This window comes from Numenius arquata, unplaced genomic scaffold (assembly GCF_964106895.1).
Source record: "Numenius arquata unplaced genomic scaffold, bNumArq3.hap1.1 HAP1_SCAFFOLD_45, whole genome shotgun sequence".
NCBI classification, from domain to species: Eukaryota; Metazoa; Chordata; class Aves; order Charadriiformes; family Scolopacidae; genus Numenius; species Numenius arquata.
Window position 1 is genome coordinate 329,478 of NW_027415589.1, and position 70,481 is coordinate 399,958.

The 70,481-nt window shown below is 52.8% G+C and overlaps 3 protein-coding genes across 3 annotated transcripts; 2 read left to right on the top strand and 1 right to left on the bottom strand.

Annotated features, from left to right (window-relative positions):
• Positions 1-34,514: 34,514 nt before the first annotated feature.
• On the top strand, positions 34,515-35,450 carry LOC141478849 (olfactory receptor 14A16-like). Its single transcript, XM_074167792.1, has one exon. It carries the CDS (start codon positions 34,515-34,517, stop codon positions 35,448-35,450), a length of 936 nt encoding a protein of 311 aa, XP_074023893.1.
• Positions 35,451-43,760: 8,310 nt separating this feature from the next.
• Positions 43,761-44,606, bottom strand: LOC141478850 (olfactory receptor 14J1-like; the record flags this gene model as incomplete). The annotated part of the gene is made up of 1 exon (XM_074167793.1): positions 43,761-44,606. A coding segment is annotated over one exon (846 nt), but the record flags the coding sequence as incomplete, so codon positions are not given.
• Positions 44,607-53,591: 8,985 nt separating this feature from the next.
• Positions 53,592-54,551, top strand: LOC141478867 (olfactory receptor 14I1-like). Its single transcript, XM_074167810.1, has one exon. The coding sequence runs from the start codon at positions 53,592-53,594 to the stop codon at positions 54,549-54,551; it is 960 nt and encodes a 319-aa protein (XP_074023911.1).
• The last annotated feature ends 15,930 nt before the right edge of the window (positions 54,552-70,481 follow it).

A 70,481-nucleotide genomic window follows, 5' to 3' on the forward strand; every position in this document is an offset into this window, starting at 1 on the left:
CAAAAACGAGCCATCTCCTTCCCTCGAACGCTACGGGGCCAAGACAAGACGGGAGAGAACCCAAACGCCCTATCAAGTAACTCTGAGAAGGTGGAATTTTCCCGATTCCCCAAAGAAAAGGTTTAAGACAAACCTTTCTCCTGCGTCTCGGGGTTGGATTCAATGTCACCCCACGGCTTCCAGACGAGGGAGGCTCGGTCTTCTTCATCTCCCAAGCAGGATCTGTCCCGCAGGGCAGGGAGCTCCGCTTGGAACTGCTCCCCGACATTGATGCGGCTGAAAGGGGGAGGAAGAGGAGGGGGAGGAAGGCACGTCAGGAACGGATACGGCGCAACAAACGCTTCAAAAGATGGAAAACGTGATGAGTTGGGGCAAAACCGGTCCCTATTTCCCAGCAAAACATCACTCAGCCTTCCGCCACCAACTTCCAACGCCCCTTCCCACCCCCAGCGTTACCCTTCAGCCACTGGAGGCTTTTTGGGCCCCATCGGGACGGAAAATTTGGAGTTTTCCCCCAAAAGACAGTCCAACTGGTGAGTATCACTCTCCACAGCGGTAGGAAGCTGCCACAGCCACGGCCAGCGAGCGACCGCCGCGTCGGAATGTTGTGTGGAACGCGGGAGGCCGGCAACGGCCTGTGACGTCAGCAAAACCAGTGCTTTACCGGGACAGCACTGGGCGTTTGGGGGGGTTTCTGGCCCATATGGGGGACCCTCCACCCAAAAACACGCTGTGGAGAAGGGGCTGAGCAACACCCACCCCCAACCCCGGTTCCCTCCTCCTGTTTTCCCAACATTAGTCCTCATTCCAATGGCTGAACGTGGATTTTTGCCTCATCCTCCGTCAAAAAAAACCCAAAATCCTGGATGTTCTGCCCAAAAAATATAACAAAACCACACTGGGGATAAAACTCATTCTACAGACCGTCCTTTAGCCTTCCTTGCCCTCCTCCTCCTCACACACCACTCCATCCCCCACAAAATTTCCCTCTTCTCAGGGAAATCATCGCTCTGGAGATGGACCCTCCGGCTACCACTTCACCCCTGCGGCTGCCCCGGGGCAGAAGGCGGGGATTGAGCCATTTGGGGCTTTTCTAGAAGCAAAAGGTGCAAAGCGAAACCCCGGGGGCCATTTCCATCCCTCCTTCCCCAATCCCCAGGGAAAAATCCCCTCCTGTGGGCTCAACTCCTCGGCTCCAGGTGTCAAAACCAGTAAGCAGAAGCCGAGCCCAGTAGGGAAACTGGGATGAGTGGGCGGCTGCGCCCCGGACACGCCGGTTTGGGTCCAACCACCACCTCTTTTTAATGATTGGATTCAGTTTTGAACCCCAAACTCGTACCATAAAAACCAGGCGGTGGCTTTAGGAGGAGCTCCAACTGCTCCGTGTCAACACCTGGGTTTCCACCGCGGTCATTGATCCCCCAGGAAGGGGGACAATGTTTGAATTTAGGAATTCTCTGGCAGAAAATGGCTCCAAATGGGTGGAGTTGCTGGATTTAATGACAGCTGGTTGGATTCCTTTCCAGTTCTCCTGAGAACAAGAGCTGGGGAGAAGAAACCCCCCCGCCAGCTTTTGTGTGGCCAGAGACAGAGCTCAAAGGAATAAAAGTCATTTCCCAAATCGTCTTGAAATCCTTCAAATCTCCTCCTCAAAGCCCAACGATTTCCCCAGCTTTCCCATCCCCCTTGACACTTCCCACTTCCCCTTTTCTTTTCCTGCAGCTCCAGGTGATTAACGGGGGACGTATTTCCAATCAATTCCTCCCACGGACCCTGCAACCTTTGCCAAAGTCTCACCAAAACAAAGGCCTTTTGCCTAAATACACTCAAAGCACGAAAAATTGCCACCCACCTGCTTCCCGGCTGCTGTCGTCACCGGGACCGAGACGAGACCCACCCTCACCTGCCCCCCAAAAGCATCTCGGGCTTTTGAGGGACAATTTCCATCTCCTGCTGCCTCCAGCCACAGTTTCTGGGCACAAACAAGGGCAGGGGGGGGGTTTCTGCCATCAGCCAAGTAAAAGACATCCAAACTTTGCTGGTCCACGGGGGCTGCCCAGCCAAGGAGATGTCCCTTAATTATATCGACTGGCAACTTCTATTATCATCAGAAGGTTGATCAGACTCGGTCCATAGACCCCAGCTCCAGCGTCACCACCCCAACGGGCTCCAGTCTGTGAGACTCGCACAGGCTCAGCTGAGAAAATGATGGCTCCAAAGGAAATGTAGCTCCAGGAGACAGAGCTCCACGGCCTGAGCGCAGCACTAACCAGAAGCTTTACTGACTCAACCGCTGCTTTTCTACCCAAACGCTGCTCATCTCCAGGGAGAGAAAGCTGCTTTAGCCACTTCTCCTCCAAAGCCCTCACAGGGCTAAAGCCACACAGTCAGGAGCACCCCTCTGCACAGAGACACAGCCAGCAGAAAGGCAATCCTTTGGGAAATCCATCGGGACACCCATTCCAGCAGAAAAGAGAATCCTTACCAGGCTGGTGGCAAAACTCCCCGCGTCTCTGGGCCAGGGGGACGTCACCAACGCGTCCGCACCTCTGAGGGTTGGGGTCCACCACGAGGCTGGTTTCCATTCTGTCCTCAATCCTCGGAGCTAAAACTGTCGGCAGGAGCTGCCTCATCCGGGGACTCGGAACCACCCGGGCACCTGACCTGCAGAACACAAGTACCTCTCAAGAGACCTTGATGTCCTGCATTAACACACCAGCATGCTCTTGAGATCACACAACCACACAATGGTCACAGTTGGAAGGCACCTTAAAGCCACTCCAGTGCCACCCCCTGCCCTGGGCAGGGACACCTCCCACCACACCAGGCTGCTCCAAGACCCCTCCAACCTGGCCTGGAACCCCTCCAGGGATGGGGCAGCCACAGCTTCTCGGGGCAACCTGGGCCAGGCTCTCACCACCCCCCCAGCAAACCATTTCCTCCCCACATCTCATCTCAATCTCCTCTCTTCCAGTGGCAAATCCTTCCCCCTCCTCCCACGGCTCCCCTCCCTCATCCAGAGTCCCTCCCCAGCTTTCCTGGAGCCCCTTTAGGGACTGGAATGGGCTCCAAGGTCTCCCCGGAGCCTTCCCTTCTCCAGGCTGAACCCCCAACTCTCTTAGCCTTTCCTCACAGCAGAGGGGCTCCAGCCCTCCCAGCATCTCCATGGCCTCCTCTGGCCCACACTCCACATTGTTGGCTCCTGTGGAGCTTCTCACCCACCAACACCCCCACGTCCTTCTCCTCAGGGCTGCTCTCCAGCCATTCTCCACCCAGCCTGGATTTGTACCTTGCACCTTGCACTTGGCCTGGTGGAACTTCAGGAGGGTCACAGGAGCCACCTCCATCCTGCCCATGTCCCTCTGGCTCTGGGCAGAGGGTGGAGAAGCAGGACAACTGGCGGACTCATCACACAGGACTGCGGGAGAGCTGATCCCACCTCGCTGAGGAGCTGCTGGGACCGTCCCAGAGGCAAAAGGGGCTCAGTCTCTCCTGCATCTTCAGGGATAACGTTCCTCAAAGCCCAGGAAGAAACAGGGCCTGACCAGCGCGGGGGAAAGGAGACCCCACGGGGCAGGGGACGGGGGGACAACGACAGGACAAACACAGTCATTCCTCGGAACAGAGCGCCTTCCTCGGCACTCTTGCTCAGAAACGTGGTTTCTGGAGGAACTGGGTGTTTCACGGAAGGTTTTTACCCTCTTCCACCACCAGCACCTCCCGGCGGGACTCTCTCGGTGACAGGAGGTCGAGGTGACAGGGACAGTCCAGCGCAGGGAGCGCTTTGGGGCCCTGAGCTCTGTGCAAAACCCCAAAACTCGCTTTTTGAAGGTTGTTGGCCCTGCTGTGAGGGAAAGTTTGAAAATATTTTTTAAAAATGAAGCCACAAGAAATAGAACGAAAGACGTCGAGTGAAGGAAACGTCTCCTGGCGACGTTAAGCTGCAAACAGCGTTGGTGGTTTCATCCTCCTGGCTTGGTTTCCTCTTGGCAACTTCATCCTCAAAACCACCTTTTCTTCCTCAAAACCACCTTTCTCCCTCTCCCCAGGGCCAGGCTCAAAAGGAGCACCCAAGGGCCGCAGTACCCAAGGGCCGGAGATTGCTCCCACACCCAAGGGGACAGGTTTTCACAGCACAGGGGGGGTGACACTGCTTTGGGGGTGCTCACAGCAAAGGGGGGGGTGGCACTGCTTTGGGGGTGCTCACAGCAAAGGGGGCGGGGGGGCATCGATGACCCCCTTTTTCCCCCCATCCAGGTTCTCTGTGTGGAATCCATCTGCGTCGACCCCGCCAGCATCGAAGGGAACATCAAGGTGAGACCCTGGGGGGGCAGAAGCGACACCGAGGTGAGAACCTTGAGGTGGGGCGTCCCCCAAAATTCGTGCCCACCCCCCCAAAAAAACCCGTGCAGACACCCTCCCCCCAGCAAGTGAAGCTCAACCCGCATCGAGGGGGACACGGGGGTCTCCCCTCGGGGACAGCAGGACACGTCCCTGAGGTGGGATCAAGCAGGGACAGGCTGGGGGCGGGGGGCGCAGGGAGGGTGGTGGGAAGGGCGGAGCCAAGGGCAGTGGGCAGGGCTGGGGCAGGGGCTGAGGCCACACCCAGCTGGCAGATCAGGTAGGGGTGGGGCTAAGGAAAAGGAGGTGGGGCTAAGAATGGAGGCCACGCCCACCAGTCACCCCAGGTAAGGGCAGGGCTTGGGGAAAAGGGGTGGGGCTCTTCGAGGCCACGCCCACAGACTTAGAGAGGAGGTGGAGCTAAAGGCCAAGGCCACGCCCACCAGTGTGAGTTACCCCTAGAAGGGTGGGGGAAGGAAAAAGGGGTGGGGCTTAGGGAGGTCACACCCACCGCTTACACAAGGTAGGGGGTGGGCTATGGGCAGGGGCAGAGCCAAGGGAGGCCACACCCCCAATCACCTCAGGCAGGGGTGGGGCTAAGAGCAGGCAACTCCCCCCAGGAAGCCTCAGGCAGGGGTGGAGCCACAGGGAGGGGGTGGGGCCAAGGGAGGTCACACCCACAGGGAACACCCTGGGGGCGGTGCTAAGGGAAGAAGCCACACCCCCAAGGGCTACGATGGGCGGGGACAAAGGGGAAGAGCTAAGGGAGAAGGGGTGGAGCTGAAGCAAAGGGGCGGGGCTAAGGGAGGAAGCCACACCCCCAGGTGAGGCGTGGACACAAAGGGGTGGAGCCAGGGGAAACAAGCCCCGCCCACAGCTATGCCTCTCGCACAAGGCCCTAAGGCAGTGAGCCCCGCCCACAAGAGCTAGGAGGCCCCCCCCACAAAGGGGTGGGGCCACGAGGGTGGGGCTAATGGCGCAGGCTACACCCCAATGGGGTGGAGCCAAGGGGCCAAGCCACAGCCCCAGGAGCCCCCCTTCATTTAAAGGGAGGGCGTGGCCAGGGATTGCCCCACCCCACAGGAGTGCCCACCCTGTCTCCCCCCTGAAAAGGGGACAATCTTCCTGAAAAAGGCATTGTCCCCTCCCCGTGTGTGCCCCCCAAAATGGGGACACCCTCCCCCAAAAAGGGGGCTGCCCCCCCCCCCAAACCCCTGTTGCTTCCCGGGGAACCAGGGTATGAGGGGGAGGCAGTGGACACCCACTGCGAGCGGCCCCAGGTAAGGGGGAACCCCCCCAAAAAAACCCCAAAAGAGGGGGCAGATCTCATTAAACCCCCCTGAAATGAAGGGGAGGGGGAGCAATAGATTTTGGGGAACCTCCACCAGAACCCCATTTTGCCCAGCAGAACGTCGACATCAGCCGCCCCCCGGCCAAAGCCCTGGTCACTGTCCCCAAGCATTACTGAGAAGTTGGGAGGGGACCTTAATTTTGGGGGCCTCCCCAAATTAAGCCTCTCCCTTCCCAATTAAACCTTGCCTTAATGAAGCGCTGAGCCTGGAGATTGTGGGGCCGCACTCCAAAAGGGACTCTATTTTAGGGGTGGGGGAATTAGAGGGTGACCTCAGACTCATTGTATTGACTAGTCCAGAACGTGGGGTCCTTCCCTTGGATCTGAGGGGGCGGGGGGGGGTGGAAATTCCCCTGAATGGGGAGGGGGAAGCTCTAATGGGGTCTTCCCCTTCCCCCCCAAAGTGGCCCCCGGGGGGAAAGAGACCCCCACTATCACAAGTTCTCCCCCTTGGTGGGGGACGGGTCGCTGGTGAGGATGTAAATGTGGTGACCCTCACCCCAACGTCCCCATCGCCCCCTCTCGCATCCCTTCCTCGCTTTTCCCCGCTTCAAACGGGCCACAGACCCCCCCCGGCACCCCCTAAAACCACCCGGCAGCACCGCCCTCACCACCTGCCCTTCAGACAGCGCCTGCGCGCACCCCCCTTCTGCCCACGCGCTCGCGGCAGCACCGCCTACCCCGGCAAACTCTGCTGCCCATTGGCCCGCCCACTGCTCTCATCCCGCCCACCGCCCCCTCTTTGTGCCGCCATTGGGCCGGCGGCTGCACTCGCCCCGCCCCCTCGCTCCTGCCAAGGTGGCGAAAAAGGCGGGAAAAGCGCCCCTGCCCCCTTTCTCCTCAGGGCCACAAAATGGCCACGCCACTTGGCTTGGACCATTAAAAACAAGACAGAAACACCCCAAACCACCCGAAATATCCGGTTTTACCAAAAGAAAGGGATTTGAAGCACCCGTGCTGACCCCGCCCCTCGTAAGGCGCCACCAGAGCCCTTCCCTCGGAGGGAGGAAGAGGCGATCAAATGGCAGCCGCAGCTGAGGGGGCGAACTCCCCTCAGCCAGGCCCTGGGGTATGGGACGAGGGGGACAGCTGTGCCCCACAACCCCAGGGAGGATTTCACCACCCGCCGGCACAGCCAAAGCCGCTGTGAGGGGGAAGGCGGACACCTTAGGGTGTGTGAGAGATGAGCTAAGTTTTGCTTCAGCTAATTGATAGGTTCTTGTTAGTATGTATATACTAACAAGGGAACTTTAGTAATTACTGTCACAGTAGAGTCTAATAAATTGTACCCAATTAATCTTCAGAAATGCCCTTGGTCTGTCAAGGTGTTGCATGAAGAGGCAAAATAGTTTTGGCCGAAAATAAACCCCCTTGCGTCCTAACACTCCTCACCAAGGTGGGAGGCTGGGGGCGGCTGGGTTTAAATTCTGAGTGATGCCCAATGCACCACTATCAGCCCAGTCGCGTTTGATATATTAAACTGTCACGATTCCGGATACACTAATAGTGGACTGCACCTTCAGTCTAGTCGTGCTCACGAACCAGCACGGCCACACTTTAGTGTTTGGTCGCGTTCGGTGAGAAACCCAAACGGCTAGCTACTTAAGCAGTGCAGTTTATTTAAGCAACAGATAGAAAGGTTCTTACGCTTTGCCGGTGATAAGTACACTGTCTGCGAAGCACGTGCAAGTAAAAGAAAAAATGTTAACGCTACAAAGCGCTCGACAAAGTTCCAAACAATACAGCCTGGCTCTAAATGTCACAGGTAACCCTCTGGAGAGATTTCTAAGCTTCCCGAGGAAGTACTCGATATAGTCTAAGTCTTACCCACAGGCGTCCCTATGGGGGGGAAGAAAGGCTCAGCCCCTCGCCTGGTCCCGGGAGTCAGAGGCAGTCCGTGACGGGCTCCTCCCCGACTTCTTTACCATGGTGTCTTCCCTAGCAACCCCCCTTTCTTGGGCTATTTTTATATTATTTTTTACCTTCAATGTGGAGTTTGAATGACTCTAGTCATAAATACCTTTATTACGATTGATGTAAAATTCCGTCGCCTCGCATTTAAAGGTATAGTTTATGAAAAATTCAGGGCGCAGACTCAAGGAGGAGTGGTCGCACCTTGGAGGCGGGCAGCCTTCGGGCTGGAGGTGTGTTTTGGTATTATAATGACATTATAATGAGCAAAGTTTGCACAAAGGACAGCATTTCATCAAAATTTGGCAGACTGTTGGCTCAGGGTAGCAAGCATGCCGCTTATCACTTCCACAGGATCACCTTGTTCCCATATCTGCTGTGTGATCACAGAGCTTGGCCGTGGAATCTTCACTCCACCACATCCTCCGTGCTGCTTTTGCAAGCAATATTGTTCAGGGAGTCAGCGATGTAGCGGATTCCTTGCATACCAGCTGCTGCTGTGTTCCACCCTGGAAAGGTTTCCATTTTATACCTTTCCTTAATGTGTGAACAATGCAAAAAATTTTTAATAAAAATTATATTTTAGGAATTATTCCACACAAGGGATCCTGGTTTTGCAGAACGAAATCTAAGTAAAGAGAAACAGATTGGAAAGTAACCTTCAACGCAGGAACCCAAAAGACAGGGGAGTAACATTGAGACCAAAGAAACCAGTCTTGGACGGTAAATCTGCCAAGGGGGCTGTGAAGACTGCCAAGTAGGCCGAGTTCATTTAGAGGACAACTGATGAAGAGGAGGATACGACCACCTGATGAAGTAAACGACCACCAGAGTGCCTCTAGTTACTAACAACGGACAGTAGATGGCGGCAAAGACCGTGAAATAGCATTTAGCCTAATCAAGGGCGTGTTTAGGATAAGGATTCCTTGGCTGGGTGTGTTTATGCCTTACAGGGTGAAAAGAGGTGAACTGCACCTGTACTGGGTTAGACGGTCGGGAAGAATGTGAGCTCCAACTTCTCAACTGATGAGAAGAGAGACAGAAACTTAAGCAGCCGGGATAAGGTAGAAGAACCTGAGAACTGGAAAGAGGGGGTGTGCCTCTGCTTTGAGATGCACCCGATTCAGCGCTGTTTCGTGTAATAAATTTTTAACTTTTTTATCTTTGCTTCGTCGACTTTGTTCTCTATGAAATTCTAATCGTGAGCCAGTGTTTCTCACAGGCGGACACTGTTGTATTCTGGGGGCATAAAAGGGGTTTTGGGGAGCAGGGGGGCCCTGGGGTGCGGTGGTGGGGATGTGGGGTGCTCTGCAGGTTTGGGGGGGGCTTATTTGGTGTCAGGGGGACATGGGCTGCCCTGTAGGGGATAGGGAAGGCAGGTGGAAACGGTGTGCCCTGAATAATCAGTGGTGCCCTAAGTAATGGGGGTGCACCCACCTCTCTGCCCCGCCCCCCCAGCTGAGCCCCCCTCGGTCCCAATTTTGGGGTTTACTGAGCCCCTCTGGGAGCTGAGTGTTGCCTCCGCTGAGTCTGCTAGAAAAACAGAGTGTACCCCCCAAACTCGGGGGTGGGTCCCACATTCTGCTTCCCCCAAGCTGATGGGGGGAACCCCCTAAAATAAATCTCCACGGGGATTTGGGGTGCCCTCTCCTTTCCCCTAAGACTCACGAAGCCTCCATGATCCATCCTCCTCATTTGGAGACCCCCCAGGACACCCCCTCCAAAATCACACCTCCCCAATGCACCCCAGTGCTGCCCATGCTTTTATTTCAGAAAAGGCATTCTTTTATTATTTATTTTAACCATTTCTCCTTTAAAAAAAAATAAATAAATATCGATATATAAAATAAATGCCTCATCCTCAGATCTGCATGGCCGCCTTCAGTGTCTCCAAAACCTTCGTAGCAATTTTCTCTGCAGGATGAGGGGACAGTCTCATTCGGGGGGGATTTAAAAAAAAAAAAGCCTTCTCAAAACTCCCTTTTTTCACTCTCCCCAGGTACTCTGTGCTGCCAGATGGATTTTCAGAGGCAGTAAAATTTCTTTTTCTGCAAATCCCTCATTACGTGTTTCATTGTATGTCAAGCCCATCTTCTGTGTTTTTTTTTATTTGGCCATGGGTTTGGGGTTGTTTTTTACATTGATTTACTCTGTATAATATTGTCTACAAAGGAATGTCATTATTTGTGCTGTTTCTAATTGTGCATTTGTCCAAATTTGTAATTTGAGGGACGCACAGACTGTGTAAAGATGGCTCCATGCTCACTGTATGATTAAACAAATTAAAGAAACTTGCAGCATCTTGTTTGCTCAAGATCTTTCCTTTGAGTCCTTCTCTGGAGGTGCAGAGCAATGCCTGTGAGCAGAGGTGCAGGGGAAAGAGTCCCAGCACTGCAGCACTGTCAGGGAGCACCAGCCTTGGTCTTTCCCAACTTATTCTCTTTTCTCACCCACGCTCTCCTTCTGAGCCCTCGCCTTGCTCTAAGGCTGTGCGTGCTCTTGCAGATCATAGGAACCACTGCAGCCCAGGAACCACTGGCAGGGACAGCCACTGGGTTCTTCTCTGATAGAGCCGAACTCCCGAACAGCACCTCCATCATACCAGGGGATGTCCTCAGGGCAGGGCATGAAGGCTTAGGTCTTCTTCCAGAGTTGCACTCGAGAACGTGCCATGGGAATTGCCCCTGCAAATGAAAACACCAGTGTGCAGCTAAACTGTGTGTGTGTGCAGGGTTGGGGAAAGCAGCAGTTTCCTTGCTCAGCCAGGACTCCTGGGAAAGACCTGAAGGACCCACGCAGCAGGTTCTTCGCTGGGCCTGTCTGTGCTGGGCACCCCAGGGAAGATGCTCCAGGGCAATCACCACATACCCAGCCAGTAACAACCACCATTTCTGGAACAGGCCTCTTATGCCAACTCAGAGAGGTTGGTTGGCCCTCTAAAGAAGTCCATGTCTGCATTGTCAGGATGAGATGTCAGCATGTACATTGTGTGTGTGGTGAGATTATCCTGAGTGAGCACAGACACCATCAGCTGTTCCTGCGGGTTCGTCTAAGGTCTGTGGGACAGACAGTGTCTAGAGGTCACTTCGCTTTGAGGGTAACATCCCCTGGGAAACTCCCTGGATGCAGCACTGGGATGGGCTTCCTTGAACTGAGGTCCCTGTGTCCATTCCTCAGCCATGGGGCATCTCAGAGAGGTGCAGAGCAGGAGACACCCCACAGGGCTGAGGGGCTGCAGGGCCTCTGCCTGTGCCAGGGAAGGCCTCGTGTCTCTGAACAGCCCTGTCAGAGCCCTGACATTGCTGTGTGTGACGCCAGGAACAGCCCCCACCATCCCAAGGAGATTTCTCTCACTTGCCCTCTCTCACCTCTCTCACCAGACCGGCCTGGCTGAACAGAGAGCTCTGGTCGCAACTCGGGGAGAAAAGGAGAGTTTGTGGCCATTGGAAGAAGGGGCAGGGACCTCACGGGGACTACAAAGATCTTGTGAGGCTCTGTGGGGAGAAAATCAGAAAGGCCAAAACCCCCACTAGAACTTAATCTGGCTTTGGATGTTAAGGACAATAAAAAATCCCCCATAATTCAAGGGGAAATGGTGAGTGAGCTAACACAGCACTTGGACACACACGTCTATGGAGCCAGATGGGATCCACCCGAGGGTACTGAGGGAGATGGCAGATGTTCCCACCAATCCACTGTCCATCATCTACCAGCAGTCCTGGCTAAACGGGAAGTCCCAGGTGACTGGAGGTTTGCAAACGTGATGCCCATCCAGAGGAAGGGCAACAAAGAGGGTTCGGGGAAGTACAGGCCTGTCAGTCTGACCTCGGTACCTGGGAAGGTTATGGAACGGATCATCCTGAGTGCCAGGACACGTCACGGCACTGTGGAACTTGGATAATGAGGTGAAGTCTCTGTGCTGAAAGAACCATTAAGACTGGCCCTTGAGAACCTGCAGATGGAACAACTGCGGCATGAAACCGTTGCAGAGCTCTAATTCCTGGGTTTGGTGTCCCCTGAGATGAGAGAGCAAGAAGGGGACCCGTTTGACTGGACGAGGAATGCAGAGAATGTGGGCAGCCCTACAGGGAGCCCCAAAGTGTCCTTGTGCCCATCACCCCCCATCTCGTGGGGCTGCAGAGTTGGAAAACTCCCCATTTCAAAAGGAAAGCGGTAACAGCTTGTGCAGAAAGTGGCCAGAGCCGTCGGGATGTGTTCCCTCTGCCAGGGATGGAGGTGAGCAGCGGTGTGGGCTGTCACCTCCTGGGACCCTCCTGGGCAGCCCCAGGTGAGCGTCTGACACAGCATCGGAGCTGCCGCACAGTCAAACTGGGCAGCGGCAGAGGAGGCTTCCCTGAAATATTGCCAGGGATTGATGAAATGGGGGAGGCCTTTCCACACCCAGCTGGAAGCAGCTTGACCAGAGCCCCGCACTGAAGCCTCAAGGGCTCGAAGGCCCGGCAGGTGCTGCCTGGAGACTGGGCTGGCGCTTGTCCATGAGGAGGGGCTGGGTTTTTCCTTGGCATTTCCGTACATCCAGACCTCTTTGGGAAGGACGGGCACCACTTGCCCCAGCGTCCCGCAGACAGTCTGCAACGCTCTGGGCAAAACCCACTTGTTAAATATCTGGAAACTGGCTTCCACCAGGTCCCATGGGCATTCCTGCCCTGGCAATAATCCATCAGGATCGCCAAGAGCTCTCGTAACTAGGTCTGCTGCCATGGCAGAGATGGGCAATGCTATTCCAGCCTTCGAGCGGGAGGGGACAGACATCCCAGGTAGCCCTGCAAAAGAGACTGGCCTGCAATGATGTGCTTCTCACTCGGGAAAGGTCCATGGGCACTGGTCAGCACCACGGGCTGTAGAGATGACGAGCGAGAGCAGAGACCAGAAAGGGGTGTCCATGAAAGGGGAGGTGAGCTTCAGCTCTGCATGGAATAGCTGGAGAGACGCTTTTCTGAGGGGTGTGGAGGCTGCCAGGCACGACGAGATGGTTGGGAAGAAGTGCTTAGGACAGGAAGGAAGTGAAATGTGTTGGGATTATTAACTTTGGGGGGTGTATGTATTGAGCTGCCCCCCCTTTAAGGGGGCTCGTCCCCATCCCCACTGTGCATCCCGTTGCCATGGCTCATGTTCCATCTGCAACTGCCAGTGCCTGGTGACAGGCACAACGCACCCTTCTGCCCTGTGCCCCACAGCCCTTCTGCCCTGCTCCTGACACCTTGAACGCATAACCCAGCCCTTTCCTTCCCTCCTGCTCTCAAAGCCACCTTCCTCCCTCTCCTTTGCACTCTTGGAATCATGAAGGCCCTCAGGAAGAGGTTGCTTGCCCTGGCAGAGGTACGGCCCCACTCCATGGAGCTGGGCACCCCCCACTGCCCAGGCAGGACGGAGAAGGCTCCGCAGGGATGGGGTGCAATGGGGTGGGGACCCTGCTCTGGGCAGCGCGGGGGGCCGGGAGCTGGGCTTGCCCTCTGCCCCCAGCCCTGCAAGGCCAGGGGCTGGCAGAAGCCCTTCTGGGTTGCTCATGCCCTGCTGGGACGGAGCAGCCCCGTGTGTGGAGACACGTCCCCGGGGGAGCCCAGGGCACCCCGGGCTGGTGTGCCGCAGGGATGCTTGCCAGAAGCAGCCGGGTGCTGCCCAGAGCCTGAGCCAGGTGCTCCCCTCTGCCCCTTTCCAGGCTGGAGCCGGGGGAGCCGAGCCCTGCCCCCAGAGCAGCGCCGAGCCCAAAGGCTGCCTCCACAGAGTAAGGAGCTTCTGGGCACCCAGGCACCAGGGCCCGGGCCCCACGGAGCAGGGAGCAGGGCCGCTTACTCCTGCCCTCTCTGCTCCGGTAGATCCAGAAGACCTTGGCACACCCCAAACTCAGGAAGGAGAAGAAGATCAGGTTCCTCCAGCTGCAAGCGGTGGCCCTCGACTGCTGGTGGGTGCTGGTGGCCAAGGAGTCACCCAGGTCCAGCCAGCTCCTACTGGGGAAATGCCCAGGGGTCCCATCTCCCCACGGCCCTCCCCGGGTGGTGAGACGGGCAGGGGGGCTGAGACTCCTGTTCCACGGGTCCTCTTGGCTGGCCAGGGCAGGACCAATGCACTTTTCTGCTTGCATTTGGGCTTAGGATGTGCCAAGTTGCCCTTGAGTCTGCAGAGGCAGCTGCCCAAAGTGTAAAAGAGTGGATCGACCTGGAGCTGGCAATGGAGATCGATGAGGATGAGCAGGAGCAGATGGAGGTGGATGATGAGGAGGAGGCAATGGATGTAGACCCGTCTCCAGCAGCACAGGCACGTGCTCGCTGTCTACTGCCCGCAGGGAGGGAGGGTCTCCTGCCACCGGGCTGGGGCTGGGGCTGAGAGGTCCCCGCTGCAGGGACACGGCGCCTGGTGCCCTTGTCCTGGCAGCAAAACCGCCCCCCCCACGCTGCCCTGAGCCCCCGTCCGCTTTGGGACGGGAGCGGGTTCTCGGGGCCGGGACACCCAAGTCTAAGCCGGAGCCCAGACGGGGCTCAGCGCTGGCGGCAGAGTCCCGCTCTCCCCAGCGTGTCCCAGGGCTGTGGCCATCGAATGCCCGTCAGGGGCAAGCCCCAGCCCAAGCAGCTGCTGCCGCTGAGCCGGCTCAGGAAGCCCCAGCTCTGCTGGGCCAGGCTCTGCTCGTTAGCCAAATGACGCTTGCTTTGCTTCCAGGGCCAGCAGAGCTGTGGGGACCGACGGCGAGGAAGAGGAGCGATGAAGAGGAAGCGCTGTAAATAGTTCTAGAGAGTTGGTGTTTTGTTAATAGTTTTACAGGGTTGGGTGTTTTTTTTTTTGTTAATAGTTTTACAGAGTTGTTGTTGTTGTGTTGTAAACAGTTGTTGAAAGTTGTTTTGTTGTTCATAAAGAGTTGTATGTATGTTTTTCAGACCCAAGCTCTCTCTGTGTTTCCTTGGGCACCCGCGGCGTTTGCAGAGCTGTGGTTTCCACTCGCTGGGGGTTCCCGGGGCTGGAGGGGGCTGGGGGTGCTGGCACGGCCGCCCCGGGGGCAGGGGGTCCCTGTGCACAGAGGGGTCCCGCTGACGCAGGGGACGGCACTGGGCAGCAGCGGGGTTCATGGGCTGCTGGAGAGCGGTGTCCCCAGCAGCAACGGGGTCCCCAGCAGAAGCCTGAGCTCTGAGGTGACCCACCCCTGCCGTGATGCCGTCAAAGCAGCAGGAAACCTTCTGCTCCCCTTCCTGCTGGAGGGAAAGGGAAGGGACTCACGGGGCACGAGCCGGGATCACGCCACAGAGACGCAAGAGGCAAAATCTTGAACCTTTCAAGTCCCCACACTCAGGGCTTTGCTTCTCCTCCTGCCTGGTTTTCCCCTGGGCCATGAGCAGAGACGAAGCCCCGAGCAAAGCCCTCCTTTCCCTGCTGCCATTCCTGCTGCTGGTAGTGGCCCTGTCCCCGACTCGGGGCGACCCGTGGAGTGCGCAGCGCAGGCTGCGGGGGAGGCTGCGGGGGGCTTTGGGGAGAGGGAGCTGGTGAAGGGGTGCCCTGGGGCCCGTGGGTGCAGGCGGGGAGCTGTGAGTGCAAAATCTCAACTAACCCCCTAAAGGCCATGACATCCTTGGGAATGGCTGGTGCCAGGATCAGGGAGAACGTTTTGTAGCTGTGGCTGCTGATGTTTTATGCCACGGCCCATGGGTTGAAGATGTAGACCTCGACGAAGTTGCTGGGTGCCAGCTGCTGAGGTCAGTTCTGATGCCGTCACCGCTGCACTTTACTTGATTTTTCATCAGAGTCCATTAGTTTGGGTGATTCTTGCTGTAGTGCAACCAAGAGCAGTTATAGAAATGAGATGTGCAGCGGCAGGGTCATTTAGCAATTAACATCATACAGTTTCATTCACTGGCTATTCTTGCCCAAAATCGGGTCCCCATGAGGGACACGTTGCACTTCCCCGTCCTTCCGCATCACCCGCCAAGTGCACCCAGGTCCCTGAGCAAAGGCAATCCCATGGATGGGTTTGCCTTTGCCCGAGGCAGGACTAACCCCGACGGCCTTCCCTGACATATTCTTCATGTGCACTGCGGGGACTTTATCTCCCTCCACAGCACGTGGGGGTTTTGATTGGGCAGGGCCAGCTCGGTTGGTAGCTCCCCTGGTGTTAACTAGCCAGGTGGCCTTTGCTAAATGTGTATCCCGATGTTTTAAAGTCCCACACCCGTTGCTCTCAGTGTCATTTTTAACAGCCCATTGTACCCTTCGACCTTCCCAGAGGCTGGTGCGTGGTGGAGGATGTGACAGACCCATTCAATGCCGTGCTCTTTGGTCCAGGTGTCAATGAGGCTGTTTTGGAAATGAGTCCCGTTGTCCGACTCAATTCTCTCTGGGGTGCCATGTCGCCACAGGACTTGCTTTTCAAGGCCCAGGATGGCGTTCTGGGCGGTGGCGTGGGGCACAGGGTATGTTTCCAGCCATCCGGTGGTTGTTTCCACCATTGTGAGCACATGGCGCTTCCCTTGACGGGTTTGTGGGAGTGTGATAGAATCAATCTGCCAGGCCTCTCCAGATTTATATTTCAGCCATCGTCCTCCACACCAGAGAGGTTTTAACCGCTTGGCTTGTTTGATTGCAGCACGTCTCACGTTCATGGATGACCTGTGCAATAGTGTCCATGGTCAAATCCACCCCTCAGTCACGAGCCCATCTATATGTGGCATCTCTTCCTTGATGGCCTGAGGTGTCATGGGCCCATCGAGCTATGAATAACTCACCCTGATGTTGCCAGTCCGGATCCACCTGAGCCACTTCAATCTTAGCAGCTCGATCCACCTGCTGGTTGTTCTGATGTTCCTCAGTGGCCTGACTCTTGGGTACATGGGCATCTATGTGACGTACTTTCACAACCAGATTCTCTACCCGGGCAGCAATATCTTGCCACAGTTCAGCAGCCCAGATGGGTTCGCCTCTGCGCTGCCGGTTGCTCTGCTTCCACTGCCGTAACCACCCCCACAGAGCATTTGCCACCATCCATGAATGGGTGTAGAGACAAAGTACTGGCCATTTCTCTCTTCCGGCAATGGCTAGGGCCAGTTCAATGGCTTTCACCTCTGCAAACCGGCTCCATTCACCTTGTCCTTCAGTGGCTTCTGCAACTTGTTGTGTAGGACTCCACAAGGCCGCCTTCTCCTTTCCACATTTCCCACAATCCGGCAGGACCCATCAGTGAAGAGGGCACATCTCACTTTCTGGTAGTATTTCATAGAGTGGAGCCTCTGCCACGTGTGTCACCTCCTCCTCTGGTGACATTAGAAATCCTTGCCTTCAGTCCATGATCACTTCCAGAATTCCAGGGTGACTGGGGTTTCCCGTTCGAGTTCCCTGTGATCAGGGCAAACCACTTTCTCCATGTGGCATCAGTTGCACGATGTGTGGCAGGGACCCTTTCTTTGGACATCCAGCACCGGCAGCCGAGGTGCTAAGAGGAGCTCTGCTTCTGTACCAACCACTCCTGGAGCAGCTCGAACCCTTTCATACGCTGCCAATATCTCTTTTTCAGTTTGGACAAAGGGGGCTTTGCATCCTCTGTATCCCCGACTCCAGCATCGTGAGGAGTACCTAGAGCATATAGGAATTTACATAAGACAGCCAGGAGAACAACCAAACAACACGGTGTCCAGCGACTATTTAAATCTTTTGTCTGCCTTTGGCCAAAGAAAGTCAAAAGTTGTTTGCCTTCGAGTGGGAGAGCCCTACCACTGGTAGGAAAACCCAGCTTACCCGGACAGTGTTACCCCAAGGTTTCCAAAACAGTCCGACAACGTTTGGAAATCAGTTAGCACAAGAGCTTGAGGTATGGAAGCCTCCTTCCAAAAACGGAACCCTTTTACAGTATGTGGATGATCTATTGATAGCAACCGAAACAAAACATGACTGTACCCGGTGGACTGTTAGCTTGTTAAACTTTTTGGGATCAAAGGGATATCGGGTTTCTCAACAGAAAGCTCTGATGGTGCAGAGGCAAGTAACCTACTAGGGATATGAGCTGTCTGGAGGACAATGGGAATTGGGAACGGAACGAAAAGAAGCCATCTGCAGGACCCCTCTCCCTCGGGCGGTAAAAGAACTCAGAACTTTTTCGGGAATGACGGGTTGGTGTTGATTAGGGATTTACAACTATGGGATGATAGTAAAACCTTTATATGAACTTTTGAAAAATAATCCCACTCAATGGATATGGTCCAAAGAAGCCCAGAATGCATTTGAAATACTCAAGAAAGAGCTCGTGAGAGCCCCGGCTTTGGGCTTGCCTGATGTAACCAAACCTTTTTGGCTCTTTTCTCACGAGAAACAAGTAATAGCTCTAGGACTTCTAGCTCAACGGCTGGGACCCTACAAAAGAGCCATAGCTTACTTCTCTAAACAATTAGATGAAGTAAGTAAAGGATGGCCAGGATGTTTCCGAGCAGTAGCGGCCATAATACTAAATATTGAGGAAGCCCAGAAATGTGGTTTGGGCCAGAAGATGACGGTATTGGTTTCACATTCAGTATCCACTGTATTAGAACAGAGAGGGGATCACTGGCTTTCCCCATCCAGGTTTGTGAAATACCAGCCCATCCTGGTTGAATCCGATGATGTTAAAATTGAGGTGACTAGCGTTGTGAACCCAGCGTCTTTCCTTAGTGAGGCAACAACTGAACCACTGACACATGACTGTTTGGAAACAATAGAGACTGTGTACTCCAGCAGAGCAGATCTGAAAGAAGAACCCCTGGAGGATGCACAGGACTCCTGGCTTATGGATGGAAGCAGCTTTGTCCGACAAGGAATCCGTAAAGCTGGATACGCAGTGACCACAACAAATAAGGTAATTGAATCCCAACCATTGCCTGCCGGGACGTCAGCTCCAAAGGCTGAGGTTATTGCCTTGAGCAGGGCTTTGGAATTGGTAAAAGGGAAAAAGATAAATACGTGGACAGACTCTAAATATGCCTTTGGAGTTGTTCATGCCCATGGAGCAGTCTGGAAGGAACGAGGATTGCTCACCGCGCAAGGAAAACAGATCAAACACGCAGAAGAAATACTTCGCCTATTGGAGGCAGTACGGTTACCAGCTAGAGTGGCCATCATGCATTGCCGAGGACATCTGAGGGGGAACACTGACCAAGAAAGAGGTAAGAGCTTGGCTGACTGTGAGGCTAAACAGGCAGCAGAAAGAACCCAGAAAGAACGCATTTCAGCTTTAATTCCAGACAGTAGAAATAAAGACCTGGACGACGAGGAGGGCATTGAATATTCTAGACCAGACCAGGAGCTCATCCAAGAACTAGGAGGACAAGTTCCCTCCAGGGGATGGGCTCATTTGAGTGACGGTAGGATTATCATACCTGCCAAACTAGTGTGGGGACTTGTTAGAGAAGAACATGATAAGACACGTTGGGGAGCAGATTCGTTATATACATTTTTGAGTCAGAAATGGATAGGACAGAATTTATATACCACTGTTCGACAAGTGACTCAGCAGTGTGAAATGTGTTCAAGCAACAACCCCAACACAGGTAATCGAGTACAGTGAGGAACTATTGGGAAAGGAAACACACCAGGAGGCCAGTGGCAAATCGATTTTTCCGAACTCCCAAGAAAAGGGGGGTACAAGCACTTATTGGTACTTACAGACACCTTTTCTGGATGGCCAGAGGCTTTTCCCTGTAGAACAAGCAAAGCGAGAGAAGTGACTAAAGTGCTATTGAACGAGGTAATGCCTCGATTCGGGGTACCTACAGTCGTCTCATCAGATAGAGGTACTCACTTCTGTGCACAAGTAGTGCAACAAGTTAGTAAACGATTGGGAATTGATTGGCAATGACACACCCCATATAGGCCGCAGGCCAGCGGGCAAGTAGAAAAAATGAATCACGCGAGAAAACAGCAGATAGCCAAAATATGTCAGGAAGCGAATTTGTATTGGTATCAGGCATTACCCATAGCTCTGCTCAGACTACATGTAAAGCCAAGAGCTAAAGAGAACCTAAGCTGCTTTGAAATATTATGTGGGAGATTGTACCAGACAGAATATAAAGGAGAAGATTTCAACCAGTTGGGAAATTCCTATTTAGAAAAATATGTTATTTCTTTGGGAAAACAATTACAGAATCACAGAATCTCCTTGGTTGGAAGGGACCTTTGAGATCATCAAAAAAACAAAAAAACCCCACAACAAAAAAACCAACAACAACAAAACCCACAACAAAACAAAATAAAAAACAAACAAACAAACAGAAAAAACCAAACACCAAAACAAAAATGAAAACCACACAAAACAAACACCCACAACCCCACCCCACACCCATCCACAAACAGACCCAACCCAACAATCTCGGGCACTAGAGCATGCCCTGAAGTGCCATGTCTACACGTTCCTTAAATCCCTCTAGGGATGGTGACTCCACCACCTCCCTGGGCAGGCCGTTCCAGTGCCTGACCACTCTCTCACTCAAGTAATTCTTCCTAATATCTAACCTAAACCTCCCCTGCCCCAACTTCAGACCATTTCCTCTGCTCCTGCCATTATTCCCTTGGGAGAAGAGGCCAACACCCACCTCTCTGCACCCTCCTTTCAGGGAGTTGTAGAGGGCAATGAGGTCTCCCCTCAGCCTCCTCTTCTCCACACTAAATATGTTCAGTTCCCTCAGCCTCTCCTTGTATGACTTGTTCTCCAGACCCCTCACCAGCTTGGTGGCTCTCCTCTGGACACGCTCCAGCAGCTCAATGTCCTTCCTGTAGTGAGGGGCCCAGAACTGAACACAGCACTCGAGGTGAGGCCTCACCAGTGCCCAGTACAGAGGCACCATCACTGCCCTCCTCCTCCTGGCCACGCTATTCCTGATACAGGCCAGGATGCCGTTGGCCTTCTTGGCCACCTGGGCACACTGCTGGCTCATGTTAAGTTGGCTGTCCACCAACACCCCCAGGTCCTTTTCTGCTGGGCAGTTTTCCAGCCACTCTTCCCCAAGCCTGTAGCACTGCCTGGGGTTGTTTATTATGAAAGAAAAGCAAGCCCATGGCTCCACAGGGTTGTTGAATTGTTAGAAATCACGGAAGTGCTTGAGAACTCTCCCGCAGGAATTAGGGCTTCTCCCTCCAAGAAAAGTAGCAGGATCAATAGCCCAACTGAAGTGCATCTACACTAACGCCCACAGCATCGGGGCAACAAACAGGAGTTGGAAGCTCTTATGCAGATGGAAGACTACAACATAGTCGCCATAACGGAAACGTGGTGGGATGACTCACACGACTGGGGTGCTGCAAGGGATGGCTATAAACCCTACAGAAGGGACAGGCAAGGAAGGAGAGGCGGTGGAGTGTCCCTGGATGTTAGGGAGTGTTTTAACTGTCTAGAGCTTGACGATGGTGATGAAAAGGTCGAGTGTTTATGGGTAAGAATGAGGGGAAAGGCCAACAAGGCAGGTATCACGGTGGGAGTCTGTTATAGACCACCCAACCAGGATCGAGAGGCAGACTAAATAGTCTGTCAGCAGCTGGGAGAAGTCTCACAATCACTGGCCCTTGTTCTCGTGGATGACTTCAACGTGCCAAATGTTGGCTGTAAAGACAATAGAGCGGAGAGAAAACAGTCTTGCAGGTTCCTGGAGAGTGTGGAAGAGGCCTTCCTGACACACTTGATGAGTGATCCAACTAGGTAGGAAAGGCGCCCCACTGGACCTGTTGTTTTCCAGTAGAGAAGGACTTGTGGGTGACCTGGTGGTTGGCAGCCGTCTTGGAGGCAGCAATCACGAAATGATAGAGTTTTTATTTCTGGGAGAAATAAGGAGGGGGGTTAGAAAAACCTCTCCCTTTGACTTCTGGAGGGCAGATTTGGTATGTTTAAAGACCTGGTTGTCCTTGGATGGCTCTCTTGACGTGCAAAAGAGGCCCAGGAAGGATGGCAATTCTTCAGAAAGGAAATCTTAAAGGCACAGGAGCAGGCCATCACCACGTGCCAAAAGACGAACCGGCAGGGAAGAAGACTGGCCTGGCCAAACAGAGAGCTTTGTCTGGAACTCAGGAAAAAAACCAGAATTTATGACCTTTGGAAGAAGGGGCGAGCAACTCCAGAGGACTACAAGGATGTCGTAAGGTTATGCAGGGCGAAAAGTAGAATGGCCAAAACCCAACAGGAACTTAACCTGGATATTGCCTTAAAAGACAATTAAAAAGTTTCTATAAATACATTAGGAACTAAAAGAGGGCTAAGGACAATCTCTATCCTTTATTGGATGCAGGGGGAAACATGGTGCCCAAGAATGAGAAAAGGCTGAGGTACTTAATGCCTTCTTGGCCTCAGTAAGACCAGTTGTCCTCCAGGTACCCAGACCCCTGGGCTGCAAGGCAGGTAAGGGGAGCAGAGTGAAGCCCCCATAATCCAAGGGGAAACAGTTAGTGACCAGCTACAGCCCTTAGAGGCACACGAGTGTATGGCTCTGGATGGGATCCACCCAAGGGTAGTGTGGGAGCTGGTGGAAGTGCTCACTGAGTCACTGTCCATCATGTATCAGCAGTCCTGGCTGAACGGGGAGGTCCCAGTTGACCAGAGGTAAGCAAATGTGGTGCCCATCTACAAGAAGAGCAACAAGGAAGATCCGGGGAACTCCAGGCCTGTCAGTCTGACCTCAGTGCCTGGGAATGTTATGGAGAAGACCATCCTGAGTGCCATCAAGCTGCATGGAAAGGACAACCAGGCCCAGTCAGCATGGGTTTGTGAAAGGCAGGTCCTGCTTGACAAACCTGATCTCCTTCTATGACAAGGAAACCCGCTTGGTGGATGAGGGAAAGGCTGTGGATGTTGTCTACCTGGATTTTAGTAAGGCCTTTGACACCATCTCCCACAGCATTCTCCTGAAGGAACTGGTGCTTATGGCTTGGATAGGTGTATGCTTTGCTGGGAAAAAACCTGGCTGGAGGGTGTGGCCCAGAGAGTGGTGGTGAATGGAGTTCAATCCAGTTGGTGGCTGGTCACGAGTGGTGTTCCCCAGGGCTTGGTACTGGGGCCAGTTCACTTTAATATCCTTATCAGTGATATGGATAAAAGGATCAACTGCACCCTCAGTAAGGTTGCAGATGACACCAAGTTGGGTGGAAGTGTTGATCTGCTGGAGGTTAGGCTGTCTGTACAGAAGGATCTGGACAGGCTGGATCAATGGGCTGAGGCCAACGGTATGAGGTTCAACAAGGCCAAGTCCCAAGTCCTGCACTTGGGTCACAGCAACCCCATGGACGCCACAAGAGGCAGGAAGAGTGGCTGGAGCTGCCTGGAGGAAAAGGACCTGGGGGTGTTTGTTGACAGCCGGCTGGATATGAGCCAGCAGTGTGCCAAGGTGGCCAAGGAGGCCAACAGCATCCCTGCCTGTATCAGGAACAGTGTGGCCAGCAGGACTAGGGAAGTGATTGTCTCTCCTGTGCTCAGAACTGGTGAGGCCCCATCTTGAGTGCTATGTCCAGGTTTGGGCTCCTCACTACGAGAAAGACGTGGAGGTCCTGGAGCATTCCCAAAGATCAACAAAGCTGATGAGGGGTCTGGAGAACAAGTCTTGTGAGGAGCGGCTGATGGAACTGGGGTTGTTCAGCCTGGAGAAAAGGAGGCTGAGCACCTTGTCACTCTCTACAACTACTGAAAGGAGGTTATAACGAGGTTGGTGTTAGTCTCCCTTCCCAAGTAAATAGTGTTAGGACACGAGGAAATGGCTGCAAGTTACACGAGGGGAGATATAGATTGCATATTAGAAAAAATGTCTTCACTGAAGAGTTTGTCAAGCGCTGGAACAGGCTGCCCAGGGAAGTGGCTGAGACACCATCCCTGGAGGTGTTTATAAGATGTGTAGATGTGGCACATAGGGATGTAGTTTAGGTGTGGACATGGGAGTGCGAGGGACTCAATGACCGTAAAGGTCCTTTCCATCCTAAATGATTCTATGAGTCTACGATTTGTTTGAATCTTGGGACTTGGTTTCATCCTCGCCCCTTCTTTGGGAGGCCAGAAGGTGTCACAGAATTTTCCTGCCCTGGGCACTGCTCACCCCCACATCCCACTGCCCCCAGGAAGAGCCCTGAGCCACAAGTGAGGGGCAGGATCTGCCTTGCCAGGGCCTGGGGGTGAGGGCTTGGCCTTTCTGCTTCCTCAGACAAAGCCAGGCTTTCCTCAGCATTACAGCCACCTGCACTCTGCCTTTGCCTACCTGCAATCACAGCCTCCAATTATCTGCTCTAACGAGTCCCCAGGGAGCCTTTGTCAGTAACTGCCCTCAGTGGGGCTCCTTAAGGCTTCCAGGAAGTTTGGGTTGTGCTTCTGATTTCTTGAGCACTTTCTTCAATCTTCTCTCAGTATCTGAGGTTCATGGACTCAGCAGCAAATACCCCATGGGGCTCCTTGGAAACAGAAAGCCTTAACAAGGAATTTATCTCTTTGCAATTTCCTTCAAGACTTGTACAGCTACTTGGGGAGGTTTTGTGGTGTAGTTAATGACAATTTTTTCAAAGTGCATCTAATGAAAATGCTTTCTTGATTGTAAAGGATGTATTTTATGAGTGTTCAGTTTACAGAGGAGGTGATAGAAGCATTCTCCAAGGGATACTGAGGCCGAGTGTCTCCTCAGGAGGTCTGGCCAGGTCAGGAAAAGCAGTCCCGTGATGTCCATCCCTGTATGGACAGCTTTGCTCCTCACCTCCCCAACCCCACCAGGTCTGACCTCGCCCACCTGGGACTGACATCACTGTTCCTTGCATCAGACTTCTCCACTCCAGTCTGGATGTGACAGCTCCATTGCACCATCTCCCACCTGCTCTCCTCAGAGACCTGGCTGCTCACAGCCACAGGGGAATTCTGCCTGTTCTGCAGAAAAGAAAAGTAAAGCACAGTCAGTTTTCATAAACAAGAAAACACTGTGTAATCATACGCAAAGTACAAACTGCCTCTAATGAGGTTGCCTTTCTACAAGGGATAATCTTAGGAGAAATAGTTGAGGTAGGTAGATACACAAAGATAGATATAAACATAATGAAAGAGCTGGCTGAGGAGACAATGAGACTACTGAGAGACAGGCAAGGTTTTACTCCCTGAGGGTGAAAGAGCAGCAGAGGTGAGAGGTACCTGGATGAACAAAGAGTAAAGGGAGGAGAAAACTGGAGAATGATGGAGAGGGCCTTTTCCTAGACAGTCTGCATCTGAAAAGATGACTTTGCAAATGACCATTGTATCAGGACAAGTGTAAGTATAGGAAAGATTAGAGAAACAAAATACGCCATATAACAGGTAAAAAATAGTTGTAGTGAAGTCACAAGGGAAGACTGAGATTTCTTTGGAATATCACCCCTGGAAGGTGACAGGCTTGGCAGAGCTCTCTTGTGAGTGAGGACAAGCCAATGTTGCCCCCACCTTTGAAAGAGGCCCAGCCCAGGGACCCACAGGCTGTACAAGCTCCCTGGGGTGATTAGTGTGCCATCAATGAGAGTCCTCTTGGGTGACATTTCTGGGCACTGGAAAGAGAAAAAAGTGTCCAAAAGCAGTCAGCATGGACTTTCCAAGGGTAAATCAAGCCTCAGTGAGGAAGTGGTGACAGCGGGGAAAGCTCTCGGGTTTCCCGTGTCCATGGAAGTCGGTCAGATGTTGGTACAGTCAGACCAGCTGCAGCTTTCTTGTCCTGCTCCAGGCAGGGTTGCTCAGATGCAGGGCTACTTGACAGGTATCTCCAAACAGCCCAGATCATTTCCTTTGCTTAACCGTTCATTCCCATTGCACTATTTTCCCACGTCTCAAGTCCCACTCTTTAACCAACTTCATCCTCTCCCTTGCAAAAAGTCAACCCCTTTTCACCATTTCCCCACTGGCGCTGCCTTTCCTCACTTTGCTCCCACCTTTGCTGTTTCTGAGATGGTATCCCAGTGCTTTCTACTTTGATTAGCAACTCCATTACACCAGTACTGTCTTCTTATCTGTAGTGTCCTGCAGCTTCTGAAACGATGCTCTTGCTAGAGGCACCCTGACTCAGGATGAACATCAGCACGTGTACTTCCAATGCTTGACCGCTGGAGCTTATGTCCAGAGGGACCTTGACCCACCTGGGGATTTGGCCATCAGAAACCTGAAGGTTTAGAAGAAAGAGGTTGTCCCGGTTTGAAGTAAAACCGAACCAATTTTCTGTTCTGTAACTTTACATCCTAGCTAGGCCTCCTCTAACTCTCTGAAATTAACGGCATATTGTGGAGAAAACTGCTCGTTCTCAGAGTGATAAGCCCAATGTTTGTGCTCCATGCCAAGGAACGGTATGCAGGGAGGCCCTTGCTTATACTTATTGCTATAACAACCAAGGTCAGGCAATTTCGTTATTTGCCCCCTTAGAGGGTCGGAAACGGAAAAAACGTAGAGGGGTCACATCGGTGGGGAGGAGTGGACAGGACAGGTGACCCAAACCTGACCAACTGGGGTATTCCATCCCATCTGCCCCATGCTCAGTATAAAGGCTGAGGGATCAAAGGGTCAGCCCCCTTCCTGCGATGGCCGACGTCCAGAGAGGACTCTGTCTGTTCATCTGCCTTTGATCCCGATCCGTGTGTTCCTGACTCCAGAGCTGGAATCCAGTTCCCATTCGTCACTGAGTCCAGTCTGGGACTTCCCCAGTGCCTGCTGGTGATGTAACTGACATCCTGGGAGCTTGATAGGGTTTTGTATATATTGTATCTATTTCATTATTTTCTTCTTTATTTTTATTTTAATATTAATTTTTCATTAAAGTAGTTTCGTTCATTCTAAACTTCTGAATCTCCTTATCTCTTTCTCCTCCTCTCTCCTCTTTTTAGGGGGGGAAGGGGGGGGAAGGGCCATCTGCCAGTCCGGTTTTGGTAAATTCAGCCAAAACCACGACAGAGGTGCACAACAACTCCATGCAGCAGCACGGGCAGTGACCACACCAGGTAAGGAGTGCCCTGAGGAGAAGGGCTTTTGAGTCATGATGGCTGCCATGATGAGCCAGTGGGCTTTGCATTTCAAAAGGAAAATGGAGAGACTGGAGAGGGTCCAGAGGAGGTCTGACAAGATGGTGAAGTCCCTAAAGCTTGAGCTTTGAGGAGAGTCTGAGGGAACTGGGCGTCTCTACCCTGCAGAAGGGGAGGCATGGGGTAACCTGTGAAAGAGCCTACCTGGAGAGGTGATAGACCCAAGGTCTCTTCTGCAGTGGTGAATGGATATGACAGAGGCAACAGCCACAAACTGCTTCTTGGGAGCTTTAGACAGAGCATTAAGAGACCTTGCAAAGTGGAGCCAGGTCAGTGGAGGGACACCAACGTTGACAGAGCTTGTACTGTGAGAAGAGGCTTAGAGAGCTGGGCTTGTTCAGCTTGGAGGAGAGGAGCTCTTGGGGGGAACATGGAGCAGCATTGCACAGTTACCAGGAAGACTGAGCCTGAGTCAAATCCATGGTAGAAGATACAAGGACAAGAGGCAATGGGCTGAGAAAAGGGACGGTCAAGCCACATAAGGAGGAACTTTTTCCAGCATGAGGATAGTCAAGCACTGGAAGCTGTTTCCCAGAGAGCGTGCAACAGCTCTGTCCTGGAAAGGGATCCAGACATCTTTGAACAAAGCCCTGACCCTTCAGGTCTGACCCTGTTTTCAATGGGAGGTTGGTCAAGACACCCTCCAATTCCCTTTGAGCCTGAATGATGCTGTCCTCCTCCTGTCCTTCCATCTGCAGGCTGAGATATTTCCCCTCTTGGAGCAGACATTCTGAAAAAACACTCCAAATCTGGAAAGACTCTTCAATGCTCCAAGTACAGTTGGGTTGGGGAAAAAAAAAACAAAAAAACCAAAACTGTGCTGGATTAGTTTTTCACAGGGACAGTTTTAAAGGGTCAAAGTAGATTCAATGCATGAATTCTGACAGTCAAGTTACAAAGAGGGAGGAAAAAAAGTCAACAAAATCTTTGTCAGTAAAGAAAAACTCCCCCAGCCTGTGGGATGTCCTCATTAGTTGGCCCTATAGGAACTGGGATCCTTGGGCTTCTTGGTCTTAAGTGGGAGCTCAAATCCTGAACTGGAAGGACAACATTGGCTGCAGGTACACACCGTTTGGTGGCTGCAAGTTACACACCGTTTTCTTGACACGACTGTGAGCTCAGACCCAGTGGATGGAGTTTCTCACACAGGTCACGGAGGAGGGCAGGATGTCGGGGAGAGGGGCACACGCTTCAGTTTCCCAAATCCCATGAGTTTTCCCAACCCATCCTTCTCTTGACCTCTGGCATCCTATTTCTTGAGATGCAAAGCTGGCGGGTCTTCTGTTGATAAAGCATCAGTGATCCTTCCAGTGATTCTGTGATTTCCTTTAGAGTGGCAAAAAATAATAATAATGATGAAAAGAAATGTTAAAGTAACAGTCTATTTCCACAATAGCAAATCTGGACAAAGACAATTAAATTAGTATTTGCCATATAAGGTATGATATCCCATCCTGAAGTACATATTGAAAGTGGTTCAGATGAAGGGTGGTCTTGCAAAAGTCACCCCTTGTGTCCCCGTGTGGCACAGACGCTGCTGGTTTCCCTCTCCAGAGAGTGGCAGAGGCCGGATCACCTTCTCAGAAGAGGCTCCTTGCCAGGGAGCCACAGCCATGGGGGGAGCTCACCTGGTTCTTACTGGCACTTCACTCAACTGCTATTTGGATACATTTGGTGCTTTTCTGGGATGACTATTCCCGCACAGAGGATCATAAAAAGACGACTGTTTCTTAAGAGATGGTGAAAAAGGCCCTGTTTGGCCAAGAAAGCCCACCATGTGCTCTGGAGGGAGCGAGGAAGATTATAAAAAGCACTAGGAAAGTCCAAAATGCTCTTCCAAAGGGCGAGTGGCCCTGAGCAGTGGTGATTGGCCACGTGTAAGTCTGTTAGAGAGGGTCAAGCAATGTCAGCGAGAAGCAAGGGGATGGCTGATGGCTTTAGCCAATCCTTACAGCCGTGTCTGAAGCCAGCCGTGGGAAGCAGTGGATGTTTGTGGGCAGAGGCTGAGGAAGAGGCTTGTTCTGGGACAATGGCAGGAAGGAAGACCCTTCCTCTGCAAACCAGGGGTGATACAGACATTCATCTCTTGTGTGCCTGCCTCAGCCTGGCGGATGGGGAATGCCCACTGCTGGGGGTGGCTGTTCTTAGGAATGCCCTAAGCTTGCTCCTTTCCCCTCCTTCACTGCCCACACTTGGATGGACTTCAGGAAACATCCATGAGCCTGGAGGATGCACAAACCTCCTGGGCTGAGGTCTCAGCACTGCAGGGGCAGGGGAAGGGTTTGTGAGACACATGGGCGTGCAGGGAGAGAGCAGTGTGGGGGGAGCAGTGAGTGTGCTAAAGGCAGGAAGAAGAAATGGAATATTGGGTGTTGGCTGTTCAGTGCTGGGATGTGGAGCTACAGAGAGGATTCTGGCATGGATTCTCCAGGATTCTGGAGCTTGGAAATCTTGGGGATAAATGAGCAGTAGCAAGGCTTTGGAGGAAACCAGGTGAGATGTGGGGAACTCACTGGCATTGGCAAATCCTCAGACACCCACATTTTGGTGTTGGAAACAAGGAAGCAGGCACAGGCACAGGACAGCGTAGCTGTGGTGGGGATGGCCAAGGGCCTTGGTGGGGCGTTGACACCCCAACAGATCTGAGACCCTTGTTCTCTTGCCTATGGCTTCTGTCTCTTCCACTGAGACCCAGGAGAGAACACAAGGTCCTTACAGCTCCAGTGCCTCGTTGCCTCCTCAGCCACCCCCCACAAATCCTGGGAGGTGCCCTACTGCTGACCTGCACCTGGCAACACACACTCCCAATCACATTGGCCCCAGGAAGAGCCCCGAACATGCCAAGAGGGAAAGGAGCCCCATCTGTAGGGGATGTGGGTAAGGACGTGGCATTCCTGCTTGGAAGAGCACATCAAGGGCTTCCACAGTGATCTCTACATTTAAATTTTCCGTTGTACCAAGTGTCTCCAACTTCCTGCTTCACCAGCCCCCAGGGACAGGACCCTTGTCTGCTCATTCCCTCCATGGTTTCTTCAGTGATGGACTTCAGCAGGGCCTGCAAACACTCTCAGAAACCTGGAGGTTTGCTGCTGGCTCTTAGTCCTCTAGAGACTTGGTCAGCCTTTAGAGATCTGCAGTTCAGGAACTTGGCACCAGAGGGTTCATTAACATGCAAAACGCCCTGAGGAGCCAAGCCAGGCCATAATTTTCCCTTCGTCTTCAATTCTTCTGTGGTTAATTAGAGAGCTTTCGGGAGTGGAGTCAAAGCGAAAAGATGTCAAGGCGAAGAGGCCAAGTGCATGAAATGCTTGATTTCAACTTGCCAATTCTGCATTAACGCCAAGGAATTTGGGTTACAGGAATGTCTCCAAGTAGAGTCTGCACCATCCAGACCCATGTGGATGGGCTGGCAGAGCCACCCCCAGCAGGGGGATCCCCATCGCCCACGCTGAGGCAGTCAGGATGCAAATATCTGCAGTGCCCACTTGTCACAGGCCTCCAGGCAGAGGGTGACTCATTCCCATGACCCTCGAAGCCTGGATCAGCTCGTTGTGCTTTTGCTGTCCTTCCCTTCATCTGTCAAGCCCATGGGAGCTTTGGCTTTGACATCATCCCTACGGCCTGGGACAAGGTTTCTCAATTCCTCCTCTGCAGCTTCCCTGCTTCCACCTCCTTTGTGCTGCCTCTTTGTCCTGGAGCTCAGTCAGTTCCAACAAGCAGCCTCCTGAGACAGTGGCTTCTTTTCAAGAGGAGTTGGAGAGATCGTTTTTGTGCCTGGAGGAGGCTGTCCTGTAAGGCCTATCAGATTTTCCATCATCCTTCAGCCTTCAGAGCTGCTTCCCATGGCACCACTCGCATCAGTCTCCCAAGTACATCAAAGTCTTCTTCTCTGGAGTCCACCCGTTTTTGCTCTGCTGCTGGCCTTCCTCACTCCTCTTCGGCACCTGGGACCCCACTATTTCCTGGTGACAGCAGCCAAGGCTGACACTGATTTTCACCTCCCTGACCACTCTCTATTTATATTTGTTTTTTGCCAGGACCAGGTCCAGGTGAGCATCACCCTTGTTTGCCCACCTGGCAGCTGTGTTAAGAAGTTGTCCCAAGGTCCTCCAGGCTGCTGGCACCCTGTGTCTTTGCCTGGCCAGTGAATGCCAGGGCAACTACTGTTCCCCATAGGAACCTGCTCATTGACTTGGAGACTTCTTCAGGTTGCTTGTAGAAGACTTATTCTGCCTACTGTGCCCGATCAAGTGGAGTATAATGGCCAAGACATTTTCACCCTTACTGGCTTCTCCTCTCATCCTCACTCACACAAGCTCACTCAACCCTTGAGTAGCTGCCCTGAATTCTGTTAGGCAATGAGGGGCTGAACTTGGGACAAATGCCATTGTAGTCACTGGAGATTGAGTAAATTCGGCTGATGGAAAAGAGAGAGACCTTGCTCTCCCTACAGGACATGACTGCAGTCCATTCATATGAACACCTCTGTGAACTGCCATGAACATCAGGAGTAGGAAAGGTTCCTTTTATTTGGACATCAGCTGTCATTTCACTTGGCTAAAGGATTTCCCACCAGGCTCATGTACGATCCCCGAGATGTTTCCCCGTCTCTATCACCGTCCCCATTAGAGCTTGCAGTTTCCTGCGTGTACCTTGCACCACCTCTGGCAACTGGAATGTTCCCAGGCATTTGCATCTGAACATTTCACTCCCACCCTCCATCTCCATTACTTAGCGTGGGAGTGGAGAAAAGAGGCTCCCATGCAGGTGCCTATTTTGTGCACAGCTCAACACCTGAGGAAAGAGGAATCCCATCTCCTGTGGGCTTCTAGCAGGCATGGGCGGGAGCTGAGTCTCCGTCAAATGCTAGGAATAGAAACGCAGGATGAGATGCCTCGATTCCCTCAGCTGAATCCCTTCCCTCAGCAGGGGTAAAGGAGATGCCTGTCTGTCCCCGTCTGGCTGTCCTGTCTAATGATGGGCCAAGGAAAGTTGATATTTAGAGCTAACTCTCCCTCTCAGCAGGGAAATGACACTTCTGGAAAGGAGTGTCTCTATCCAGCTGAGAGAGAGAACATCAGGGATTGCATCAGCAGGTTCCCCGGCAGCCCCAGGGACACCTCAAGGGATTTTAGAGGGGGGCAGAAAAGGTACTGCCTTGGGCTGTTGCTCTGCTGCTGAGCTGGGCCGGGCTCCTGGGATGGAGGGAGCTCCTGGCCGTGGGGCAGCGCGGCAGAGAGACAGCTCTGCCCAGGAGCAGCTCCTCTGCCAAGCGCAGCAGGGCTGAGGGCACTGCCTGCAGGCACCGAGGGGAGAGGAGGGAAGCAAGACAGAGGCTAAAGGCAGCCTGGGGTGGGAGGACAGATGAGAGCTCGCCTGGAGAGAAATCTTCACAGCCCTTGACAGGGTAAGTCTCTGGCTGCAGGGCAATGCAGCTGCGGTTCCTGGAAAGACCTCCTAAAGCTGGCACATCCCACAGCCCATGGGATCTGTCAGGAGGACTCTCAGTTTCCCCCGCGTAGAAAAAGGACGTGCTTTGGAGCACGGCTTCCCTGCTGCACCCTCAGCCGGCCAGGGCATGTCGGCTGCCTTCCCCTGGGGGAGGCTGCAGAGTGTGAAGCCGGGTGTGCAGCCAGGAGTACTCAGGGCTGTCCTTCAGAGCAGGGTCTCTGCACCGCAGGGGGCTGTGTGCCAGCGCAGGGACTTTGTCTCTTGCCAGGGTCAACACTCAGTCTGCCCAGGTTGTTCCCACAGCGGTGTGGGGAGAAGCTCTGGCGAGAAGCAGGAGAGGGTCCTTCTGCTGTCAAGACGGTGTTGAGTTGGTCAGGGCGGCTCACATCTCCAGATCACCCCTACACGCTTCCAAGGGAACTATTTCCTCAGGTTGCGTTTCCAGTTTCTTATCCGGGGGGTGCGGGGAGAGAGGTGGAAAAAGGGATGAATGTGTAAGGATCTCTCGAGTTTTCAGAAGTCACTGTGATTCCTGAGCTGCAACTTTGAGGCATCAGTTGGTCTAAAAGAAGCCTCCTAAGGGGCCTTCAGCCGCTCCTCTGCCCATGGAGAGCACCAGCATCACCTCTGCTGGACCATCAGGGTTGCTCTGACCTGCCCTTTTGCACCTGCGAACAGGAACATGAACCCAGCCCCTGCCCTGCAAACAGGCAGGTGTCTGTAGGGCCAAGGTGAGTGCACAGAGGTTGGGATGGGCTCTGTGAGTGCTGACAGGGAAAAGACACGGCACAGGGAGACACTTCCCAGGAGGAAAATCTCCTGGCAGCAGGGATATGACCAGGGAACGAGAGGAAACTTAAGCCAGAAATGTTGTGGGAGGGAGAATTCCGCAAACGCCGTACGATCCCCTCCAATGCAGACCCCTTCCCCTGAGCAAGCCCCCCCGTGCCTCCTCTCCCACCAAAGCCTCTGCCCTCAGGGCTGTGGGGTCCAAGGCATGAACCACCTCCTCTGCAGCCGGAGCTCCAGCAGAGCCGTGGTGCAGCTCTCCAGCCACGTGCCCCGTTCTCCCTGCGGAGCAGCGGGGCTGAGAGCGACTGCCCGGCAGCGTCGGTGTCTGGGAGGTGACAGGCACGGCTGGGTACGGGTGATGCTGTCCCGAGCGCCCGGCTGCCTCTGCCCTGGCCTCCTTCAGCCAGACCCTCGCTGCAGTTTCCCTTGTTTCTCCACTTGTCTGTGTTATTGCTGCTCTTTTCTTGTTCTCACTCTCAGGCTCTCTGGGGATGGGAGTTTCAGCTGCAGAGTCACACATTATCTTGTGCGTCCTCCCATGCAGGTGTGTCCATGGGAACAAGGGTCCCAGCTTTCCTCTCGCCTGTGCGGCTGTGGACAATGCAGCCTGTGGGGCTGGGGAATCAGCTGGTTTTCCCTTGGTGAGATAACATCGTGAAAAAACTGATGTATCTCCTTGAGGTGTCCTTCCAAGCTGTGAGCTGCCCTCCAGGATGCAAATCTGTCCCATAGCATCTTTGTGTTACCATGTGCCCCATGGAGAAGCGCAGAGACGCTATGACCAAGGAAATGCTGTTGGGTTGGTGAAATGAGCCCTGTGTGTCCTGGGCTGGAAGTGGTTGCTGAGACGTTGAGAAAGGGCGAGACATTTAGTTGTCTGCAGTGGATCCCTCTGCTCTCAGCAGGTTCTGCTGACGTTTCAGGGAAACATTGAGGGCGTGTGATCGCCCTCCATCTCAGAAAGGCGCAAGCCCAGTGTGTCAGGGGCTGAGGGACAGCCCAGCTCCCCTCGCTCTGTACTAAGCCACAGGCAATCCTCTTGCCTTGCAGGATTCTCTCTGCTCTCCCTGAGTGCAGCAGGAATACTGAGGGTTTCTGACATCCCACAATGGGACGGAGGGAATTTTTTTTTCAAAAAAGCTCTCAGTTGGCCTCTGCCTCCCTCACTCCTTCGAAGAGGCAGTGCAGGTACTGGCACACCCTTGTGCATTGGGCATGGTTTTATCTGACAAAGTCAAACACCAGGACTGGCCCCTGCTTCCAGCGTTCCCGTGAACTCTCTGCTGCAGAGCAGGGCTGACTCCTCGGCACCAGTGGGCAGAGGCCCAGCTCCTCATGGCACGTTCAACCAGCACGGTAGCAGAGCTTCAGCCATGGAGCTGAGGGAAGCTCTCCTAGAAAAGGAATACAGGGGGTAAGGCGTGTAGCAGGGAAGGGTCTGTAGGAAAAGGCTTTGGTTTTGCTGCTAAAAGTCTCCATTAACTTGTCAATGACTTTTCCTCCTTGCAGGGGTCTCCATGCCCAGAGGCAGCAAATGTCCAAAAGCAGCTCCATCACACAGCTCCATGGGGTTCCATGAGAACTGGAGTAGGTTTTGCTCTGAGACGTCCACCGTAACTTGTCACTGCCTTTTCTTCCTTGGACAGGTTCCAATGCGCAGAGGAAGCAAATGTCCAACAGCAGCTCCATCACCCAGTTCCTCCTCCTGGCATTCGCAGACACACGGGAGCTGCAGCTCTTGCACTTCGGGCTCTTCCTGGGCATCTACCTGGCTGCCCTCCTGGGAAACGCGCTCATCATCACCGCCATCGCCTGTGACCACCGCCTCCACACCCCCATGTACTTCTTCCTCCTCAACCTCTCCGTTCTTGACCTGGGCTCCATCTCCACCACTGTCCCCAAAGCCATGGCCAATTCCCTGTTTGACACCAGGGCCATCTCCTACTGGGGATGTGCTGCACAGCTATTTCTGTTTCTCTTCATGATTGCAGCAGAGTTTTATCTTCTCACTGTCATGTCCTACGACCGCTACGTTGCCATCTGCCAACCCCTGCACTACGGGACCCTCCTGGGCAGCAGAGCTTGTGTCCACATGGCAGCAGCTGCCTGGGGCAGTGGGTTTCTCACTGCTCTCCTGCACACGGCCAATACATTTTCCTTACCCCTTTGCCAGGGCAATGTCCTGGACCAGTTCTTCTGTGAAATCCCCCAGATCCTCAAGCTCTCCTGCTCACACTCCTACCTCAGGGAAGTTGTTCTTATTGTGGTCAGTGTCTGTTTATCATTTGGTTGTTTTGTTTTCATTGTGGTGTCCTATGTGCAGATCTTCAGGGCCGTGCTGAGGATCCCCTCTGAGCAGGGACGGCACAAAGCCTTTTCCACGTGCCTCCCTCACCTGGCCGTGGTCTCCCTGTTTCTCAGCACTGGCTTCTTTGCCCACCTGAAGCCCCCCTCCATCTCCTCCTCACCCCTGGATCTGGTGGTGTCATTTCTGTACTCGGTGGTACCTCCAGCTGTGAACCCTCTCATCTACAGCATGAGGAACCAGGAGCTGAAAGACACATCGAAGAAGCTGATTCTGTCACTAATCTCTCAGCAGCATTAACCTGCCCGTGTCTCTTCAGAAGTGATTTCAGATTCATCTGGGGAACTTCCTGGGCTTTGGGCCTTTTCTCTGTGATAACCATGTGTGTCCAGGAACCTTCTACTTCCCCACAAGCATGAACCCAGCCCTTCTGACCCTGAGGCCTGTTCACGTGTGCCTGGCACAGGGGTACAGCTGACCTCCCATCTCATGTCTCTTTAATAAAATGGGATTTCTTCAGTGCCGGTGTCTGGAGGTTTGGCTCTTCTTCCAAAGCTGAGCTCAGGCTCAGGAAGTTGTCCTCACAAGGCCATGCTGCTTTGTTTGGGTTCTCCATGGGATGAGGGAAGAGTGTTAGGCAATGGGACAATGTGGGGCAATGTATTAGGGAACGGGCCCAGGCTGAGCCTTCACCCGTGGGTGCCCAGTTCCCCCGGAAACGGTGAATGATCCACAGGGATCTGCCTGGGACTGTCCCTCCATGGCTTTCAGTCATCACAGCCAACTCGCTCTGCGGAGCAGAAACAACAGTGCAGGACCCTGTGGAGATTGTGGGGAGGGGGCAGGAGTGGCAAATGAGGCCAGATCAGACAAAGTTCCCTGGTGAAATGTTCTCTGGGGACAGGGACACCCTTGGAGAAGAGCAAAGGAGCATCTCTGTGCATCCAAGGTGGAAAAAAAAAGACGACAAAGAGAAGTCAATCTCTGCATGCACCAGCTCAGGGCAGGCTTCTCTAGGGATGGAGCAGTCTCAGGAGCTCCGGGGCCCGGAGTCTTCTCCTGGAAGAGGGGCTGACACAGAGGGGCTTGCTGTCAGCGGTCAGGATGTCTTGGAGACAGGCGCAGGGGACACGGGGAGACACTGGTCTCTGCCATCTCGTGCCATGTCCGGCCCTCAGCCTTGGGGCCAGTGTGGTGCTGAGACATCTCTCTGCCCCCCAGGAGCTACTGTGGCCATCAGAGGGGCTGAGGCTGTGGGGTTGAGTCTGCAGAGCTTTGCAGAACCCATCAATGGGCACTGCCACGGGGTCAGCCCAGAATGGGCTGCTTTTCTGGGCTGGACAGGGGAGAGATGGGGGAGAGGGACAAGAAGCAAGAGGGAGAACCAGAGAGAGACTGGGATGGGCTTGAAAGTGCTTGGAAGAGGAACACGCTAAAGTTAGCTGAGCGCCCTGCCCATGCAGGGTGAGGAGTCACACAAGAGGGTTGGTGTTGCAGAGCCAGGGCTCGTAGAAGGCATCTGAGACTTGCAGACACGGGAGAGAGGAGGCTGGTCTGTGCCTTTGGTGGCATGGGCAGTTGAGGAAGGTGGCACAGAGCATTTGTAGCACCCCAAATCTTTCGCACTGGCCACTTCCAGCACCGGCAGCACACCCCAAGTTTATGGGTGAATTTTCCTGTTTGGCCATCTCCATCCTCCTGCCGGGCTCAGTGCCTGCATCAATTTTCTTGAAGCAAAGGACCACCAAGATGGTCAGGGTCAGCCTTTCCCATGAGGAGACGCTGAGGGAGATGAGCTAGTCGAGCCTGGAGAAAGGAAGGCTGAGAGGGATCTCATTGCAGCCTGCCAGTACCTAGGAGGACTTTATGGAGAACAGAGAGCCAAGCTCTTCACCAGGGTGCATGGTGGGAGGACAAAAGACGGTGGGTGGAAGGTGAAAGAGAAGAGGCTCAGCCTGCAGATAGGAAAGCGCTTTTCCCCATGAGCTGAGCCAAGCATTGGAGCAGGTCGCCCAGAGATGCTGAACAGACTCCAGCCCTGGAGGTTGTCAAACTTTTTTCAAACTGGTCCAAGCCTTGAACAACGTGGCCTGACCATGTTTCTGACAGGCTGGAACGGAGACCTCCCAAGGCCCCTTCCAACTTGAGCTGATACTATGAACCTACGACCTCAGGCCCTTTTTCTGATAACAACAGAGCAAATGCTTACGGGGCACGAATCTCCCTCTGCTGTATGTGACCCCCTAAAACAAAACCTCAGCCAGTGACGAGAGGTCGGTATCACGGTGTGACTCTCTGTGCAAAGACTGAGGGGTGTCATTGACAGTCCTGGGCAGGAACTGTTTTGGGGACACGGGGCTCTATGCAAGGCACAAAATGACCATTTTTATTTTTTTTTTTTTTTAAATGCTGCAAGCCTCATCAAAGAAGAAGTAAGGAAAAGATGCACAGAAAATAAAATATACTTTTCAGCTTTTAAAATTATTTGTGGATTTTTTTCCTTTTGCTTTAATATAATAGTCAAAGGTGGGAATTTGTATCCTTGCTCTTCTTTTTATTTTTTTTTTTAAAAAAAAAAAAAGAAAGTGTGTTCCAGAACTGGGATTGGATGTAGGACACAAATACCTTCAGCTTCAGAGGCACAGATACCTCCTGCCAGCATAGATGCCCTGGACAAGTGCCAGCGCACTCCTGACTTCTCCCGTCACTCAATCAGCCAGAGCTTTTTGAAACATTCCATCAGGTACCAACTGTCGTGGTTTGGCCTCAGAGGACAACAAAGAACCACGGGGCAGCCGTGCTCTCTCAAGCCCCCCCCACGGCCATGAGGGGAGAATCGGAAGGAAAAGGCAAAACTCGTGGGTTGGGACAAAGGCAGTTTAACAGAACAACAAAGGGAACAAGAAAACAATAACAGTAACACGGATAGTGATGCCATGAAAGTCGAAATCAGGACTCAAGAGTGGGGATGACTATTAAGCAGGTATTCTTTATTGCAGCGCTGGACGCGCAGGGGATCGCTCCTCCAAATGTGCGCACCAAAAGCCATGAGTTACACAGCTTATACACAAGTTAAACATACATATTCATTATTCTTCCCAGAACTCATTGTCATACGTTGCCACCCACTCCCGCATGCGTCTTTCAGTCTCTTGGTGGTCTTCAAAGACCTCTGGTGGTCACTTACTTCATCCCTTCCTCTTCATCACTGCATCCTTTTGGTGAACTGCAGTCATCTACTTCTCTATTCTTGCTGACAAAGCGGCAAGGCTGGTTTAGGCTGGCTCTGCATGCCTTGGTGGTCTCGACACATCCTGTTCTCAGAGATAAGTTCCTCTTGGAAGATAACAAGGTGCTGACCTGTACAATTGCTAGTTGCATACGTGCTTAGGCCCCTGTTTGCATTTAGCCAAGTTAGAAAAACAAAGACTCACAGTATTTGCAGCTAAGCACATTGTTTGTGCTAAGAGCGGCTTAGTTGTGTCAAGCAAACCTTCAAGCCATACTCAGCCCTATTCCTTCATTCAACCCCCGCTTTTCTTTAAGCTATAGCAAATTCTTTTGCAAAATCTTGTTTACAGTCCACAATACATGTACTGGTTGAGCAAGAGTCCGTACTTTCCACCACATCCAAAGGTTGAGAGCAGTCAACAGTAGGGCTACAAGGATCAGCACTAGTACAGGATGCACTGGGAAGTTGAAAAACTGTGCCGCGGTTGGAGATTTTAATGAGGTATTTAGAAAAATGTCCCACCAGTGGTGTTCCCTGGTTTCCTCGATGGTTGTAATGATGTTCCTTATTTCCAGAGTATCATGCTGGACTTGCCATAATGTTCGTTTAGAAGTTTCTTTCACTTTCTCTAGCAGTGAGTATACTTGCTTCACATCAAATTTACATGCTATATCAACTGAGCTGTTTTCTCTTATTTTATAGGATGGTATTTGTCCTTAATCTCCCCAGTCTCTCCTAATTTGGCCATCAATTTGTAAAACTGTGTATACCTTAGTTTCTTCATCTGTGATATTCAGACCTACATTAACCAAGTATCCATTCCTGGTCCAGTCTTCAGGGTCGGGGACATCATCTAGACCTTGACAGGTGATGCAGTTCTCTGTCCAGCTGTGATGCAGAAGATCATGATAATGATTTCCGGAATCGCAGTTTTGCTGGTCCAGTACATTCAGAGGTCCATTTCTGCTCAAGTGGGGGATCTTCCTCACACTTTGGAGCCTTCCATTGTTTACGCCTTTGTAATCTTAGTTTTAAAGGTCTTAAAGGTTCTGAAGTCCACTGCTTATCTGGAGCCTTTTTCACTCGGGAGCAGTGAATCCAGGCCGGCTGTTCTTTTTACTTTGATTGCAGTGAAGGTGGTCAGTAGCACTTGGAATGCTCCGTTCCACTTTTCTTCTAGTGGGTCACCTGAAAAATTCTTAATATAAACCCAATTTCCAGGACTAAAGGGATAGATAGGATGGTCCAGTCCCTTAACTCTGGTTCCTAAGTCATTCTTATTGATTTTCTCTAATGAAGGGAGCAGGCAGTCTAGGAGGTTCCTTGAGTGTATGGAAGATACCTTCCTGACACAACTGGTAGGAGAGCCTACCAGGGGAGGCGCCTCACTAGACCTACTTTTCACAAACAAAGAAGAACTAGTGGGAGATGTGGAGGTAGGAGGCCGTCTTGGGCTTAGCGATCATGAAATGGTCAAGTTTTCAATTCTTAGTGAGGTAAGGAAGGGGGTGAGCAAAACCTCCACCTTGGACTTCCGGAGGGCGGACTTGTGCCTGTTCAGAGCCCTGGTTGGGAGGGTCCCTTGGGAGAGAATCCTGCAGGGCAAAGGGGTCCAGGAGGGCTGGACGCTCTCCAAGAAGGAAATCCTAAAGGCCCAGGAGCAGGCTGTCCCCCTGAGGCGCAAAATTAAAGGGTGGGGAAAATGGCCGGTCTGGTTGAACAAAGAGTTTTTGATGGGACTTAGAGGAAAAAAGGAGGGTTTACCACCTTTGGATAAAGGGACAGGCAACTCAGGAGGAGTACAGAGATCTTGTTAGGTTACACAGGGAAAAAATTAGGAAGGCAAAAGCCCAGCTGGAACTCAACCTGGCCATTAATATAAGGGACAACAAAAAAAGTTTTTATAAATACATCAACAAAAAGAGAGTCAGGGAGAATCTCCATCCCTTACTGGATGCGGGGGGAAACATTGCGACCAAGGACGAGGAGAAGGCTGAGATACTTAATGCCTTCTTTGCCTCCGTCTTCAATAGTCAGACCAGCTACCCCCAGGGTGTACAGCTTCCTGGGCTGGAAGATAAGGATGGAGAGCTGAACAACCCCCCCATCTGTGATTCTGTGAAAGAGACACAGTGAAAGAAATGCTCTCTTTGAACAGCTCCAACTGCACTAATCCCAAAACGTCAGGGTTTCAGGAGCATCTTCAAGTAGACTCTTCAGCATCTAGATCTGCCCATTTTTCATTGTCTGTGGGGTAAATTACATGTGACCCCACTGTCGTGAAGGCAGGGATGAGAGTGATCTGCTCCAGCGTTGGACATCATGGGTGCAATTGCCCAGGTTTCCCTTCAAGTCAAAGGAGAGAAAGAAATCCGTTGTCTCCACTGAGGTGCCCTGGCCTATCCTGTCTGTCCACCAGCTCCTGCTCCAGAAAGGCTCCCGTAGCTCCTGGGTCACATTTCCCAGTCCCTTGTGGAGGCTTCAGCTACTTCTATACAAGTATACATTTATGCAGCCATTTCCAAAAACACATTTCGTTCCAACCCTTGGAATGGAGAAGCTGTGCTCTGAGGACATGTTTATTTGAATACATTTCATGTCTATATCTCATATCTAAAGGGACCTGGGAGCAATGAAGTTTGGATAAGTTGGATGGATCCTGCTTTTCTCTCTTTGCTGTCAATTGATGGCCCCACCTGCTGGCACCTCCCTCATATCGTCCCTTTTTATTAGATTTATAGATTCATAGATTGGTCCAGGCCAGAAGGGACCTCCAAAGGTCATCTAGTCCGACCTCCCCGCAGTCAGCAGGGACACCCCCAACTAGACCAGGTTGCCCAGGGCCTCGTCGAGCTTCACCTTGAATATTTCAAGGGAAGGGGCCTCAACCACCTCCCTGGGCAACCTGTTCCAGTGTTCCAGCACCCTCATGGTAAAGAACTTTTTCCTAATATCCAATCTAAATCTCCCCCTCCCCAACTTAAAACCATTGCCCCTCGTCCTGTCACTGCAGGCCTTTGTAAACAGACCCTCCCCAACCTTCCTGTAGGCCCCCCTCAGGTACTGGAAGGCCGCTATGAGGTCTCCCCAGAGCCTCCTTTTCTCCAAGCTGAACAACCCCAGCTCCCTCAGTCTGTCCTCATAGGAGAGGTGCTCCAGCCCCCTGATCATTTTGGTGGCCCTCCTCCGGACCCGCTCCATCAGGTCCATGTCCTTCCTATATTGAGGGCTCCAGACCTGCACACAGTACTCCAGGGGAGGTCTCACTAGAGCAAAGTGGCAGAATCCCCTCTCTGGATCTGCTGGCAACACTTCTTTTGATGCAGCCCAGGATGTGATTGGCCTTCTGGGCTGCGAGAGCACATTGCCTGTGCAATGACAGCACATTGCCTGACCAATGAGATGGCCAAATCTTGATGGGGCGTATAAAAGCATAACACCATGGCCCTCCAAGGGCCAGACCGTAACCGATGTACATATTCCGAGTTCATCCAGTAACCTTCTCTTTCAGGCACCGTGAAACGCAGTCCAAGAGAGCATGCTCTAGGACACATTTCTCATCTGAAGTGAGGCTCAGCGGCCTTTAGCTCCCCAGCTCAGTGTCTGGGCCGTTTTGAAGGATCCAGACCATGTTTACTTTTGGCCAGATGTCAGGGAGTCCTGCCAGTCTCCATGACCATTAAAGTAAAAAAGCACAGGCTCTTGCTCAATGTTTCTGTTCCCCTGGCTGAGGGATTTGATGCATGTCTGGGCTGTAGCACCTCGGGTGTAGCTCCAGGCCAAGCTTGGACTTGTCTTAAATGAAACCTGGGTACCGAGAGTCAAAGACCTTCTGTGTGCAAAGGCTTTGCTTCAGGGCAGAGCCATGGCCAAGTGGATGGCACCTGGAAACTTCAAGCTGAAAGTGGATGCCAGGACAGTGAGCAAACCCTGCTGTCTCCAAAAACCCTCAAAGTAAGAAGTTTTTCCTCACGTTGAGATGGAATTTCCCGTGTTCCAGCCTTTGTCCACTGCCCCTTGTACTGTCCCTGGGCACCACTGAAAAGAGTCTGGCCCCATCCTCTTGACACCCACCCTTTAGATACTGGTAAGCATTGGTGAGATCCCCTCAGTCTTTCCTCACCAAAGAGGTGCACATGTCCCTTGAGCATGTTTGTAGCCTCCGCTAGACTCCCTCCAGTAGTTCCCTGTCCTTCTTGAACTGGAGAGCCCAGACCTGGACGCAGTACTCCAGATGTGGCGTCACCAGGGCAGAGGAGAGGGGGAAGATGACCTCCCTCGACCTGCTGGCCATGCACCACAGGAGACCGTTGGCCTTCTTGACCACAAGGGCACATGGCTGGCTCACGGGCAACTTGTTGTCTACCAAGACTCCCAGGTCTCTCTCTGCAGAGGTTCTTTCCAGCAGGTAAACCAACCTCTAACTTGTACCATTGCATGAAACAGACACCTCTTACGTTTTACAAGGAGAAGTGGCCAGTGCTGCATCAGCGGGGAGAAAAAACCCATATATCAGGGGACCTCACCAAGGGAGCAGTGACCCTGAGAAGAATGGCTTGGGCACTGTGAATGACACCATACGAGCCAGTGGTTCATGCTCACCATGAACAAGGCCAGCTGCAAAGGGGCATTCATTAGGAGGAGCGTAGCCACCCCGGACGTCTGGAGTTTTCATCCCCCTCCAGTGAGCTGTGGTGTGGCCACACATGGACATGTGTGTCCCTCTGTGAGAATTCCTGCTGTAGAGAGGTGGGGAGGAACTGGAGAGTGCCCAGAGGAGGTCTGCACTTCTCTTGTACTCAAGGCCCCAAACCCCTCTTCAAGCCCTACACAACCCAAGGAACACGCTCGACTCAGGAGGACCACCATGCTCTCCAGACCGCTCCAGATTCCCCTCCAAGACGCTGGGTGTCCTTAATGTCACCTGTGTGAAAGCCCTGAGTACATCCCTCAGATCCACTCACCATCTTATCTGTCACCAGACACCAACCGGTGACTTCTAAACCCAGTTTTACATTTCTAAAACGTCAGAGCTTTTCATTCCTGAACACATGGAGGAAGAGGATCTCTAGAGGTGTGCTTCTCAGGCCTGTTGGGAGATAGATCCCGGTATGAAAGCAGGACACTGCGGAAATCCCCTTTTATTACAGAGATGCTGCGTAAGAGGCCAGCTCTGAGCCACTGTTAAACACACTTTTATAAGGGAAGCAGGTGACACAAAGAAGGTACATGTCTCAGGTGCAGGGATGCAAATGCAAACATTTCTGTAGAACTAAAATAAACATGAACACAAATAACAACAGCAATCATGATAACTAAAATGCTTTAAAATAAAAAATTAAAAAAAAAAAAAAAGACGTAATCAGATAGTGTGGGAATCATTGGGGGGGAAAGGTGGCAAATTTGTCACTCTCGGAGAAGGTCCATGAAATCAGCCTCCTAGTGACATCCTTGAGCTCTTTGTTTCTCATGCTGTAGATGAGGGGGTTCACAGCTGGAGGAAGCACTGAGTACAGAACAGCCACCACCAGATCCAGGTATGGAGAGGAGATGGAGGAGGGCTTCAGGTAGGCAAACACTGCAGTGCTGACAAAGAGGGAGACCACGGCCAGGTGAGGGAGGCACGTGGAAAAGGCTTTGTGCCGTCCCTGCTCAGAAGGGATCCTCAGCACAGCCCTGAAGATCTGCACATAGGACACCACAATGAAAACAAAACACCCAAATGCTAAACAGGCACTGACCACAACAAGCCCAACTTCCCTGAGGTAGGAGTGTGAGCAGGAGAGCTTGAGGATCTGGGGGATTTCACAGAAGAACTGGTCCAGGACATTGCCCTGGCAGAGGGGTAGGGAAAATGTATTGGCCGTGTGCAGGAGAGCATTGAGAAACCCACTGCCCCAGGCAGCTGCTGCCATGTGGACACAAGCTCTGCTGCCCAGGAGGGTCCCGTAGTGCAGGGGTTGGCAGATGGCAACGTAGCGGTCGTAGGACATGACAATGAGAAGACAATACTCTGTTGTGATAAAGAAGAAAAAGAACAAGAGCTGGGCCACACATCCCCAGTAGGAGATGGCCCTGGATTCCCAGAGGGAAACTGCAAGAGATTTGGGGACAGTGGTGGAGATGGAGCCCAGGTCAAGAACGGAGAGGTTGAGGAGGAAGAAGTACATGGGGGTGTGGAGGCGGTGGTCACAGGCGATGGCGGTGATGATGAGTGCGTTTCCCAGGAGGGCAGCCAGGTAGATGCCCAGGAAGAGCCCGAAGTGCAAGCGCTGCAGCTCCTTCTTGTTTTCAAATGCCAGGAGGAGGAACTGGGTGATGGAGCTGCTGTTGGACATTTTCTTTCAGCAGGCTTGGAGACCTGTCCATGGAAGGAAAGAGAGTGAGAAGACAGGGCAGAATTCTCAGAAAAAAAAAGTTTTCAATTTCTCTTAGAGACCCACCCAACTGGCTTTTCCATTTCAAGAAGACCTTTAGTACTTCCATTTTGCACACTCTGGTGGGTGCTGGCTGACGATCCATCAGGGAGCTGTGAGCGCTGCGGGATTCACTCCTGCCCTACAGCAATAGTTAAACAGGAACTCGGGGCGATCTCTGATTAAATCCACTCCTGGCATCAAAGGGCTTTTCAGCTTTGTCACTCCCAATTCGCCCGACGGCAGAGCAGAGCTGGTCGGACTTTTTTTGTTTGATCTGTTTCAGTTTTCCCCACCACACCCGAGGAGTGTTTTTAAGGCAGAAATCTTTGGCATTTCTGATATGCCCCGAGCAAAACCTTGTGTGTCCTAAGAGCCAAGGGGACTGTCCCTCCGTGCAGAGCGAGGACAGCCCGTCTGTCCATCGGGATTGCTCTCAGCTACACTGGGCTGGTACCACTTTGAGATGGAGAAAGATTGATCACACCAGATGTTCCCTGAGAAGTAATGGACACTGCTGAGAGAAGAAGAGCCAAATTTACGAGTGGAGGTCTCCCAACCCCCCACCCCATCTCACTGGACCTGAGAAGGATCTCAGCTCTCCCCTCCCAGTCGGGGACACAGAGGGCTCATTGCAGCTGCCTACATTCAGCCCTCCAGCAGGACTGACATGGCCTTGCCACTGTCACGTCTATTCCGTGGGGTTCCTAGAAAACACAGAGATGCCGTGGGAAAGCTGTGCCCTTCTGGAGGGCAGCGTGGCACCCAACAGGACCCTCCAAGGAAAGAGTCCACTGTCCTATAGATGAGGAGTTTTGATGGGAGGGTCGACTTACCCTCAGCCCCACAAAGTGCAGTCCCCAGAGACTGTGCAGAGACCAGTGCAGAGACCCAGATATTCAGCAATTTGGATGCTTTTCCTCCACGGATAAACCTGGATGACAGGATGCAGCACCAGCATTCAGCTGCACCTGAATCCTCACCCCACACCACAGCCAAAAGAAGGGGAGGAACAAGGGCAGCAGGGGCAAGAGGGGAACAGGCCAAAGTTCTCCTGCCAAGAGAGTCGGGACAGGGAGACACAGTCAGACACGCGAGCATTTCTCCTCTTTGGTGCTTGGGCTGCTGGGAGGGAGACTCAGGACTAAGCCCCCAAGATATGAAGCGATTGGGGAGTCTACTGTGTGGGAGAGGAGACCAGGGAGTTGCTGCGGGGAAGGCATCTGCGCTGCAGGGGATGGCAGGGAGGTGCTGGAATCCCCCCTCCCATCACCCTTCCTGTAGCAGCTCCCTCTCACTCCCTGCCCATGCCTCTGCTGCCTGCACTGTCGCTGCTGGGGGCTGTTTCTCTGCCCCCAGGTCTCCCCCCTTTCAGTGCTCAGAGACTCCATCCCAGCTGCTGAGGGCTCAGCTCTGCCCTGCAGACACCTTCTGCAGCAGGGAATGGCCCAGGGGCATCTCTGGGTGTGCGCGGGCTAAAGGAGCAGCTCGGACAAGTGCTAACAAAAACTGGGGTCTCATTGCCCTCATGGGAATGGAGATGTAAATTCAGATCTCCCACTGCCCATCTAACCAACCAAGAGGGGAAAATTCAAAGCACAGATTCCATTTCTTTTGGCAAATGCTGCCTCTGTGTCCTTCTTCAAAAGGACCCTCTGCAAATGTCCTGGGGGTGATGTGGAGCTGTGAGCAAACCTGACCCACGCAGCATCCTCTCGACTGCAGAAGGACCCTGCCATGCCCAGACTGGGGTCACCCCTTCCCTCCACAGCTTCTCCCCACACTGCCATGGGGAGCTCCCCGGGCAGGCTGAGAGCTGACCCTGGCAGGAGACAGAGTCCCTGCCCCAGCACACAGTTCCCTGGGACACAGGGACCCTGCTCGGAAGGACAGCCCTGGGCACCCCTGGCTGCACGCCCACCTTCACAGCCCTGCAGCCATCCCTGGGAGAAGGCAGCCGACACGTCCTGGCATTTTGATGATGTGGTGGGCATCCGCTGCTCTCAAGAAAATCCTTCTCGGCACCAACAGATCCCTGAGAGCCTTCCTGACAGATCACATGAGACACGGGCTATGCCAGCTGTAGGAGACTGCTCCAGGAAGCCTCTCTGCATTATACTGCACCAGAGAGAAACATCACGCCCTGTCCCTCTGCCCCTGCAGCAGGGAAGCCCTGCTCCACAAGTTCTCCTTCTCCTCTACACTAGAGAAACTGTGAGAGTTGTACTTACAGATCCCACGGGCTGTGGGTTGTGCAGCTCCTGGATCCCTCCAGCAACTGCAGAGTCAATGCCCTGCAGCCAGAGACTTATTTTGTAAAAGGCTGTGAAGGTTTCTCCCCCAGTGAGCTCTCAGCTTTCATCCATTCCTGAATGCTTTTCAGCTCTCCTGGCCTCACAAGTCTCCTCTCAGTGCCTGCAGGCAGTGCCCTCAGCCCTGCTGCGCTTGGCAGAGGAGCTGCTCCTGGGCAGAGCTGTCTCTCTGCCGCGCTGCCCCATGGCCAGGAGCTCCCTCCATCCCAGGAGCCCGGCCCAGCTCAGCAGCAGAGCAACAGCCCAAGGAACAGCCCAAGGCATCACTTTTCTGTCCCCCTGGGATCCCCGGAGATGTCCCTGGGGGAACCTGCTGTGAAACAGGATGAAGTCAGCCCTGATGTTCTCTCAGGAGATGGGAGAGATTGTGGGAGAGATTCATTTCCAGCAGTGTCATTTCTCCTGTCAGGAGAAGACTTGGGCATGAGAACCATGAGAATCCTAAGAGTCGCCTTTCCTTATCCTATCGTGAGGCAGCACACCAGGAGGGTGACAGGGCAGGATCTGATTTCTACAAGCTGGGGGGCTGTCTTTGGGTTAGTGTATGAGAGAGTCCTTTTTCATAACATTTGCAGATGACCTCACAAGGAAGAGAGCAGACACTGCACTGCAGGGCAAGGTTGCCATCCGGAGGGACCTAGACAGGCTGGAGGGATGGACCCATAGGAACTCCAGGAGAGCCAATAGGTCCTGACCTGGAGGTGGACTAAACCCATGCCATGACAGAGACCAGGGACTGCCCAGGTGGGCAGCAGCTCTGCGGGAAAGGCCCTGGTGGCCCTTGGGTTCTATTGGGTAAAACACGAGCCATCAGCAAAGGTGGCCAAGAGCTTCCTGAGCTGCAGGAGCACAGCCAGTCTGCTCAGCACTTGTTACACCTTATCCAGAATACTTCCCTAGGTTTTGACACCACACCGTGCCAGAGAGACCTTGCAAAGTGGAGCCAGGTCAGTGGAGGGACACCAACATTGACAGAGCTTGTACTGTGAGAAGAGGCTTAGAGAGCTGGGCTTGTTCAGCTTGGAGGAGAGGAGCTCTTGGGGGGAACATGGAGCAGCATTGCACAGTTACCAGGAAGACTGAGCCTGAGTCAAATCCATGGTAGAAGAATCAAGGACAAGAGGCAATGGGCTGAGAAAAGGGACGGTCAAGCCAGATAAGGCGGAACTTTTTCCAGCATGAGGATAGTCAAGCACTGGAAGCTGTTTCCCAGAGAGCGTGCAACAGCTCTGTCCTGGAAAGGGATCCAGACATCTTTGAACAAAGCCCTGACTCTTCAGGTCTGACCCTGTTTTCAATGGGAGGTTGGTCAAGACACCCTCCAATTCCCTTTGAGCCTGAATGATGCTGTCCTCCTTTCCCTTCCATGGTTCCAAATTAGGGAAAGCTCTCAGGCTCTCCTTGACCCCAGAAGTGATTCACATCAGGTGCTGGGCTCCTGCAGAGGTGCCCCCAAACAGCCCTGACCACATCCTTTGCTTCCCTTTTCATTTGCACAAAGCCAAGTTCTTCTCTTTTACTCTCTTTCTGCCCTCCAAATATAACAGCCTGTCCTGTTAACCCTTTCAGGGCAGGTTGCTCAGCAAATGTCAGAATCCATGTCCAGAGTCTCCAAATGAGCCGGGCATTGAAGCCATCATCGCAGAAACAGAGAGGAGGCACTTGACTGGATCTTTGAATCCAGGAATGGGTATCCCATGTCTCCTGAGATTCCTGGGAACACCTAAGCTTTTTCACTGGGCTCACAATCTCTCTGGCCTTCTGCCATCCCCACTCTTTTAACCCAGGACACTTCTCCCCATCCTTTCAGCACACTGCCTGGTCTCTGCTCTCACCTGGGTGAAGCCAGGATGCTCCCTTGCACAGCTTTCCCTACAAAAGTCTTCTCCTTGTGCTCATCCCACTTGTATCTCCTCATGTCATGTACGGCTCCATCTTCCTCCTGCAGAGCTCCATCAGATGGGGCAGTTTTCCTGTTTCTTGCACACCCACTCACCTTCACAACATTTCGGTATTGCATGTGTATCAAATACTGTCTGAAGCAACTCAGCTTCACCTATTTCCATCTGCAGGCTGAGATATTTCCCCTCTTGGAGCAGACATTCTGAAAAACCACTGCATATAGAATCATAGGACTATAGAATGGTTTAGGGTTGAAGGGACCTTAAAGATCATCTTGATCCAACCTCCCTGCTGTGGGAAGGGAAACCTCCCACTCGACCATGTTTCTCAAAACCTCCTCCAGTTCAGTGCCCTCTTCCTCTGCCCTGCGTGTCAGCATGTAAAACGGAACTAATGCAGTCAAAAAGTGTGTTTTGATTCTCTTCACAGGCTGAAGTACCACATGGGTCAGGAGACTGGCCAGGACACCTGGTGAGGACTCATGCTTCTCTGCACTTAAAGCTTAGGTGTTGTCAGGAATCTCTGGTGCCATGGCACACCCATTCCTGGTTTCAAGGAACTGGCCAAGTGTCTTGTCTATGTTTCTGTAACGGTGGCTTTGATGCCTGGCTGATGTGCAGACTCTGTACATGGACGCCGACACCTATTGAGCAACCTGCTCTGAAAGGATGAACAAGGTGGGCTGTTCCTTTAGAAGGGTATTAGGACAGTGACAAAGAAGAAATTGGCTTGGGGCAAATGAAAAGGGATGCCAAAGATGTGCTCAGGGCACTCGGGGGCTATGTGTAAAGCACTCCTGCACCTGATGTGAATGATTTCTGTGATCAGGGAGAACCTGAGAGCTTTCCTTCAATTGAAAACATGAAGGAGGAGGAAGGACAGCCTTGTTCATGCTGGAAGGGTCTTTGGGAGGTGGCTCAACCGACCTCTTCCTCAAAGCAGGGTCAGAGCAGATTACTCAGGGCTTTATCCAAACGCATCTTGGTTACTTTCCAGGACAGAGCTGCTGCACACTCCCTTTTTCCAGTGCATGACTATCCTCATGATTGAAAAGTTTCTCCCTTTCTCTAGCATTCTTCCAACCCCAACCATCCAGCTTGATTTTTACCCATCTATTTAAACACCGATGCTGACCATAATGTCCGATCTTGGACCCCGCCCAGGGTGGTGGTGGGGGTGGTGATGATGCTGAAAGCCTTGCTGACTTCCAGGTAACAGACCACCACTGTTCTCCCTCAGTCCAGCAATCCTGTCCTTTCATCAGAGAAAGCAAAGAGGATGGCCAGGTACAGTCTGCCCTGGGTAAATCCAATCACCTTCTCTTTCAGATGCCCAGAAATGGGATGTGACTGGACACACTCTGGGGCACAGCCTTTAGTTGCACTGCTCATGCATTGGCCTTTTTTGAAAAGCGCTTGCGATGTGTGTGTGCTTCCATCCATCAGGGAGTTCTCCCAGCCTCCATGGCCTTTCAAAGATGATGGAGAATGGCCTCACTGTGACAGTGGCCTGCTCTCTCAGCTCTCTGGGATGCTGCCCCTCCTGTCCCATAGACTGATAGATTGCAAATCAAGTGACCCCTGATTTGATTCCCGTCCACTGCTGGCTTTTCTCCTTCAGAGTCCTGCCTCGAGTCACAGAGGGCTGGGAGACCTTGCTGGGGAAGACAGAGGGCAAGAGGACATCTCACCTCTATCCCTTATTCAGTTCAGCAATGGCCACACAGTATCTTTGTTTCTTCTTGAACCGTTCCTGATGTAGTAAACACTCCTTATGGTGCCCTTGAATATCCTTACAGGTTTAGACCGAGTTTTGATCTGGACTAGTGCTGTGCTTGGAAGATGATGTCCTTGCAGACCGGCTGTGCTGAGCTCTGCCGCCACGCCTAGGCAGTTTATTCCATCAGTATCACAGCTCTGTCTCCAACAGTAACGGCTCCAGCTCATCCTGTCTGTGCCCCTGGCTGAGGGCTTTGAGGCACATCAGGGCTGAAGCACATATGCTGTGGAACAGGGGAGCTCATATTTGCCAGAAGAAAACTTGGTACGAGGTGTCCAAGACCCTGTGTGTGCAAAGGCTTTGCTTCAGAGCAGAGTCATGACACAGACAAAAGATTGCTGAATGTCTTTCTAGCCCTGGGACCAGAAACTCAGAATGAAATCTCTAAATTCACTCCACTGAAGACACATCCCACCCCCACTCCCCCCAGCTTGGAGAATTTAGATCCTTTGCTGTAGTCTTCCTTGTGTCCTGTCGAATGATGGGATAAGAAAAGGTGATTCTCATGCCCAAATCTTTTCCTAATACAAGAAATACCTCTGGTGGAAAGAAGTGTCTGTGCAGAGATGGGAATCATTGATGTTGATGAGATCATCATCACTGATGACTTCAACCTGTTCCACAGCAGGTTCCCCTGGAGCCCCAGGGACACCTCCAGGGAGCCCAGAGGAGGCAGAGAAAGAGCTGCCTTGGGCTGGTCCTCTGCTGCTGAGCTGGGCCGGGCTCCTGGGATGGAGGGAGCTCATGGTAACCAGGCAGCACCACGGAGAGACAGCTCTGCCCAAAACGCAGCAGGGCTGAGGGCACAGCCTGCAGGTTTCGAGGTGAGAGGAACAAGGCAGAGAGGTTAAAGGCACTCTAGGAGTGGGAGGCTGGCTGAGCTCTCACTGGGGGAGAAATCTTTACAGACCTCTACATGGTAAGTCTGCAGGGCTTAGGGTTGCAGGGTACTGAATTTGGTGTTCTTGGGGGGACATCCTAGACCTGGTTCATCCCACAGCCTGTAGGATCTGGCAGGAGGAGTCTCGCAGTTTCTCTAGTGTAGAGAAGGAGGAACTGCTCTTGAGCAGGGCTTCCCTGCTGCACTTCAGTGGGAGAGGGAATGATGGTTTCCTTGTCTTGGGAGTGACTGCAGGGGTACAAAGCTGGGCGTGCAGCCAGGGGTGCCTAGGGCTGTCCTTCCGCAGAGGGTCCCTGCACCTCTGGGGATCACCCCCAGGTCATTTCCAAGGAAACTTTTCAAGAGGATGGTCAAAGTCAGGGTTACCTGAAAGGGAAGGAGTCTGTGCTTTGAGATTAGTCCTCATGGTTGGCTGGGTTTGAAGCCCACTTCAAAGATGGGAATTTATTTTTCCACTCTTGAGAAGCCATGGGGTCACCCCCTCTCTTTAAGAGCTTTCTGAGCTGCTCCTTAGCCGCTGCACAGACAGAGATGCCCTGGAGTAGGTCCCTGCTGCCAGGAGGTGTTTGCAGGACAGAGCTGAGCACACAGCGGGTGGGATGGGGCTCTCTTTCTGTGGGCACTGAAAGGGAGGAGACTTGGGTACGGAGAAGCGGTTCCCGGCAGACACAGCTCCAGGCGGCAGAGACACTGTCAGAGAGGAAGAGGGAGAAGATTGCAGAAATGTGGTGGGAGGGGAGATTCGGGGTCCTCGCTGCCATCTCCTGCAGTGCGGGCCCCTTCCCTGGAGCAATTCCCAGGTCTCCTCTTCCGCACAGTGTAGCCCCCACCCTCAGTGTCACAAACACCTGGCCATCAGTTTCCTTCCAGGCAGCTCGACCAACAAAACGGGAGATGGGGATTCAGGTTCAGCTGGGACACCAGCACTGTGGGTCCTCCCATGCAGATTTTTCCATGGAGGGAAAACAACCAAATCTTCTCCCGAGTGTTGGGGCTCAGCACTGCAGTGTGCCAGGCTGGAAGAGACCTTTCAGGCCACCCCGTCTTTAAGACACTTGACTCTTTCCCTGGAGTGGCCCTGCTGGGCTGCATGCTGCCATACAGAAGGTCACAACTGTCCCATGACATCTCTGTGTTTTCTAAGTGTCCAACAGAGAAGACACCACTGAGCTAAGGCCAAGGAGATGTTGCTGGAGGGCTCAATGTGGGCAGCTGCAAGGAGCCCTCTGTGTCCTCTCTGGCTGGGAGGGGAGAGCTGAGATCCTCCTCAGGTATGACAAGATGGGATGAGGGTTTTGGGGATCTGCACTTGGAAACTGGATTCCTCTGCAGTATCTTGTTTCTTGTAGGGGAACACCTGGGTGTTATTGTCTTGCATCTCAAAGAGGGGCCAGCACAGGGCAGCTGAGACGAGGCCTAAAGGACAGTCCAGTTGTCCTCACTCTGCATTTAGGGACAGTCCCTTTGCCTTTCAGTACCCTCAAGATTTCACTTGGAGAACAGGAGTGCCAAGGACTCGGAGACTCCTCCACCGTGTTGGGGCAACCGGAACAAAATACACAAAACATAGTCCCCTCGGCTCTGCTTTGCATTTGGGTGAACTGGGAGTGACAATGCTGCAAAGCTCTTTGATGTCAAAAGTGGATTTAATCTGAGATCACCCCGTCTTCCTAGTTACCAATTGCAGTACGGGAGAGACTGAATCCTCTAAAGCCCACAGCAGAGCCCCCTGCTCCCAGTGGCACCCTCAGCAAGCATCAACCACAACTAATGATAGGGACCTGCCAGAGGTCTTCCTGAAAAGGGAGGGGAAGTTTTGGAGGTTTCTATGAGAAACTGAATAGGCTTTTCTCAAATGTTTTCCTCCTCCAACAGAGCCCCTATTCCTAGAGCAAGAAAATGTCCAATGGCACCTTCATCCCCCAGTTCCTCCTCCTGGCATTCGCAGACACATGGGAGCTGCAGCTCTTGCACTTCGGGCTCTTCCTGGGCATCTACCTGGCTGCCCTCCTGGGAAACGCACTCATCATCACCGCCATCGCCTGTGACCACCGCCTCCACACCCCCATGTACTTCTTCCTCCTCAACCTCTCCGTTCTTGACCTGGGCTCCATCTCCACCACTATCCCCAAATTGATAGCAAATTTCCTCTGGGACTCCAGGGCCATCTCCTATGCAGGATGTGCTGCCCAGGTCTTTCTGTTGGTTTTTTTAATGTCAGCAGAACTCTGTCTTCTCACCATCATGTCCTACGACCGCTACGTTGCCATCTGCCAACCCCTGCACTACGGGACCCTCCTGGGCAGCAGAGCTTGTGTCCACATGGCAGCAGCTGCCTGGGGCAGTGGGTTTCTCAATGCTCTCCTGCACACGGCCAATACATTTTCCCTACCCCTCTGCCAGGGCAATGTCCTGGACCAGTTCTTCTGTGAAATCCCCCAGATCCTCAAGCTCTCCTGCTCACACTCCTACCTCAGGGAATTTGGGCTTCTTGTGCTTACTGTCTGTTTAGTGTTTGGTTGTTTTGTGTTCATTGTGGTGTCCTATGTGCAGATCTTCAGGGCCGTGCTGAGGATCCCCTCTGAGCAGGGACGGCACAAAGCCTTTTCCACGTGCCTCCCTCACCTGGCCGTGGTCTCCCTGTTTATCAGCACTGGCACATTTGCCTGCCTGAAGCCCCCCTCCATCTCCTCCCCATCCCTGGATCTGATGGTGGCTGTTGTGTACTCACTGGTGCCTCCAGTACTGAACCCCCTCATCTACAGCATGAAGAACAAGGAGATCAAGGATGCCCTGTGGAAAGTGATTCTGCCAGTGTACTTCAGCAGGAATAAGTCTTCCATCTCTCTTCACAGGTGACCTCATATTTATCTCGGGCAACATTTGTCTTGTGGTCATTGTATTGGTTATAAACCTCTCTGTACACAAATATTTCCTTTTGTTCTATGTCTTCAGAGGTTTAACCCAGTCTGTCTGACCCAGAGACATTCTGTAACACCATGTTAATGCTGACCTCCTTTGTGGCATCTTTGTAATAAAAGGGGATTTCCTCAGTGCCATGGGTGAAACTTGTGCGTTTTTTTCCCACGCTGAACTGCAGAATACGCACAGGGAACTGCAGCCGAAAAAGGCCTTGATGATGTGCAGGTGTAGCGTATGAAGAGCATGGACTCAGGTCGGGGCTTCAACCAGAGTCGTTTATTACAACAAACACCTAGCTTATATAGTCTTTCAGATCACTAAGTCCATCAGCGTTATCTTCTTTCCCAACCGACACCCCCTTGCAACCCCCAACTGCCAGACGGGCGGATTTCCCCTCGATCAGTAGGGTTGTTAGGCGCTGCTCATGGGTCTTTAGGCGCTGCTCATGGGCCATCCTCTGCCAGTATTCCTGCTTACTCTATGCCTTCTTCTGGTCTTTGCTTCTTCCACAATCCTGTTAACCCACACTTGGGGGCTGAATGGACTAGAGGGATGGATGAGGGCATGGGGTGTCGTGTAAGGCAATAAGGACTGGACTGAGCATGACCTGTGAGTGCCCAGTGCCACTGGAGATCCTGAACGGTCAAGAGGCATCTTCTGGGGACTGTTTTCTATTTTGTGTGGCTACTGACAGACTCATGGCCTTCAGGGAGCTATCAGGAGCCACTAGGAGAGCGCAAGAGGTCTCCAGGGACACCATGTGCCTTGTGTTGGGTGCACAATGGATGGAGTTTCACAATAAGGTGAAAGCAAAGGATGGACAGGCTAATGAGGGCTCTGCAATGTCAGGATAAGCAGTGGGGAAGGGCAGGCATGAGGAAGAGAGTGGGTTAAGGGAGTGGTTTCTTATTAAACCTTGGTGCAGGACTAAGTGTAAGACACTCAGTGCTGCTACTCAAACCTGGCAAGCCACTCCACCGCCCCTACCAGCAAAAGCCAATCCATCACCCATACCAGCAAAAGCCACTCCGATGCCTGTACTGGTACAAGCCACTCTGCCACCTGTACCAGCACAAGCTATTCCACCTTCAACAATGAGCACCATGTGTGCCAACCGCTCTGGCAACGAGTACTGCTGCTACTCCAACTCTATCAGTACTGGTACAAGTTTCTCTGGTGACCAGGAAGCAAAACAAGAGGTCAGTTTGTTCCCCAGCCCCTTATGACAAAGACCAGCTGAAGCCAGACACCATGGGGGGAATTCTTCTGATGAAGATCCAGGAGAGGATCCTTATAAAAAAGGATCCTTATAAAACAGAGAAAGAAAAGGTCCTTCTAGAGTAGATCTGGGAAAGGGTCCTTCTCAAGCAGATCAGGGAGAGAGTCCTCCTTGGGCAGCGTCAGCGCAGGAGGAGGACTCAGACACAGAGATAATATTTCAGTCCTTATCTATGAAGGACTTGCAAAATATGAGAAAGGACTTCAGCTGTCATGAAGGTGAGACCTATCTCCTCTTTGCTCTGACACTGGCATAACGAGGCCAATACCATAGACTGAGATGGTAGAGAGGCCAGGCAGTTGGGAAACCTGGCCAGAGACGGAGTTATCAACAAGGTGCCTGAGAGAACTGGATGTGCGAGAGGCGATTTATAGTGACTGGCAAGTGATTACAGACCCTGATGAAATGCCGTGCAGTGCCCTATGTTGCGGAAGTTTGTGCAGAGTGCACCACCAAGGTATTCCCACACATTGCAAACAATGGTCTGGGGAGGTTCTGATGCTGAGACACCAACTGTAAATGAAGTGGCTGACAGCGTACAACAGTATGAAGACAATCTCTCTCATCCCTTCGTTGTTGCAGCCATGGGAAAACTGGCTGAGAAAACCCAGGGAATGATGGTCGAGAACACTGAGAAAATGACTGAGGAAACCAAGGAATTATTTGATAAACTGTTCGATAAACTGTCCAGGATGGAGGAAAGGTCCCGCTCTTCCCCTGCATGGAGCCACATACCAGCTGTTAGGAGTAGACACCCTCTTACGAGACTGGCTCAAGAGAGACAGATCAGGCCACAAAGTGGCCGGTGGTCCTGTTTCTCTGGATATGGAGAGGACATGAGGAAGCAGGATGGACAACCTACCTTGTCCTACAAGTGTGAGTACGTGAGCTGCAAGGTAAAACAGATAGAAGACTTTTGCCAGGAGGATGGCTGCTCCGGTCTACGGTGAGGAGTTCCCCAGTCCACACAGGAACTCATCTGCCAATCATGGGTACTGTGCTCAATATTAGAGGGGCCCTGCCTCCAGCCAGGAGGAGGAGAGGGACAACTGATTTTATTGGACTGCATGGATTCGATGGTCTGGCATGTTAGAGAAACAAAAGTATAAAGCCCTGGTGGACAAAGGTGCCATTCAGAGGTTGCTATTCACATTCACAGGTGCTATTGCCATCAAATCATAAAGGGGCAGAATCTGTCACTATTTCTTGAGGGACAAGGGGGGCTCAAGAGCTGTCTGTATTGGAGGCCGAAATGATCCTAACTGGGAATAAATGGGAGAAGCACCCTGTTGTGACTGGCCCAGATGTTCCGTGCATCCTTGGCATAGACTACCTCGGGAGAGGGTATTTTAAAGACCCCAAAGGGTACGGGTTGACCTCTGGCACAGATGTTGTAGAGACTGAGGACATTACACAGCTTTTCACCTTGCCTGGCTGCCCTGGTTTGGGGTGGAGCAGAGCTAAATTTCTGTCCAGTGAGAAAGGCTCTTGCTCTTACTTGTTGCTGTGCCAGTCAGGGTCAGCCGACTCAGTCGTGTAACCCAGGGAGGGGTTGCACTTGTGGGGACAGGCCAGGTGACCCACAGCTGACCAACAGGGTAGTCCATCCCATATTCCACGCTCAGATGTAAAAGCGGAGGGACCAAAGGGTCAGCTTGGTTCTTCAATGGCTTTCTTCAGCGACTGACATCTGAGGAGGACCTTATCAGTTTGTCTACCTTTGATCCCAATCTGTGGGTTCATGAACCAAGATCCGGAATCCGGTTCCCATCCATCACCAAGTCCAGTCTGGAACTTCCCCAGTGCCTGCTGGTGACATCTTCCTGGAAACTTGATATAGTTTTATATTTGTATACATTGTATCTATTTCATTATTTCCTTTTTATCTTTTTGTTACTATTTCATTAAAGTAGTTTAGTGTTTTCTAAACCCATAAATCTCTAGACCAGATTGCTCAAAGCCCCCTCCAACCTGGCCTTGAACCCCTCCAGGGATGGGGCAGCTTCTCTGGACAACCTGGGCCAGGGTCTCACCACCCTCACACCAAAGAAGTTCTTCCTGAGATCTCATCTCAGTCTCCCCTCTTCAAGTTTAAAACCGTTCCCCCTCATCCTATGTCTCCCCTCCCTTATAAAGTATCCCTCCCCAGCTTTCCTTTAGGACCCCTTTAGGTACTGGAAGGCTGTTATAAGGTCTCCCCGGAGCCTTCTCTTTCCCAGGCTGAACAACCCCAACTCTCTCAACACATTTTCATAGCAGAGCTGCCCTCTGATCATCTTTGTGGTGCTCTTCTGAACTCACTCCAACAGGTTAATGTCCTTCTTATGTTCGGAGGGTCCAGAGCTGGACACAGTACCCCAGGTTGGGTCTCACCATAGCGGAGCAGAGGGGCAGAGTCCCCCCAGCCCTTGCCCTGCTGGCCACACTGCTTTTGATGCAGCCCAGGATGTGGGGGCTTTCTGGGCTGCCAGCGCACATTGTCAGCTCATGTTGAGCCTCTCATCCACCAACACCCCCAAATCCTTCACCTCAGAGCTGTTTTCAATCAATTCTCCACCCAGCCTGAATTTGTGCTTGGGATTGCCGTGACCCAGGTGCAGGACCTTGCACTTGGCCTGGTTGAACTTCATGAGGTTCACACAGGCCCACCTCTCAAGCCTGTCTATGTCCCTCTGGATGGCACCCCTTCCTTCCAGCGTGTTGACCGTGCCACACAGCTTGGTGTCATCAGTAGACTTGCTGAGGGTGCACTCAATCCTACTGTCCATGTCTGCAACAAAGATGTTAAACAGCACGGGTCCCAGTACCGAACTCTGAGGAACACCAGTCATCGCTGCTCGCCACTTGGACATAGAACCATTGGCTGCAACCCTTTGAGTGTGGCTATCCAGCCAGTTATTTGTCCACCAAGTGATCCACCTGTCAAATCCACGTCTCTCGAATTTAGAGACCACGATGTCATGCAGGAAAGTGTCAAATGCTTTGCACGAGTCCAGGTAGATGATATCAGTTTCTCTTTCCTTATCCACAAATGCTGTTAACACCATCGTAGGAGGCCATCGTATTTATCAGGCATGATTTTCCCTTATTGAAGGCATGTTGGCTGTCACCAATCACCTTCTCATTTGCCATGTGCCATATCATAGTTTCCATGCAGATCAAGATGTGTCCATGATCCTTCCAGGCACAGAGTTTTTGCTGTCTGAGGCTAAACCAGGACAGTCCCTTTTGGTGCCCAATGTGGGTATGAAGGGTTGAGATAATGACAGATCTGACCAGAGCGTTCTAAAAGGAATATGTGATGTGCATTTATTATATTAGTTAAATAGACGCTGGACACCGTGTTGTTTGGTTGTTCTCATGGCTGTCTTATGTAAATTCCTATATGTTCTAGGTACTCCTCACGATGCTGGAGTCGGGGATACAGAGGATGCAAAGCCCCCTTTGTTCAAACTGAAAAAGAGATATTGGCAGCGTATGAAAGGGTTCGAGCTGCTCCAGGAGTGGTTGGTACAGAAGCAGACCTCCTCTTAGCACCTCAACTGCTGGTGCTGGATGCCCAAAGAAAGGGTCCCTGCCACACATCGTGCAACTGATGCCACGTGGAGAAGGTGGTTTGCCCTGATCACAGGGAACTCGAATGGGAAACCCCAGTCACCCTGGAATTCTGGAAGTGATCATGGACTGGCCAGAAGGTAAGGATTTCTAATGTCACCAGAGGAGGAGGTGACACACGCGGCAGAGGCTCCACTCTATGAAATACTACCAGAAAGTGAGAAGAGATGTGCCCTCTTCACTGATGGGTCCTGCCGGATTGTGGGAAACATGGAAAGGGGAAGGCGGCCTTGTGGAGTCCTACACAACAAGTTGCAGAAGCCACTGAAGGACAAGGTGAATGGAGCCGGTTTGCAGAGGTGAAAGCCATTGAACTGGCCCTAGCCATTGCCGGAAGAGAGAAATGGCCAGTACTTTCTCTCTACACCCATTCATGGATGGTGGCAAATGCTCTGTGGGGGTGGTTACGGCAGTGGAAGCAGAGCAACCGGCAGCGCAGAGGCGAACCCATCTGGGCTGCTGAACTGTGGCAAGATATTGCTGCCCGGGTAGAGAATCTGGTTGTGAAAGTATGTCACATAGATGCCCATGTACCCAAGAGTCAGGCCACTGAGGAACATCAGAACAACCAGCAGGTGGATCGAGCTGCTAAGATTGAAGTGGCTCAGGTGGATCCGGACTGGCAACATCAGGGTGAGTTATTCATAGCTCGATGGGCCCATGACACCTCAGGCCATCAAGGAAGAGATGCCACATATAGATGGGCTCGTGACTGAGGGGTGGATTTGACCATGGACACTATTGCACAGGTCATCCATGAACGTGAGACGTGCTGCAATCAAACAAGCCAAGCAGTTAAAACCTCTCTGGTGTGGAGGACGATGGCTGAAATATAAATCTGGGGAGGCCTGGCAGATGGATTCTATCACACTCCCACAAACCCGTCAAGGGAAGCGCCATGTGCCCACAATGGTGGAAACAACCACCGGATGGCTGGAAACATACCCTGTGCCCCACGCCACCACCCAGAACGCCATCCTGGGCCTTGAAAAACAAGTCCTGTGGTGACATGGCACCCCAGAGAGAACTGAGTCGGACAACGGGACTCATTTCCAAAACAGCCTCATTGACACCTGGACCAAAGAGCACGGCATTGAATGGGTCTGTCACATCCCCCACCACGCACCAGCCTCTGGGAAGGTCGAAGGGTACAATGGGCTGTTAAAAATGACACTGAGAGCAAGAGGTGGTGGGACTTTAAAACATCGGGATACACATTTAGCAAAGGCCACCTGGCTAGTTAACACCAGGGGAGCTACCAACCGAGCTGGCCCTGCCCAACCAAAACCTCCACGTGCTGTGGAGGGAGATAAAGTCCCCGTAGTGCACATGAAGAATATGTCAGGGAAGGCCGTCGGGGTTAGTCCTGCCTCGGGCAAAGGCAAACCCATCCATGGGATTGCCTTTGCTCAGGGACCTGGGTGCACTTGGCGGGTGATGCGGAAGGACGGGGAAGTGCAACGTGTCCCTCATGGGGACCTGATTTTGGGCGAGAATAGCCAATGAATAAACTGTATGATGTTAATTGCTAAATGACCCTGCCGCTGTACATCTCATTTCTATAACTGCTCTTGGTTGCACTACAGCAAGAATCACCCAAACTAATGGACTCTGATGAAAAATCAAGTAAAGTGCAGCGGTGACGGCATCAGAACTGACCTCAGCAGCTGGCACCCAGCAACTTCGTCGAGGTCTACATCTTCAACCCATGGACCGTGGCATAAAACATCAGCAGCTACAGCTACAAAACGTTCTCCCTGATCCTGGCACCAGCCATTCCCAAGGATGTCATGGCCTTTAGGGGGTTAGTTGAGATTTTGCACTCACAGCTCCTCGCCTGCACCCACAGGCCCCAGGGCATCCCTTCAACAGCTCCCTCTCCCCAAAGCCCCCCGCAGCCTCCCCCGCAGCCTGCGCTGCACACTCCACGGGTCGCCCCGAGTCGGGGACAGGGCCACTACCAGCAGCAGGAATGGCAGCAGGGAAAGGAGGGCTTTGCTCGGGGCTTCGTCTCTGCTCATGGCCCAGGGGAAAACCAGGCAGGAGGAGAAGCAAAGCCCTGAGTGTGGGGACTTGAAAGGTTCAAGATTTTGCCTCTTGCGTCGCAGTGGCCTGATCCCGGCTCGTGCCCCGTGAGTCCCTTCCCTTTCCCTCCAGCAGGAAGGGGAGCAGAAGGTTTCCTGCTGCTTTGACGGCATCACGGCAGGGGTGGGTCACCTCAGAGCTCAGGCTTCTGCTGGGGACCCCGTTGCTGCTGGGGACACCGCTCTCCAGCAGCCCATGAACCCCGCTGCTGCCCAGTGCCGTCCCCTGCGTCAGCGGGACCCCTCTGTGCACAGGGACCCCCTGCCCCCGGGGCGGCCGTGCCAGCACCCCCAGCCCCCTCCAGCCCCGGGAACCCCCAGCGAGTGGAAACCACAGCTCTGCAAACGCCGCGGGTGCCCAAGGAAACACAGAGAGAGCTTGGGTCTGAAAAACATACATACAACTCTTTATGAACAACAAAACAACTTTCAACAACTGTTTACAACACAACAACAACAACTCTGTAAAACTATTTCCAAAAAAAAAAACCCCAACCCTGTAAAACTATTAACAAAACACCAACTCTCTAGAACTATTTACAGCGCTTCCTCTTCATCGCTCCTCTTCCTCGCCGTCGGTCCCCACAGCTCTGCTGGCCCTGGAAGCAAAGCAAGTGGCAGGGCCGTTTGGCTAACGAGCAGCGCCTGGCCCAGCAGAGCTGGGGCTTCCTGAGCCGGCTCAGCGGCAGCAGCTGCTTGGGCTGGGGCTTGCCCCTGACGGGCATTCGATGGCCACAGCCCTGGGACACGCTGGGGAGAGCAGGACTCTGCCACCAGCGCTGAGCCCCGTCTGGGCTCCGGCTTAGACTTGGGTGTCCCGGCCCCGAGAACCCGCTCCCGTCCCAAAGCGGACGGGGGCTCAGGGCAGCGCGGTGGGGGCGGTTGTGCCGCCAGGACGAGGGCACCGGGAGCCCTGTCCCTGCAGCGGGGACCCCCCAGCCCCAGCCCGGTGGCAGGAGACCCTCCCTCCCTGCGGGCAGTGGGTGGGGAGCACGTGCCTGTGCTGCTGGTGGGGGGTCTACATCCATTGCCTCCTCCTCCTCATCCACCTCCATCTGCTCCTGTTCATCCTCATCGATCTCCATTGCCAGCTCCAGCTCGATCCACTCTTTTACACTTTGGGCAGCTGCCTCTGCAGACTCAAGGGCAACTTGGCACATCCTAAGCTCAGAGGCAAGCAGAAAAGTGCGTTGGTCCTGCCCTGGCCAGCCAAGAGGACCCGTGGAACAGGGGTCTCGCCACCCGGCAAGAGCCGTGGGGTGATGGGACCCCTGGGCATGTCCCCAGTAGGAGCTGGCTGGACCCGGGCGACTCCTTGGCCACCAGCACCCACCAGCAGTCGAGGGCCACTGCTTGCAGCTGCAGGCTCCTCATCTTCTTCTCCTTCCTGAGTTTGGGGTGTGTCAAGGTCTTCTGGATCTGCTGGAGCAGAGAGGAGAGGGGTGAGCGGCCCTGCTCCCTGCCCCGTGGGGCCCGGGCACAGACCCCGGCCCTGCAGGCGCAGACCCCGGCCCCGCGCCTGCCTGGGTTCCCAGAAGCTCCTTACTCTGTGCAGCCGCCCTTTGGGCTCGGCGCTGCTCTGGGGGCAGGGCTCGGCTCCCCCGGCTCCAGCCTGGAAAGGGGCAGAGGAGGCACCGGCTCAGGCTCCGGGCAGCACCCGGCTGCTCCCGGCGAGCATCCCTGCGGCACCAGCCCGGGGCGCCCTGGGCTCCCCCGGGGACGTGTCCCCCCGCGCAGGGATGCTCTGTCCCAGCAGGGCACGAGCAGCCCAGGAGGGCTTCTGCCAGCCCCTGGCCTTGCAGGGCTGGGGGCAGAGGGCGAGCCCAGCTCCTGGCCCCCCGAGCTCCCCAGAGCGGGGTCCCCACCCCATCCCACCCCATCCCTGCGGAGCCTTCTCCATCCTGCCTGGGCACTGGGGGGTGCCCACCTCCGTGGAGCGGGGCCGTACCTCTGCCAGCACGAGCGACCTCTTCCTGAGGGCCTTCATGATTCCCAGAGTGCAAAAGAGAGGGAGGAAGGTGGTTTTGGGAGCGGGAAGGGAAGGGCTGGGTCGTTGGTCCAAGGCACCAGGAGCAGGGCAGAAGGCTGCGTCGTGCCCGTCACCAGGCACTGGCAGTTGCAGATGGAACACGGGCCATGGCAACGGGATGCGCAGCGGGGATGGGAACGAGCCCCCTTAACGGGGGGGCAGCTTAATACGTACACCCCCCCAAAGTTAATAATCCCAACACATTTCACTTCCTTCCTGTCCTAAGCACTTCTCCCCAACCATCCCATCACTGATCAAGTGGGTTTTGCCCAGAGTCTTGCAGAGTGTCTGTGGGATGCCGGGGCAAGTGGTGCCTGTCCTTCCCAAAGAGGTCTGGATGTATGGAAATGCCACGGGAAAACCCAGCCCCTCCTCACGGACAAGTGCCAGCCCAGTCTCCAGGCGGCACCTGCCGGGCCTTTGAGCCACCCACCCCTCACCATCCTCCATTCCTTACGTCTCATCACACGGCAGCTCTTACGGGTCAGGAGGTGACCAGCCAGAACAAAGACCCAGCTTTTGTCTCATGGAGAAAGCTGGAGGGGCTGCTCCAGCTCTGTTCAGCCTGGGCTTTGGCGGTCTCTGTGCTGAGATCCTTTCTCCAGGGCTCTTTCTCCTCAGACCAAGAAGCCCTGCACCAACCCTTGCTCTCGCCGCTGCGGGGAGGGACAGTGGCGACTCCCCCTGGGGACCGCTCTGCCACATGTCCTTTGGGTCCCCTCGGTCCAGAGCAGGGAGGCAGGTCTATTGTGGAGGCCCAGGATGGTGCAGGGGAGCAGGTTCCAGCAGCCGGTGCCAGGGCTCACCCAAAGGGAGCTGCAGCAGGGAATGGGAAAAAACGGGGCGGGAGGAGATGTCCCTGAATCAGGGCCCTTCACCCGCTGTGTAAAATCCAACCAACCCGCTCAGTCGAGAAATCTGTCTTTATTTCAGTTCTCCAGCTAACCCAGTTTTCTCAATTGAATTTAACCGTTTCCCCAGACTAATTACATATTGTTGTAAATAATTGTCACCTAATTGTGTAAGATCTCTGGCATACTGCAATTGCTAGGGTCTTCCACACAGAATTTCAAAAGGGCTGATTCCTTCCTTGGACCTTGCCTTGGTTTGGATCCTTAGCAAGGCCAAAGGAAGGGCCTGATCCCAGTGCAAATTAACCTCCTGGCAAAGATTAGCCAGTTGTTGTTTTATCAGATGGTTCGTTTTCTCCCCCTGGCCGCTGGCCTGTGGGCGGTATGGAGTATGTAACTGCCAATCCGTTCCTAAAATGTTACTGACTTCTTTGACCACCTTAGTTGCCAAGCCGCTTTCCATGATATTTGAAAAGTCGTGGCGGTCAGGTGAAGTCCCTGTGGACTGGAAGAGAGGAAACATCACACCCATTTTTAAAAAGGGTAGAAAGGAGGACCCTGGGAACTACCGACCTGTCAGCCTCACCTCCGTGCCTGGGAAGATCATGGAACAGATCCTTCTAGATGCCATGCTTGGGCACACGGAGGACACGGAGATGATTCAAGATAGCCAGCACGGCTTTACTAGGGGCAGGTCCTGCCTGCCTAACCTAGTGGCCTTCTATGATAGAGTGACTAGGTCAGTAGATAAGGGACGACCTATGGACGTGATCTATCTGGACTTCAGTAAGGCCTTTGACACGGTCCCTCACAACATCCTGCTTGCCAAATTGGAGGGATACGGATTTGATGGGTGGACTGTTCAGTGGATAAGGAATTGGCTGGATGGTCGCACCCAGAGGGTGGTACTCAATGGCTTGAATTCCAGAGGGAGAGCAGTGACAAGTGGTGTCCCTCAAGGGTCCGTGCTGTGACCGGTACTGTTTAACATTTTTAAGGGAAGGCAACTCAGGAGGAGTACAGAGATCTTGTTAGGTTATACAGAGAAAAAATTAGGAAGGCAAAAGCCCAGCTGGAACTCAACCTGGCCATTAATATAAGGGACAACAAAAAAAGTTTTTATAAATATGTCAACAAAAAGAGAGTCAGGGAGAATCTCCATCCCTTACTGGATGCGGGGGGAAACATTGCGACCAAGGACGAGGTGAAGGCTGAGCTACTTAATGCCTTCTTTGCCTCCGTCTTCAATAGTCAGACCAGCTACCCCCAGCGTGTACAGCTTCCTGGGCTGGAAGATAAGGATGGAGAGCAGAACAACCCCCCCGTAATCCAGGAGGAAGTAGTTAAGGATTTGCTTATGCACCTGGACATGCATAAGTCCATAGGGCCGGATGAGATTCACCCAAGGGTACTCAGGGAGCTGGCAGGAGAGCTCACCAAGCCTCTCTCCATTATCTATCCACAATCCTGGTCAACAGGAGAGGTACCAGATGACTGGAGGGTGGCCAATGTGACACCCATCTACAAGAAGGGACGGAAGAAGGATGCGGGAAACTATAGGCCTGTCAGTCTGACCTCGGTACTGGGAAAGATCATAGAGAGGATCATGAGTGATGACACCAAGCTAGGTGGGAGTGTTGATCTGCTTGAGGGTCAGAAGGCTCTACAGAGGGACCTGGACAGGTTGGATCATTGGGCCAAGGCCAATGAGATGAGGTTTAATAAGGCCAAGTGCCGGGTCCTGCATTTCAGTCACAACAACCCCAGGCAATGCTGCAAGCTCAGGGAAGAGTGGCTGGAAAGCTGCCCAGCAGAAAAGGACCTGGGGATGTTGGTGGACAGCCAGCTTAACATGAGCCAGCAGTGTGCCCAGGTGGCCAAGAAGGCCAACGGCATCCTGGCCTGTATCAGGAACAGCGTGGCCAGCAGGAGGAGGGCAGTGATGGTGCCTCTGTACTCGGCCCTGGTGAGGCCTCACCTCGAGTGCTGTGTTCAGTTCTGGGCCCCTCACTACAGGAAGGACATGGAGCTGCTGGAGCGTGTCCAGAGGAGAGCCACCAAGCTGGTGAGGGGTCTGGAGAACAAGTCATAGGAGGAGAGGCTGAGGGAACTGGGCATGTTTAGTTTGGAGAAGAGGAGGCTGAGGGGAGACCTCATTGCCCTCTACAACTCTCTGAAAGGAGGGTGTAGAGAGGTGGGTGTTGGCCTCTTCTCCCAAGGGAATAATGACAGGACCAGAGGGAATGGTCTGAAGTTGCGGCAGGGGAGGTTTAGATTAGATATTAGGAAGAATTACTTTACTGAGACAGTGGTCAGGCACTGGAATCAACACAGGGCAAGGAAGCTGGTGAGGGGTCTGGAGAACACGTGTCATGAGGAGCAGCTGAGGGAACTGGGGTTGTTCAGCCTGGAGAAAAGGAGGCTGAAGGGAGACATTCTTGCTCTCTAGAACAACCTAAAGGAGGTTATAGCAAGGTGGGTGTGTGTCTCTTGTCCCAAGTAACAAGTTTATAGGGTGAGAGGAAATGGCTGGCAGTTTCTCCAGGGCAGATGTAGATTGGATATGAGGAAAAACTTCTTCACTGAAAACTTTCTCAAGCGCTGGAACAGGCTGCCCAGGGAAGTGGCTGAGACACCATCCCTGGAGGTGTTTATAAGATGTGTAGATGTGGCACATAGGGATGTAGTTTAGGTGTGGACATGGGAGTGTGAGGGACTCAATGACCGTAAAGGTCCTTCCCATCCTAAATGATTCTATGAGTCTACGATTTGTTTGAATCTTGGGACTTGGTTTCATCCTCGCCCCTTCTTTGGGAGGCCAGGAGGTGTCACAGAATTTTCCTGCCCTGGGCACTGCTCACCCCCACATCCCACTGCCCCCAGGAAGAGCCCTGAGCCACAAGTGAGGGGCAGGATCTGCCTTGCCAGGGCCTGGGGGTGAGGGCTTGGCCTTTCTGCTTCCTCAGACAAAGCCAGGCTTTCCTCAGCATTACAGCCACCTGCACTCTGCCTTTGCCTACCTGCAATCACAGCCTCCAATTATCTGCTCTAACGAGTCCCCAGGGAGCCTTTGTCAGTAACTGCCCTCAGTGGGGCTCATTAAGGCTTCCAGGAAGTTTGGGTTGTGCTTCTGATTTCTTGAGCACTTTCTTCAATCTTCTCTCAGTATCTGAGGCTCATGGACTCAGCAGCAAATACCCCATGGGGCTCCTTGGAAACAGAAAGCCTTAACAAGGAATTTATCTCTTTGCAATTTCCTTCAAGACTTGTACAGCTACTTGGGGAGGTTTTGTGGTGTAGTTAATGACAATTTTTTCAAAGTGCATCTAATGAAAATGCTTTCTTGATTGTAAAGGATGTATTTTATGAGTGTTCAGTTTACAGAGGAGGTGATGGAAGCATTCTCCAAGGGATACTGAGGCCGAGTGTCTCCTCAGGAGGTCTGGCCAGGTCAGGAAAAGCAGTCCCGTGATGTCCATCCCTGTATGGACAGCTTTGCTCCTCACCTCCCCAACCCCACCAGGTCTGACCTCGCCCACCTGGGACTGACATCACTGTTCCTTGCATCAGACTTCTCCACTCCAGTCTGGATGTGACAGCTCCATTGCACCATCTCCCACCTGCTCTCCTCAGAGACCTGGCTGCTCACAGCCACAGGGGAATTCTGCCTGTTCTTCAGAAAAGAAAAGTAAAGCACAGTCAGTTTTCATAAACAAGAAAACACTGTGTAATCATACGCAAAGTACAAACTGCCTCTAATGAGGTTGCCTTTCTACAAGGGATAATCTTAGGAGAAATAGTTGAGGTAGGTAGATACACAAAGATAGATATAAACATAATGAAAGAGCTGGCTGAGGAGACAATGAGACTACTGAGAGACAGGCAAGGTTTTACTCCCTGAGGGTGAAAGAGCAGCAGAGGTGAGAGGTACCTGGATGAACAAAGAGTAAAGGGAGGAGAAAACTGGAGAATGATGGAGAGGGCCTTTTCCTAGACAGTCTGCATCTGAAAAGATGACTTTGCAAATGACCATTGTATCAGGACAAGTGTAGAGTATAGGAAAGATTAGAGAAACAAAATACACCATATAACAGACAAAATAGTTGTAGTGAAGTCACAAGGGAAGACTGAGATTTCTTTGGAATATCACCTCTGAAGGCGACAGGCTTGGCAGAGCTCTCTTGTGAGTGAGGACAAGCCAATGTTGCCCCCACCTTTGAAAGAGGCCCAGCCCAGGGACCCACAGGCTGTACAAGCTCCCTGGGGTGATTAGTGTGCCATCAATGAGAGTCCCCTTGGGTGACATTTCTGGGCACTGGAAAGAGAACAATGTGTCCAAAAGCAGTCAGCATGGACTTTCCAAGGGTAAATCAAGCCTCAGTGAGGAAGTGGTGACAGCGGGGAAAGCTCTCGGGTTTCCTGTGTCCATGGAAGTCGGTCAGATGTTGGTACAGTCAGACCAGCTGCATGTTTCTTGTCCTGCTCCAGGCAGGGTTGCTCAGATGCAGGGCTACTTGACAGGTATCTCCAAACAGCCCAGATCATTTCCTTTGCTTAACCGTTCATTCCCATTGCACTATTTTCCCACGTCTCAAGTCCCACTCTTTAACCAACTTCATCCTCTCCCTTGCAAAAAGTCAACTCCTCTTCACCATTTCCCCACTGGCGCTGCCTTTCCTCACTTTGCTCCCACCTTTGGTGTTTCTGACATGGTATCCCAGTGCTTTCTACTTTGATTAGCAACTCCATTACACCAGTACTGTCTTCTTATCTGTAGTGTCCTGCAGCTTCTACAATGATGCTCTTGCTAGCGGCACCCTGACTCAGGATGAACATCAGCACGTGTACTTCCAATGCTTGACCGCTGGAGCTTATGTCCAGAGGGACCTTGACCCACCTGGGGATTTGGACATCAGAAACCTGAAGGTTTAGAAGAAAGAGTTGCACAACAACTCCATGCAGCAGCACGGGCAGTGACCACACCAGGTAAGGAGTGCCCTGAGGAGAAGGGCTTTTGAGTCATGATGGCTGCCATGATGAGCCAGTGGGCTTTGCATTTCAAAAGGAAAATGGAGAGACTGGAGAGGGTCCAGAGGAGGTCTGACGAGATGGTGAAGTCCCTAAAGCTTGAGCTTTGAGGAGAGTCTGAGGGAACTGGGCGTCTCTACCCTGCAGAAGGGGAGGCATGGGGTAACCTGTGAAAGAGCCTACCTGGAGAGGTGACAGACCCAAGGTCTCTTCTGCAGTGGTGAATGGATATGACAGAGGCAACAGCCACAAACTGCCTCTTGGAGCTTTAGACAGAGCATTAAGAGACCTTGCAAAGTGGAGCCAGGTCACTGGAGGGACACCAACGTTGACAGAGCTTGTACTGTGAGAAGAGGCTTAGAGAGCTGGGCTTGTTCAGCTTGGAGGAGAGGAGCTCTTGGGGGGAACATGGAGCAGCATCACACAGTTACCAGGAAGACTGAGCCTGAGTCAAATCCATGGTAGAAGATACAAGGACAAGAGGCAATGGGCTGAGAAAAGGGATGGTCAAGACAGATAAGGCGGAACTTTTTCCAGCATGAGGATAGTCAAGCACTGGAAGCTGTTTCCCAGAGAGCGTGCAACAGCTCTGTCCTGGAAAGGGATCCAGACATCTTTGAACAAAGCCCTGACTCTTCAGGTCTGACCCTGTTTTCAATGGGAGGTTGGTCAAGACATCCTCCAATTCCCTTTGAGCCTGAATGATGCTGTCCTCCTCCCGTCCTTCCATCTGCAGGCTGAGATATTTCCCCTCTTGGAGCAGACATTCTGAAAAACCACTCCAAATCTGGAAAGACTCTTCAATGCTCCAAGTACAGTTGGGTTGGGAAAAAAAAAACAAACAAAAAAACCAAAACTGTGCTGGATTATTTTTTCACAGAGACAGTTTTAAAGGGTCAAAGTAGATTCAATGCATGAATTCTGACAGTCAAGTTACAAAGAGGGAGGAAAAAAAGGCAACAAAATCTTTGTCAGTAAAGA

Coding starts and splice junctions, on each gene's coding strand:
- LOC141478849 (XM_074167792.1), top strand. CDS start 34,515: ATGTCCAACAGCAGCTCCATCACCCAGTTCCTCCTCCTGGCATTCGCA.
- LOC141478867 (XM_074167810.1), top strand. CDS start 53,592: ATGTCCAATGGCACCTTCATCCCCCAGTTCCTCCTCCTGGCATTCGCA.